This window comes from Mustela lutreola, chromosome 13 (assembly GCF_030435805.1).
Source record: "Mustela lutreola isolate mMusLut2 chromosome 13, mMusLut2.pri, whole genome shotgun sequence".
NCBI lineage: Eukaryota > Metazoa > Chordata > Mammalia > Carnivora > Mustelidae > Mustela > Mustela lutreola.
In genome coordinates this window covers 13,141,925-13,214,013 of record NC_081302.1, presented here as the reverse complement: position 1 = coordinate 13,214,013, position 72,089 = coordinate 13,141,925, and the positions used below count along the sequence as shown (strand labels likewise).

At 40.8% G+C, this 72,089-nt stretch overlaps 1 protein-coding gene across 1 annotated transcript; it reads left to right on the top strand.

Moving 5' to 3' along the window:
* The first annotated feature begins 30,515 nt into the window (after window positions 1–30,515).
* Window positions 30,516–66,077, top strand: RAP2A (RAP2A, member of RAS oncogene family). The gene is made up of 2 exons (XM_059144172.1): window positions 30,516–30,942; window positions 62,188–66,077. Exons 1-2 carry the CDS (start codon window positions 30,629–30,631, stop codon window positions 62,423–62,425), a joined length of 552 nt encoding a protein of 183 aa, XP_059000155.1. The 5' UTR covers window positions 30,516–30,628; the 3' UTR covers window positions 62,426–66,077.
* Window positions 66,078–72,089: the final 6,012 nt, after the last annotated feature.

The following is a 72,089-nucleotide window of genomic DNA, read 5'->3' as shown; positions in this document are numbered from 1 at the left end:
CTTTTGCTATTGTCTATTTATCTGTTTTGCCATTCTGCTATCCCACTGTGACTTAATTGCATTTCTCCAATTACTAGTACTAGTATTAAACCTCTTTCTTTTAAGTTCCTGGCCATCTGAGTTTTCTGCATACCAATTCTTTTTTTTTTTTGGAGGGGGGTGCTTTTTTCTTTTAATTTTTAACACAGTCAAATTTATCAAGCATTTTCTTTATAGTTTAATAAATTTTTTCTTACTCTGAGGTAGTAAAGATATCTTCCTAAATTTTCATCTGTAATAATTTTGCCTTGCAAATTATTCCACTGAACATTGATTTTTGTATACAGAGTAAAGCAGGGATCCAATTTCATTTTGTTTTTCCCTGGAGAGTAACGGATTGCTGCACACTGTTTACTGACTCATGTGTCTTTTCCCCACTGGTCTGCAGTGTCCATTCAGACATCAATTTTCTATGTGTACTGGTTTTCTAATTCTTCCTTCTGGATTCAGTTTCTTTTTATTTGATGGGTATCCCTTAGCAATTCCCTCTAGAAGAACCAGTGAGGAATAATCTTCCTTAGAAATATATGACACTATTTGCTTTTTCTTGCATGACATATAAGTGGATGCACAGCTTAATTGTCCCTTAGCATTCTGAAACTATCTCATTGTCTTCTGTTTCTATGCACTGAGAGATCACATGTGAGAAGTCAACTGCCCATTTGATTCATTCCTTTATATTTAATCTGTCTTACTTCTTATAGTTTTGAAATGTTTCCACTTTATCTTTGAAGTTTTATAATTTTGATATAATGTTTCTAGATGTTGTGCTATCTTGCTTGGGGTTCTATGTGTCTTTTCAAACTTAGCTCTAAAATACTTTTGATAATTCTTTTTAATTATTATTTCTCCCCATACTCTTTACTTCCTGCTTCTGGAACTTCTATTAGCTGTGTATTGAAGCTTATCTTATCCTCCATCTTTCTTCATATTTTCTAGCTCTTTTATTTCTCTGGTCTGCATTTTGTGTGGTTTCATCAGGTGTATTTTACAATTCACTAATGTTCTCTTCATCTGCATTCACTCTAATGTTTATCTGTCAATCTTTATTTTAATGACAACATCTTTCATTATTTAAAATGTTTGCATGGTGGGGCACCTGGATGGCACAGTCAGTTAAGCACCTGACTCCTGTTTTCTGCTCAGGTCATGATTTTACAGGCATGAAATAGAGCCCCTTGTTAGGCTCTGGGCTCAGCACAGAATCTGCTTGAGACTCTCTAACCTTCTCCCTTTGCCCCTCACCCCCAAAGTAAATAAATGAATCTTTAAAAAAATAAAAATAAAATAGAATGTTTGCATGCTTCTTTTTTCAAATCTCCATGCTCTTTCCCCCAGAAATGTCCAGTTCTTGAAGTAGGGATACCATTCTTTCTTTTATCCCTTTGAACATTCTGAACATTTATTTCAAAGTCTGAGAGAGTGAATCATGTGGTGGTAAAGTGTTGTTTCCATGCTGTTCAGTCTCCTCAGTGCTATGAACCTTTTCTTCTGAGCCAGTCCTCAGGGCCACTGCCTTCCGGGGGAGTCTCTGTGCTGTTCTGCAGAGAACAGGAGCTTCTTTTCCTGCCTAGCATCCATGGCGGATGGAGCAATTCCAGCATCCTTATGAGGCCAATGGGTGGAGTTGTTCAGGACCACGGCAACACAGTCCCTTCTCTGGGGCGTGACTGCCCACTAGACAGGGAAATTACAGACATGACTCTCACTCCCAGGGGGCTTTGTAGACCCACTTACCAAGGGATGTTTTCTGCCCTGGAAGCTAAATGGATTGATGGCAGCATATTCACGAGGTCAAGACCTTGTATGTTCATAGTCTACCTGCTCCCCCTTGGGAAATTCTCTCACTTCCCTGGGATAAATAGCAATGCTAATGTGTCAACTGCTGTTCACTACTTTAGCTGAGTCTCTCCCCCATCTCCCCCAGTAAGCAGAGAATATCCCTTAGAGTTTGGCCAGGTATTTGGCAAAATGTATATTTTAGCCACCATTTCCATGTGTGTAAATGGAGGGTGGGTATTTCCCAGTCCAGCTCCTGAAAGCGAACTCTCTTTTCTGCCTTCCTCAGCTCACCCAGTCTCCAGATTGTCCTTCTGTCTGATGCTCATGCTCCTTTCCTTCTCATGTCCTGGTGTTCTCCTCCTTTTCTGTCCCTACCGCACATCATGGTCTTAAAGCTTTTGATCTTGGTCATCTTATCTGCATAATCTACATGTTCACCCTTGGGAAATACATTCAATTCCTTGGCATAAAGAGTAATACACTAGAGGCACCTGGGTGCGGTTGTTTAAGCATCTGACTCTTGGTTTTGGCTCAGATGGTAATCTTGGAGTTGTGAGGTCAAGCCTTGCATCATGCTCCACGCTCAGCCAGGAGTCTAAGATTCTCTCTCTCCCTCTGCCACTCCCCCTAAAATAAATGAATAAATCTTCAAACACAAAAAAGAGTAACATAATAATGGCCAGCAAATCTGAACCAGGTGTGTCTCCCAAGATCTACCGCATATATTTTCCACCCTCTTCTTGTATATGCACCTGAAAACTTCACAGGTGCTTCAATCCCAACTCGTTAAAAAAAACTCATGGTTGGCCTCATGGAAAGCTTCATTTACTCTCACACTTCTTCATCCTCTTGATGTGACACATTCATCTGTCTTCTTAGGCACTGAAGCCCCAAACCTGGGTAATATTGTAAATTTGCCCTTTCTCTCAGCAGCCACATCCAATCAACAATAAACGTCCACATATTCTACCCATCTGACAATCCTTCCGTCCAACCTCTCCGCTTCATTTCCATGATGTTGGCCTGAGTTCTGGCCCTGAGTCTTTCCCCTCTGGACTGTTCTAACAGTGGCCCAGATGATCTTCCAACCCTCTCTCATCTTCTCTGATTTTTGTAAGTAATTACAGAGAAAAAAATACATCATGATATTTTCTTATTTCTATTATTGTGGAACAATGAAATCACCAAAAGAACTTGAAAATAATGCATTCATTTCTAGTCTAATATGACTTCTGGATAGCAGCCCAAGATTCAGGCTTCCTCGACTGTATACTAAAAGATAAATGACACTCAGAAAGAAACAAAGAATGAAAACAAAGACTGTCAGGCATCCCATTGCCAGACTATGGGAGGAAATTCCACTTACAAAAATCTACAAAACTGAAATGAACATCAAACTCCATGGACAACGTTGAGTCATATTATGAGTCTTGAAAAAGCACAGGCAGACCTGCAGGGCAACAGAAAGAGGCATTGTTCCTCTTCTATTGCCTTCCTTGGCACTCAAGGATCCAGTCATTACCAGCCAGGACACTGGGCAGGCAGCTGCTTTTGCAGATAATACATGTTGATGACCTGAGTATCATTTACCGCTTCCCAACAGAGCCATGTACCTGCCCCAAGTAGAGTAACACCAAAAACCCTAGAGAGTAAGTATACAGACATATGATGGCCACTAAAAACTGGGCTAGCCCCCTGCTAATCTCTCACTACCTCATCAGAATAGAATTTCACCTCTCTTATTAAACCATACTATTTTACATACTCAAATTTTCTAAGATTCTGATAATGGCAACGTTTCCTGAACAGTTACTGTCTACAGAATCAAGTCTCAACTATCTACTATAGCATCCAAGATCTATTCTGTAGATTCAATTTACATTTATAAACTTATCTCTCGTTTTATGTCCAAACATTGGGAACTCCAGCCATAGAGCATTATTATATATTTCTAAAGCATTTTCTGTTCTCTTATCTTCTTGTCTCGGTGTCCCTTATTCTTTCTGCCTAGAAGAAACTCTTCCTTCCTTCTTTTTTTTTTTTTTTTTAGGGTTTATTTATTTATTTGAGAGAGAGAGCAGGGGGAGGGGCAGAGGAAGAGAGAGAAAGAATCCTCAGGCAGACTCTCTACTGAGCATGGAGCTTGACTCCACACAGGGCTCCCTTCCAGGATACTGAGATCATGACCTATGTTGAAATCAAGAGCCAGCCGTTCAACCAACTGAGGCAACCAGGTGCCCAGACCCTCTTCTTTTATAAGCCCACTGAAATTTTCCCCATTATTAAAAACCCATTTTTAAGGTCCAAATAGTTCACACAGTCTTAAAAATTCTTCAATTACTCTTCTCTTCCCCTGTGTTCCCATAACATTTTCTTTGACCTTAATACTTTTCACCGTCTGCTTTATAGTTCTAGCTTTCCTTCTCCATTAGACCGTGAGTATTTTTTTTTATTAGTCAATACATACCACAGTGCCTTCTGTATCAAAGACATGCAACAAACATGTGTTGAATTCATCAAAGACAAGATGAAAAGGAACCACAGAGAGCTTCTTACTCATCTTGATTTTTACCGCTCGATTTTATATTTATCTTGAAAACAATAGCTGGATTTTGTCACTAAGCCAAGTGGCAGGCTGAAAAAGAACTCAATTATGAATTTCCTTTGCAGTTTGAAGAGGAAACCCATAGGCGACACCTTCCCTGACAAAGGAAAAAGGAACTAAAGGCCACAAGAGGGTCAGGGAGGGGAGATCATGGGACAAAAGGAAGTGTCATACCCTACTCTCCACAAGATGGTCCAGTTGCTGGCCCCTCCTGTTGCATAAAAGCAGTGAAATATGTCATGGAAGGTCAGTAGATGCAACAATGGTAGAAAAAGCAGGAATGATACAATTATAAATAACCAAGGTGCTCAATGAATCCATCTCAATTCTCTCCTCTCTTCTTTGGTTGAAAGATTCAACCAAATGATAGAAAATTGATATCAATTTTAAAGTCAGTAATGTATCTATTGCACAGTAATGAATCAACCACGAGAACACCTTTCACAGTCATTTCCAAGCTAGGCAGACACTCTTCTTGTGAAGCTACTGTTCATTTACACGGTCATCCCAGAGCTAAGATTCCACAGAGAACTCCTCCCCTTGCACTGGTCACAAGAATACTGCTTCCATCATGGCTCTGAAAGGCATAAAAGTTGTGTTTTGCATTCCTCTTCCCCCCAAATTCAAGAGCAAAATTGTTCTTGCTTTTCAGCCATTTATTTAACAAATATTAGTTGAGTTTTTGTTATGCTCCAAACACTGTGTGAAGAGCTAGCAGCAAAATAATGAGAAAAAGCAGGCATGGCCCCTGACCTCTTGGAGTTGACTTTCCCTTAGGAGAGACAGATACCAAGAAAATAATTTCCTGGATAAACAGAAATGTAACTGCTATGAAAGAAGGTCTTGTGGAAAGTACATGAGACTCTATACGACAAAGGAATTTGAGTTAGTCTGGAGAAATAGAAAGCTTTCCCAGAAAAGACACATCCCCTGACATTTGAAAGTTGAGTCAGAGTTAAATGAGCAGGTTGCAGGGAAGATGAGAAAAGGGATGTTTCAGGCAGAGGGAAGTAGTGCATAGGAAGGCTTTGCTGCCTGAAAAAGATGTTTATCAACACCAAGGAAAAAACACCTTTACAAGCCAATCCTTTGACCACAGCACCCTCTCCTCTCTCTATCTGCAATATATTTGGTGGCCAAGTTCCTGGACTTCTTCATACTACTCTATTTAATAAAAGTTAATTATTTAGCAATTTGGAAACCTTAAAATTACAGACAGTTTTTAGAAGTGGGATGTTGGTGGGAATGCAACTTGGTGCAGCCACTTCGGAAAACAGTGTAGAGATTCCTTAAAAATTAAATATAGAGCTACCCTATGACCCTGCCATTGCACTACTGGGTATTTACCCCAAAGATACAGATGTAGTGAAAAGAAGGGCCATCTGTACCCCAATTTTCATAGCAGCAATGGCCACAGTCACCAAACAGTGGAAAGAACCAAGATGCCCTTCAACGGACGAATGGATAAAGAAGATATGGTCCATATACACTATGGAGTATTATGCCTCCATCAAAAAGGATGAATACCCAACTTTTCTATCAACATAAACGGGACTGGAGGAGATTATGCTGAGTCAAGCAGAGAAAGTCAATTATCATATGGTTTCACTTACTTGTGGGGCATAAGGGATTACACGGAAGACATGGGGAGATGGAGAGGAGAAGTCAGTTGGGGGAAACTGGACGGAGAGACAAACCATGAGAGACTGTGGACTCTGAGAAACAAACTGACCGTTATGGAGGGAAAGGGAGTAGGAGGTTGGGCGAGCCAGGTGGTAGGTATTATGGAGGCACGTATTGCATGGAGCACTGGGTGTGGTGCATAAACAATGAATTCTGGAACACTGAAAAGAAATTAAAATAAATAAATAAAACTTTTTAAAAAAGTGGGGTGATAGGGGCACGTGGATGGCTCAGTTGGTTAAGCACTAGCCTTCGGCTCAGGTCGTGATCCTATGGTCCTGGCATCAAGGCCTGCTTAGGGCTCCCTGCTCAGTGACGGAATCTGCTTCTCTCTCTCCCTCTGTGCTCTTTCTCACTCTCTCAAGTAAATAAACAAAATCTTAAAAAAATAATAAGAAGAAGAAGGTGAGTGAAAATGCAAGTCATAATATGAAAGAAAGAGAGAGAGAGAGAGAGAAAAGAGAGAGAGAAAGATGTGAACACCTGAGTGTGTCCTGAATTTTTAAAATTCAGTTTCTGTTCTTGTAACTCCTCCTTCCTCTCTTCTTCCCCGAACTCCGATGCCTCCTCATAGGGTCAAAATCTTCCCTTCCTTTATTTTATACTCTTCCCTTCAAATGAAGGCCAGCCACACGAAAACTAACTCAGGAATGGTTTCATGGCTCATTTTTCTGGGCAGTCTGTCACTGGACTTACTAACTCAGCTAATGAGCTATTCTGATACATTTTGCTTGAGGATCCAAAGGTGGAAAACACTATAAAAAAAAATATATATCAGATAACAAGTAGTTGTGGGTTTTGCACATTTCTTAATGTTTCCAGTGTGTTTTGCTGATTCAGAATGACTTTTGAAACCACTAATTAATTCAATGTTTTTACCTGCCGGCCAGCATGTTCTGATTTCTGCCCTGGCACGGGCAATCCATTAATCTCCCCGCCATGATCCTGACATGCAGGATTGGCATAACACGTATTAGTTCACCTTTCACTTAAAATGGTTTTCTTCTTCGTTTCCCTGCATCCAACATCTTGGGCTAACCATATTTCTGTTTTTAGCATAATGTAAAATGGGGTCAAACCTCTACTTCTTGAGCTGGGTTTAATAAATAAAACTAATAGCTGAGATTGATTACCCATTTAGACAACAAACTACAAAACCAAAGATGGATTGTGTAATTTGCAGCTCTATGACATGTATTAAATTTCCATACGTAAGATAAATAATTCATGCAAATAACCAAGAGAAGACACCCAAGAATGAAGTTGTGGGGTTATCCTTTTACAGCAGATGAAATAAATGACAAATTTCATTAACTCCTGCCTTAAGATGTCCTATAAATACATTTTAACAAGCCGCTGCTTAACTGAAACTGGTGTACAGACCAAGGAAACTCTGTTACCTATCCTTATCTAGAGGTTTCCTTCATCTCTAAAGCCCCTCAGAAAGTAATTGCAGTGAGTTTAGTTTTTTTACACTAACGGTTATCTGTTACCTTGTGATTTCAGGAATTAAAGTCCCTCAGATAACCAGACAAGGGGAAATAATAACAAACACAGAGGACAAAAGCTACAAATTCTTCTTCTTTGGTACCAGGAGAGCAGAACCCAGTGAACAAATTATGGAGTAAGCATTGAATTTTGTTTATACCTTCCTAGGCTTAAATTAGTAAGCATAGTCACTTAACGCTCCAGCTTGCATAGCTTGCAAGATAGGGATGAAAAGTCCACTCCATAGGGTGGTTTCATGGTTCAGTTAGATTTCAGGAAACCAGGACAATCCTGAGAGCCTCCCAGGGAGATATAAATATGTAAGGGATGATGAGATGGTTTTTCAGGGCCTCTGGTAAAGAACTGTGCCCATTGGCCCTGCCACAGGGACATTCCAGCTGGGAATCAGAGAGTGGTTAGGCCACTAACCCATCAAGAACAGTCTCTGTGACCAGACAGTGTGAATCTCTGGGCCCCAGGGATGAAAAGATGAGTCCGGCCAGGACTGCAGCTGCTCAGAGTGCTTGAGTGCTGGGAATGGGACTCTTTTATGGTTGGTGAAGTCCTTCTTGAGTGTCTGTCTACAAGGCAAGAGACTAGGTTTTTCTGGAATACTCTAAAAATGAAGAGAGTCTCTACCTTTCAAGAGTTTACAAAAGTTGTTTGTAACAGACTTGTAAGCAATGAACTTGAGTTTTTTAATCTTTAGAAGAATCTTTATTATTATTATTCTCATTTTATAGATTAGAAAACCAAAGCCAAGAGAAGAGAGTTGAGTGATTTGCCCAATGCAACAAAGATAGAGAGGGACAATTAAACTCAACCTCTAGCTTTTATTCCACTCGCTATCCTAGTTCTCTTTTTTTTTTCAAAGATTTTATTTATTTATTTGACAGAGAGAGAGAGAGAGAGAGCGAACACACAAGCAGGGAGAGTGGCAGGGAGAGAGAGAGAGGGAGAAGCAGGCTTCCTGGTAAGCAGGGAGCCCGAAAGTGAGGCTTGATCTCAAGACCCCGAGATCATGACCTGAGCCTAAGGCAGATGCTTAATTGACTGAACCATCCAGGTGCCCTCTATATCCTATTTCTTTACGGAAAAGCAGAAAGTTTTCTCCTAGTTGCTAAAGTTGTAAACTTTATTCTTCTCATAGGGGTTAAGAGTTAATTAATCTTTATCAGAGATGATGGAATGAATTTTAGGAATTCCCGGGTTCTGGTTTAAAAGTGCCATGATATTGATGGTGCTGGGTATAAATTCTCCCCAGTACCTGCATGTACTTTGGATTGAGCAACCTGAGATTACTAGGTCTCTATGGGCATTGTACTGAGTTACAATAACCAAGAAGTCCCTCACTACATATGATATCAGACCAGAACATTTGCAGACTTTGAAAATGTTCTAGAAAGATTAGAGAAAAGTGAAGATTTAGATGAAAGCAATGGTTTTGCACTGTCTGTCTAAGAGAGGCGTGTGTGGGAGGGATGGATGTCTCTGAGGCTTCTCCAGCAGGTTCTGCAGCCCCAAATATCCCAGGGACTGCTCTCGAGGCCTAGAGACTGAGTCACCCTGTTGTCAGCTCCAGCCCGGCCATCAAATTTGGCACCAGCACCACCAGTGCCAAGCCAACTTTTCTTAAGGCTTTTAAAATCTTTTTTTGCCTATGACTGTTGGTGTTTTCAGCCTGCTGACTTTTCCGGAAGCCAGTCTGGGGCACATGAGGCAGAAAGAAAACCCAAAGAACTCACCACTGGTTCATTCCCTGGGTCTCGAGGCTGCTGGCAGGTTTGCCTTCTCTCCACCTTCCAGAGTCTTCTTAAGTTTGATATGTCCTATCCAGCGTTTTTGGTGTACTTGTGGGAGAAACAGAAAAAGTATTCCATTCTATCTTTCCAGGGGTCAGAGTCCCCTTAACTTGCCTGTTTGTGTGTGAGTGTGTCTGTGAGTGTGTGTGTGTGTGTGTGTGTGCTTGTCTGTGAGTGTGTGTGTGTGTGTGTGTGTTTGTGTGTGTATGTGTTAAAATATATATAGTCTAACACTTGCCAAATTAATCACTTCTACATGACAATTCAAGGGCATTAATGATATTCATAACGTCATACAGTCATTGTCAATATCCATCTCCCAAATGTTTTCATACCCCAAACAGAATCCCTGTACCTATTAAACAATGACTCCCCAGCTCCTCCTACCAGCTCCTGGTAACCTCTGGTCTACTTTCTATGTCTATGAATTCACCAATCCTACATACTTCATATAAATAGAATGACAACATATTTCTGTCCTTCCGTACCTGGCTTCTTTCACTGAACACAGTGTTTTGAAGGTTCATCCAGATTGTAGTATACATCAGAATTCCATTCCTCTTCATGGCGGAGTAATAGTCCACTGTATGGTTAGACCAACTCTGTAGTTTGTTGAAGGACACTTGGGTTGTCTCCTCACTTGCCTTTTTCTCAAGGGAGGCCTGAGGGTGGAGGGCAAGGTCAGAGTGGAAGTATGTGAAAATCTCACTTTGGTTTAAGTATCTTACTCCCGTCTCTCAGTTCTCTTAGAGACAGCGGAACACAGGGAGGGCCGACTCTTGGTCCCAGCATCCTGCAACACTCCGCAGCTAGCTTTTCCTCTGGGAAGCCTGTGAATTTATGGGGTTGGCAGAGCGGTGTTCACTCAGTTTAATAACCTTCCAATATGGATTTATTCACCATGTAATCTGACACTTTTTAAACACCGGGAAGGAAAAGAGAAAAAAAGAAAGGAATATTGTTAGTCTGGGCACATCCCTGCTGCTCCAGGTCTCATCAGTCCCTGTCAGAGCTCAGCCCTACTCAGACTGCCCACTGCTGTCACGGAGCCCCGGAGAGCCAGCCAACTCAGCCCACAGGGAAAACAGAAACAGGACAGCCCAGTGTGAATGTGAATGTTTGTGTTTAAGGAAACAAGATGCTTCTACAGAAATTCACATTTTGTCAGAAGACAGTTAAGGTACTAAATGGTATAATTAAGAGTACCAAATAAAAAATGTTGAAAGACTGTAGATCTTGAGAGGCGCCTGGGTGGCTCAGTCAGTTAAAGGTCACGCTCTTGGTTTCGCATCAGGTTATGGCAGGCATCATGGGTTGTGAGACAGAGCCCTGCATCAGGCTCAACGCTCAGAGGGGATCTACTTGAAGATTCTCTCCATCTGCCCCTCCCCTCACTCACACATGGTCTCGCTTTCTCTCGCTCTCTCAAATAAATAAAATAAATCTTTAAAAAAAGTTTTTTTTTAAAGACTGTAGAACCTGAGAAATTGAGAGAAGTGTGACATACTGGTAGGAACCTTGACATACAAGGGTAAGCATACATGTCTATCCTAACTATACTCCATGTTCCAAGAGGTTGTGTTGATGTTGGTGTATCTTCCTGGGGTGACCGCCTACTCAAAAGTGAACATCGAACAGATGCTACCTGAGTTTTTGCACTTATCCCTACTTAAGCACATCATCCCAGTTACACCCCAAAGTTTAAAATTTGCAGTCTCACTGCCATCAAAGGTTAAATTTTATGGTTCTTATTCAAGATATTAAATATTTGAGGGTAGAAAGGAAACTGCTTTGTTTTCTTTCCCAAACAACCTATCCTATTGTGATGGACTCTGTGATTTTACACTTTGGCTCTGGTTTCATCCTGCCAATTAGGTTCATGGGAAACATCATAAATAGCATTCTGGGAGATTTGAAGATCAGGAGAAGTCAAATCCTCATTTATACCGACATCGGAAGACTGAATTGTTGGGCCCTTGGTCCCATTCCAAACATATGTATGTTGGATAAAATACATCAAATATAATTACATCGATGTCAAAATTGGAAGATGGAATAGGAAATCACTGGATACAGAAACAGAGAAGAGATTCAAGCCTAGAGAGGAAAGGAGGAATAGAGGCTTAGGCTGTCCACCAGGCAAACTGATACAAGTTCAGGTCCTGGGGAACAGAGGAAGATTGGGATGTTAGCATTCACATGGCTCCCATAGTTTCCACCTCAGCCAAGGACCTAAAGGAACTGCTGAATTCATGAATTAGGGACCACAAGATAACCAAAAATATACTAAATATAAATCCTTCCCCTTAAGAAGAATTGGGCAGTAAACTTAAGTCTCAGTTGAAAAGTCCTGGGGAAAAGGCCAGAAAATTCAGATTCTTTAAAACAATGATACACTTGACCATTGCCTAAGTCATGTTTTCTTTTAATACTGGTATTAACTGAGACAATGCAGATAAAGTCAAGTTGCTAATTCTGTTTTTTATGTACATTAAATGAATCAGAAGCATCATCCACATTGTCTGTCCTAATGAATATCCCAGTTGTAATTCTCTAAATGTGATCATCAAAACTGCACATAGATTTCTTAACAAAATGAAGAAGTGAATTCCCCCAAAAGAACATTTAGAAGAGAAGCAAGTAGGGCTTCTGCTGAATTGGTCTATTATTAATCAAACTGCTCTGCTTCATCAATAAAATGATTAAGAGCAAGTTAGCACTGTTTACAGAATTCATTGATCAAAGCCTTTGATTTTATGGTCGGGGACATGGTGTGGGGTAACATAACGGCAACCCTTCTGTAAATCTCAAGCTGTTAGGATTCTTTGGAGTCACAGAATCATGGCCCATCCATGACAGATGATTCAGCAATGACCATGACTCAGATTCTGCTCAGTGGGAACAACACAGAGCTAAGGAAACAGGTTTGCTCTCTCAACTACCATTCTTCACCTACAGACACTTTTGTGGTTTTTTGTTTTGTTTTGTTTTTAAAGATTTTATTTATTTATTTGACAGACCGAGATCACAAGCAGGCAGAGAAGCAGGCAGAGAGAGAGGAGGAAGCAGGCTCCCCGCTGAGCAGAGAGCCCGATTTGGTGTTTGATCCCAGGACCCTGGGATCATGACCGGAGCTGAAGGCAGAGGCTTTAACGCACTGAACCACCCAGGCGCCCCTACAGACACTTTTGTAATGTACGTGAACTACATAAAGCTTTTCTTATGGAAACTGCTCTCTCTGTTCCCCACTTTAAATGGACAGTTTGAGTTTTATTCTCCAATCTTAACTGTAATAATAGTAGTGATCAGGTATATTATTGACTGTAACCTAGGACTTGGGCCATGCGATTTATATACATTACTCAATCATTGACTGCAAATGAGGAAACGGAGACTGAGTAACCTTCCCAAGGTCATTTGGAGAAGGTGAGAGAAGCATTGGGCTCAGGTATGTTTGACTCTGATAATGGATATTATCAGGGATACTCTTTTATCTAGTGTAACAACTGCCTCTAACAGCAAACGTCAATATTGGGAAGAGAGAAGTCCATTGGCAATATTTAATTATAAGAAGATGTAGCCTACATTTATGATATAAATATTCAGTAGAGATGTTATCATTCTGCAAATGATAGAAAAAAACTATTTCTTGATTGCATACATCTACTTATCTGGTATATAGTTGGATACTTCACATACTATATACCATTTAATCCTCATACCAATTCTTATTCTCATTTTACAGTTGAAGGGATTCAGACTTAGGATGGCTAAGTCTCTCACAAATTCACAGAGAAAGTAGCTGACTTCTAGTGCAGGTGCTGGATGCTACACCATGCTGTTAGTGTGACTTTATAAATGCATCATTAAGATTGCGTTCATACCAAATATTTGTGTACAAAACATATTTGTAACATATTCTTTCATCAACAGGCATAGTCGCTATTTTGTATTAAGGACTGGAATAAAAATAATCAAACCGTCTCCAAAAAAGTAAAATCTTTGAAGGATCCATCAACAGATTATAGACTGTTAATAGCTGGAACATTAGGGTTTATGGAGCACAACCCGCTTAATCTTCATGGTAAGGAAACAGGTCTCCAGAGAAGTCCTGGTTTATGCAACCTCTGATTAGTGGTGAGACTATGATCAAGTCTCTAAAATGGCAGCTAGAATTCAATTTGTGCAAAAACCGCGCCAATTGGGAAGACAAAATAAATAAAACAAATAGCACTCTGTGTACGTACTGTTAGCTAGATTATTACCATCACGGGTACCAACATGACTACATTAAAATGACCCTAATGGCCCACTAAATTGGCCAACCTTATACCCACACACATGTGGTCTTTGTGCTCATTGGACAACAATGATATTCTCTACTTGCTGAATTGATTTCTCAGATCACAATCTGAGACTGTGATTACACCTATTATGTAAGTTCTTCTCTGGTTTCGTATGAACCATGTTCGTATGAACATAATTAAATGTTATGTTCGTATGAACATAATTAAAATGTCTCATAAATTAAAAAAAATACACCAAGAAACTTTGGACTTCATAATACAGACGTTATTCAGAAAGTGACTACAAAACCTGGAGTAGGGTGATAAGAGCATCCAGTTTGCCTGTGGCGAACCCAGCCTGTGCTTGGTGACGTAGCTTTACTATCAATAACATCTCATTTTACTCTCGAAAGTGGCCAACCTTGAATGATGAATTATCTGGTTTAAGCACCTCATTTCCAAGTTGGTTAAAAATGTAAATATAAAGCTATTTTAGAGATGATGCAAATTTACAAACGTGATGTAGGCTCCAATCCAGAAACCCAAAGTGCTCTTATTGGCAGATAGAACAATGAAGAATTCCTTGTGTTCACAGAGAAAATTCAACTGTTTTCTGGATAAGCTAGGTGCTGTCTTTCAGAGAAACTAGATGATTCATATGAATTTTTAGTTTCTCCAGAGAACAAGAACATTACCCACATAACAACAAAAATGGTAAGTTGAATCAAACACCTCCTTCTACGTGAATGGCTGCAGGAAACTCGCAACCCCTCCTAGATGATCCACTCTTGGAGGAGTATATGCCTGAGTCTGTAAGATAAGATGCATCCTAGGCCTCACAATGCATGACTTGTCTATTCCCTGGAACTCCTGTATTGCATTTTATTATTAACACAAACAAAAACATGCACGAGAGACAATATTTCCATCATTACAGAAAGGGTGTTATGTCCTCCGAGGAATATAGCAGGACCCTCTAACTAGCCATCAGGCAACAGCTCCAAAAGTTATCGTCATAATCATAGTTAGGTTCTGAACAATGCTCGGCTATAACATATAATAACATGACAAACTGACAGCAGGATGCTGTCCACTTCCAATGGAAACCTAACAGAGGTTTAAAGACATATCCTAATGGAATAACCTTGTCCCTGTCAGGAATATTCCATTTGTAAGCAATAGAAACCCACTGGCATTAGCTTCAAGTAAAGAGAAATTTAGCATAAGGTTGAAGTGGGAGAATCATGTTGAACATCAGCGGGGGCAAATGCATTTGGATCTTCTCATAAGTTGGAAAGCTCTACAGGCATTAAGCTACCACCTCTGGGACAAAGTGGCCATTACTGCTTTTCTTCTTATCTCTACATTAATCTGCTTCATTCTATGACTTTCCTCTGTCTATTAGAATTCTCTGCTGACTTGTTTCTATACAGAGCCCCCACAAAAGGCATCTCCATTGTAGCTTCCTAGTCCAAGTATCTAGTTCAGGTCCTACTTCAAGTACCCAGCCTTCGGGATTCTAATTCTAAATTCCCAGGAAGAAGCAAATCTGACTGGCCCATGAGGTAGGCATGTGTGTCAGTGAGCTATGACAAAAGAGAACTTAAACAAATAAATATAAACATGGGTCCTCAGGAACCTGATTTGAGCAAACATTCCCAGAGGAACCTACATATGGGTATACAATGGTTGTATGCTTTTTTACCATATTCCTATAGTACCAAGGAAGCTTATTTTTTGTCTTTTCCCAAATACATTTGGAAATAAGTTGGGCATTAGTGGGCACAGGGAAGCATCATGTTCTGAGTAGTAAGTATTGCCATTTTAGCACACTTAGCTGTGCCTCTGAAACTTCTGTACAGAAGATCAGATCATGTAATTCCTGAGAGTCATGGTGAGAAGTACCAACCAAGGCACCCAGTGTGGACTCCCAGTGCGGAGACTGATGGTGTTCATCACTCTTTACCCAGTCTGCTGTCCTCTGGGTATTCTTCCCTAAGCCCTGTGACTCTCACCATCTCTAAGTTTTCCTATTCTGTCTATACCAGACCTCAGGCTGGGAAGAGAGGGTCTTTTTGATAAAAGATCAAAGACATAATAAATATACCCTCAGGCAGCTTGACCAATCTTGTCGTTCAGACATCCTTGACTTCTAAGCAACATGAAAAGCTCTTGAAATTTTAAGGGGAAACAGACAAAACTATACCAAAGGCTTCAGTTTTTACAAACTATCTTATTTTTTTTAACTTGATGGCTCATATCATTTAAAACTCATCTGCTTTTGTGATTTATTTTATAATTGTTTGTGTTTTGGGGCACCTTGGTGGCTCAGTCGGTTAAGCATCCAACTCTTGATTTAAGCTTAGGTCATGATCTCAGGGTCTTGGGGTCAAGTCGTCAAGCTCCCTGCTCAACAGGGAGTCTACTTCTCTCCCTCTCCTTCTGCCCTTTCCCCTCACTCGCACAGTCTCTCTCCCTTTCTCTCTCTCTCTAATAACTTGCTAAAGGATGTGACCACGTTGTGGTTCTTGTGAATTAAGCCTATGTTACTGCTTTTTGAGGAATTATATTGTTACAATTTTAGTTGGCTTTGCTCAGTTTTAAAACCCCATTGATTTTAAGTACTATGGAAGTAGAAATAACATCTTTTAACAGAGAGGACAACACAATAACTCAATAATTTGGAACTTGATCATAATTTTAATACCATTTCCTATTTAATTTAATTCAATCATCATGTATTGAACACATACTATTGATTAGCCAAAGCACTATGGAGATTAGAAAGATGGGGCAAAAATATATCTTCTCCATCCTTCTCCCCTGCTGCCCAAACATCCACGAGTCCACATGACAGATGGAGATAAAATAAATATAACACAAGAGAAACTGCAGTAAATAGGAAAAGCATGGAGTGTTTGGGGAATAGGGAAAGAGAGATTAATTCCAGTTTGAGGGACACATGAGGAAATGGAATTGAAACTAGGTTCTGGATTTGAGGTAAGCAATCTGGTTATTCCATAGCCTCGGGATCATCACTTTAAGTATGATTTCTTTCTTCAGAAAATATGTATACAGAATTAGTATGTTACATTGATATTCAACACAGGGGCATGTCAGAGTCACCTAGGAGATATTTATTAAATATACACATTCTCAATAAACATAAGGCCACCCACCCCTGTGTCCCCCAGTTTCTTTCTTTCTTTTTTTTTTTTAAAGATTTTATTTATTTATTTGTCAGAGAGAGCTAGAGCGAGCACAGGCAGACAGAGTGGCAGGCAGAGTCAGAGGGAGAAGCAGGCTCCCTGCGGAGCAAGGAGCCGGATGCGGGACTCGATCCCAGGATGCTGGGATCATGACCTGAGCCGAAGGCAGCTGCCCAACCAACTGAGCCACCCAGGCGTCCCCTGTCCCCCAGTTTCTTAACTGGTGAGACTTGGGTGGCTCTTGGGCACACCCCTCCCCTCACACAGACACATACACATAAAGCAAGACCAAGTGTGAACGCCCCGGTGAAGCTTTAACGTGTACTTCAATGTGAAATACAGTTTCTATAAATACTTTTTTTGGACAGGTAATGTTCACATTTCTTGGGAAGATCACATTTAACTCTTAAAGTTACAAAATTTATCATTATAGTTCATTCTTATTTAAGTTTATCTTATATATATATTTATGAAATGTACATCAGTCCTTCCCGGAACCCATAGAGTAAAACCAAACCAAACCCCCCAAAACCCAGAAAGACAAAAAACAAAACACAAAGTAGGTTGATGATAGATATCTGGATGGAAGCTAGTGATCTGAATGACTCAGTAGTCTTTCTTTCTGCTCGTGGAGAGCCAGAGTTTGAGGAGTCCTATAAACAGGCCCAATCCCATGCAAACGTAATTCACCAAGCCAGGGTGAAACGTCTTACTGAGCCTCAGCCCAAGCCCACTCCATTAGTCACAAATCCAGATAGAAAAACCCCAGGCTTCAGTCTATGGCCCTAATACAGACAGCATTAGGCCCCTGGAGCTTTGTATTCTCAGTATAAAAACCTTAGCAACATATGTTATAGATTGGTCTCCTTTCTCAATAATTTTACTTGGATTGCTTTCTTTTGAGCACCATAATCATAACCTTAGAACACCCTAAGCTGCCCATTTCAGCTCCTTTCCCTTTGTCAGCATATAGTGCAGAACTGACATATTCAGTTTACTCTTGGAGCTCATTCTTGCTCATACAACATAATTACTTCGACAGATTAATATTTTTTAGATAATTTACATGTGTTGTAGCATCTCTTCGTTGGAACATTTGCATGGGAAATAGCCAAAAATTTTCATTTAAAAAAATCAAAACACAGGGGCGCCTGGGTGGCTCAGTGGGTTAAGCCGCTGCCTTTGGCTCGGGTCATGATCGCAGGGTCCTGGGATCGAGCCCCGCATCGGGCTCTCTGCTCAGCAGGGAGCCTGCTTCCTTCTCTCTCTCTCTCTCTGCCTGCCTCTCTGCCTGCTTGTGATCTCTCTCTCTGTCAAATAAATAAATAAAAATCTTTTTAAAAAAAAAAAACAACAAAAACACAACTAATACATTCCAGAGCCGGACCCCCAACAGAATGAATTCAAGGCAACTTGCATGATGGAATTGTTTAACTCTCCTCCACTACCTGGCATGCCAAGGAAAATAAAAAGGGCTAAAGACCCCTGAAATGGGTCCCTCAGCTTCTCTCATTCAGATGTAAACTGCAATCCATTCTGCCACCAGCGCCTTTGCAGGGAGGTAGTAGTTTGAAACAAACACGATTTCTCTTTCTCAACTAGTGCAGCCATTTCAGGCTGGTTAATTACTCATCAAGTGCTCATAGTTTGTGAAGCTGTGTCAGAAGCATTAAGTAGGACAATAATAAAAGAGGAGGGACTGTTCTGTGAGCGAGCGAGAAGATGGGTTTTGAGGAGAGAACCCTGAAAAGGAGGATGGATCACTTTCTTTGACAAAATACCTGGCTGGCAGCTGAGAAGGACGGGCGGGCGGGCCTTCTGCTGTGAATGTTTTGTCTTCCCCAGGGTGTCCCAAACCGCCATGGAGCGTAATGGTGTGAGAAGCAGAAGAAATTGATGCAAAGAGATGGGCGATACAGCTTCAGAGTCTGGAAAATTCCTGAAGTCACCTGAAAATAAGATATTATTTGAACCTAATTTAAGAATCTAGTAACTCTAAAGGCTGTTATTAGTCATGTTATACCACGTGAAGAGATCAACTCTAGCATTAAAAAAGTTACCGTACGACACAAAATACGAAGGGTGCCCATGGCCTGTTCACGCTAACCCCGGGCACATACTTGGGCCATTTCACTTCTTTTCTTCTATTTTATTTTCCTTATTTTCTTTTCCCACCAAGTGAGCATAGCTGAATGCTGCAATGTTTATAGAAAGACAGTACAATTTAACTGCCTTTCTCCCATTTGTATTTTAACTGTGGGGAGGAAAAAAAAAAAGCTTTCACATCGAAAGACTAAAACCGTAGGTGTAAAATTTCAGGTACCAGTCAGTAGATAGAAAAGTTGATTTTCCAAAATCATGCCCGGCACTTCTAAGTCCAAGCCTGTAGACTGTCGCTTACCTTGCCTACTATTTTGGAGGTGAGAGTTTCTTTGGGGATAAGGCTAGTTTTAGAGAAACATCTGTATCTCCTTTCCTTGATGTTGAAAAACTCTCCATTCTTTTCCGCTGTTGTCATCTTCTCTGTGTGACAGGATTTTTAGAAGCAAAGTTATAGTCCATTCAATTGTTCATTCATTTGCAAATGTTTTATGAGTTCCCACAATGTTTTATGCAATGTACCCCGTGTGCTAAAAAAAAATCAATGAACCTAACACTGTTGCTATCTTCAGTTAGTACAGTACAACAGCGCTCTGTTGGTGTTAAGACAGAAGTCTGCTTAGGGTTACACCAGGGGTCACAAGAAGTAAGTAGTAAATTTTATCTCCAGTACATGCTGCTATATGAACCGAAAAAAAGGACATTTCTCCCACTGTGTCAAAAAGATAGCATAGTATCAACCCAGCAAGAAACTAGCACTTGCCCTTACTTCAAATGGGAAAAGATATTTTGGAAAATTATGTTCTCATTTGAAGGCATTAGGTTAACCACAGAAGCATGATAAGAATTGTGAAACTTACAACCTAAACATACACTGGAAGAAAAAGCGATTAGAGAATTGACCATACATGGAGATGTACCCTAAATAATGTTTCACCTACGCTTCTGTAAGCCACTTTTTCAAAGCAAAATCTAGTCTTTAAAATCTTGTCTGGTTGCATCTCTCTGTTTACCTATCCACCTGTCTGATGAGGAAGACATCACCTTTTACTCCTAGCAGAGTGCCTTGCACATAGTTGGTGGTCTAGAATTATTCCTTGAATGCTAATGTCAGAAACTAAGTAGCATGATGTGAGTTGTGTAAGAATTTGCTTTTCCTCTAACACAGGTGTCTTCTTAATTCTCTTTTGACTTTTGAAATGTTTGATATTCAAATATTTGATATTTGATCTTTTAAGTTTTAGATGAGAATTACAATTTTTTATCTACATTCCTTTTAGCTTTTCAAGAGATATGTATTAAGCGTTTGTTTTGTACTAGGCACAGATCTAGATACTGAGGATTACAAGGAGCAAGATAGACCAGGACCTTACATTCTAGTGGGGTAGACAGACAATAAGCAAATAATCAAAATGATAATTTCAGGTAATGATGATGAGTGTAGAAAAAAGTAAAAGAGTAAGTTAACACCATGTTCTAGAAGTAGGGATTAGATTGTGTGATTGGGGAAATATACGGGGAAGGTCTTTCGAAAGAGATGGCATTCAGAGAAAAATCTGGAGGGGCCCCTGGGTGGCTCAGTAGGTTGAAGCCTCTGCCTTTGGCTAGGGTTGTGATCCCCTAATCCTGGGATCAAGCCCCGCATGGGGCTCTCTGCTTGGCGGGGAGCCTGCTTCCCGCCCCCACCTCCCCTCTCCACCTGCCTCTCTGCCTACTTGTGATCTCTGTTAAGTAAATAAATTTAAAAATCTTTAAAAAAAATAAAAAGAAAGAAAGAAAGAAAAAAAGAAAAAGAAAAACTTGGAAATGAGAAGGAACCAGTGAAGCAGAAGTCTGGAGAACTCACAGAAGAGCCACTCTGAAAATCTGACACAACCACGCAGACTACACGCAGACTAGTGTGTTCAGGCCAAAAATCTGGAAGTTTTCCTCGATTCCTCTTCTTTCCCATCAGCCCTTCATCCAAACCACCCTCTAGTCTCGTCAACATGACCTATAAAACAGCATCTCAAATCGCATCTCCCTGAACAATTCACCGTCTATCACTACTGTAGTAGCAACTAGCCACATACGGCTATCGCTCCTCTGAAATGTGTCCAGTCCCGATGCTCTCAGTGCAAAATATACAACAGATTTCAAAGGCTTTGTATGGAAAAAGGTAAAATATCTTAACAATTTCTGTCTGGATTATATAATGGAATGATAATATCTTAATATATTGAATTAAGTAAAATACTTTTTAAATATTAATGTTACCTGTTTCTTTTTACTTTTTTCTGCTATATATTTTATTTTGGAATGTGATTTTTTAAAAATCCAAGAGTTTTCTTTTTTGTTACATGTTGTTATTAACTAAAGTCCATAGTTTATTTAGATTACCTTAGCTTTTACCTAATGTCTTTATTTCGTTCCAGAACCCCATCCAGGATATTACATTACATTTCGTTTTCATGTGTCTTTAGGTTCATCTTGGCTATGAGAATTTTTTAGGCTTTTCTTATTTTTGAGACACATCAGTCCGGTAAATTGTAAGACGCCTCTCTTTAAAAAAAAAAAAAAAAAAAAAAAAAAAAAAAAAAAATTCAATTTATTTAGTCTAAAACAAAAGCAGTTTACCCGTATTTCCTACTTCCCAACTCCCCACTTCTGGGACTGACCAATCTGTTCTTTGAATCTGTGAGACTGTTTTTAAAAAATTTTGTTTTAATTCCACAAATAGGGGGGATTGTATGGTATTTGTCTTTTTCTGTCCGGACTTACTCTACTTAGCATAATACCCTCAAAGTCCATTCATGTCATCACAAATTCACAAATGACAAGATTTCATTCATTTTATGCTAATATTCCACTACACACACACACACACACACACACACACACACACCAATTATTTTATCCATTCGTCCCTTGATGGACATTTAGTTGTTTGTGTATCTCGGTTATTGGCTATAGTAATATAGACAATGCTGCAATGAACATGGGGGTGCATATATCTTTTCAAGTTAATGTTTCCTTTTCCAATGTGGGGTTTGAACCCTTCACTACTCAGAAAGAAGCTCTGGATTTGGGTTTTCTCCCTTGTGATGAGACACTGTACCAGGTGTGGGGCTTATGGAGGAATTATGTTCCAGCCTCTCCAATCCACTTCAGTGTAGTTCTCTTCTCATTTGCCCAATGTGTAGCCATCACCCACCCATCACCTTTAAATTTTTTTTTAAGAGACAACTGTCCCATATGTAGCTACAGACTCAGTGTGACCATGGGAGAAGGTTAGATCAGGATTTCCCTATATCTTCTTTTCTAGTACACACATTAAGTCTCTAAATTTCCGTCAAAGAACCACTCAGCTGTCTCTCACAAGTTTTGATAGATAGTATTTTCATGATCACTGGGTTCCAAGTGTTTTAAAATTTCTTCTTTAACCCACAAGTTATGTAGCATTATGAATTTTTTAAATTTCCATATATGTGGTTCTTCATTTGTCTTTTCACCATTTTTAAAGTTCTGATATAATTAGGAATTCAGAATCTGAATGATATCTATTCTTTGAAGTGTATTGAGATTTTCTCTATTATCCAGCGTATGATCAGTTTTTGCCAGTGTTCTGTATGTGCTCCGAAAAAAGTGTGGATGCTCTAGTCATAGGTTGTATGTAGAATTCTCTATACGTCTGCCCGTCCGATTTTGTTAATGGGCTATTCGAATTTCAGTATCCTTGAAGTTTTTGTCTGCTTGAGTTATCAGTAATTGAGAGGAAAAGATGCACTACGAGAGTGGAGTTATCCATCGTTGTCAGCGTAGGTCTCTGTGTAGCAGTATTCTGGGATTCTGAGGCCTTCTACACTTACGAGAATTTGTATCTCATCCCCAAACCTGAATGTCACTCTGGCTCCATATTAAACTTCTGTTTCTAGTTCTTCTCCCTTCAATATTTTAAAACTCTCCATTCTATTGTTCTTCTGGAATCTAATGCTTCTGTTAAGAAATCTAATATTTAACCTGATGTTAATCTTTCATACTGTAAACTTTTAAAAGCTTTGGTCTTAGATATCCCACATTTCACTATGTCTGTGGGTATAGGTTTTCCAGGTCACTTTCAGGCTCCATGGGCCCTCCCCCCTGAGGTCTTTTACTTGTTTATTCATCCATTCTTCCATGGAAACTTCTTATTACCATTTCTCTAAGAAGTCATTTTCTTTGGGGGATTCTCATTATCTGTATGCTGCCCCTTCTCTTCTCCATATCTCTTGATTATTTCTTTTTCTATTTCTTTGGGTTTCCTTCCTTTTTCTGTGAGATGACCTCAATCTGGTCTTCCAGTTCTCTTATGTGTTCCTTAACTGTATTCCTTCTGCCATCTTACTCTCCTTTGTTCTTTGTTTCAACTACTAGACATTCCATTTGTAGTATGTCCACTTGGTTGCTCTTGTATTTCTTTGTTTTCATATGTCTAACATCATCCCTTATCTTTTTTTGCCTGTTTATTGGGGGCTAAATTTAAATGCTTGGTCCATTCTAATGGTTACACTTCTGATGAAATCTATAATCTTTTTTATCTCTTCTGAAATAGTTTTACTTCTCAAAATAATCTTGTCATGTGCATTCATCCCCCCCACCCCCGCTGGAAATGCATATGAGAATGGATGTAGGGTGACCCACTAGGGCTGAGGGGAGTTTTGGGGATGCTGGACTAAAACCATGACAGTCCCAGGTAAACCAAATGGTTGATCACCTTTCTGGACCCCATTTTGAGTCACACCAAGTTGCTCAGGGATGAGAATAAATGAACTCTAGAGCAGAGAACCCCAAATCTAGGATAATCATGCCAAACACTCTCTAGATCTAGAGTTTGTTTTCTGTTTCCCCCAAGAGGAGAGAAGCATATCAGAAGGAATAGTTCTTAGGTTGAAAGTCATGAGCCCAGGGAAGTAAGTAAGAGAAGGAGGTGAGAGTGGTCAAATGTCCCAAGTTGGTTAGGACCTAAGGAGTTTCTTGGCTCCTTACAACCACCTTACAAGGTCCTTATAAGCCCCTGTGTGGCCTTGATCTTCCCCCTTAGTCCACTTGGACCAAAGCTTTGTGTCACCACATATGCAGGGGCAGGCACTGATTTTCCCAAGGAATGGAGAGTGAGAAGCACGAGCACATGTGTAATAGTTCTTTTCCTATTTTATTATTCTTCTGCAGTGTGGCTGCAGTATTGTCCAAGGCCTAAACCACTACCACCCTCTTTTCTCAGTCCCCTTACTGAACAGTTACTTCAAATCCCCTCATTACCAGTGTTTTCTCATAATTTTCTTCATTTGATGGTGGTGTACCATCTACATTGCATCCATGATCTTGGAGGAAGGAGCAGTAATAATGCAAGTTCAGCATCTTCATATCACATATTTGGATGGTGGTTCTTAATTGGTTTTACATGTTTTATCTAAAAACAACAAGCTTCTTGGAGCAAAAGGGCAAAGCACAATAAATATTAATTACATTATCATAAACGATATCAAGATATGTTCATATGCCTACGGTGGCCTAATTTTTAAGAAATATTCTTATATAAAATAACACTAGAAAAATATTACAACCATATTTGACCAGAAACCACATAAAATCTGACAAACTTCTGATTTTTGTTAGAAGTATTTATTATTGTTGTTATGCTATTACCTTTGGCATATCTAAGTGTTTTTTTAAAATTTCCAAAATGTGTCACTAATCTGTAACTTACTATTCCTTACAGCTTCTTTATTAAAAAGACTTTTCTATGACAAGGTACAAAAAGGCACTGTAGGAAAAACATTCTAAATTACATTATTTACCTAAAAGACTATCTTTATGTATTACTGGTTGTTGAAAATTTTCTTTTCAATCAAATTCCATTCATTTCTACAGAATGCATGTCAGTAACATCTACCATGAAAAAAAATAACCATAAGTGAAAACTGTTTTGCTGCCTGTCTTCATTTTTTGCTACCCCTCATTTTTCTTTCTACTTCTGTTTGTGAAAGTTTGAATTCTACCTTCTTGATGCCCTCAAGTCCATAATTACTTCTTATGACAATTCTTTCGTGATGCCCACATTATAAATTATTCATCATTTTGAATAATACCTTAACTTCAAACAAACCCTTCTACTCTTTCTACTTTTTCTTCTGTATTATTTTTTCCCGGATTATTTCTATACTTTTGTAATCTTGCCTTTGAGACTTCAAGCCTCTGATTTTTTTCCCCCCGATAGTTGTCCCTAGAATGGCACTGCTCTAGAGAATTAAATAATCAAGTGATTCCATGTTTTCCATTCAAAACCTAGTTCCATATTAATTTCCTTCAGACAGCTTTCCTTTAGTAAACGCACTTCAGTTTATTCTGTTTCTCTTAACCTCTAAGAACTCATGTATGAAGTACACATAATATCACATCTTTGAAAGTGTTTGTTTTTATCATTTTATTCAGTTATATATTTTTGTTATATATTTTGTAATATTTTACTTTATTATTATTACATCCTTATAATCTTTCATTTTTTCTTGTTAGCATGAATTATAAGCTGTTATTATATAATGTAAAGTATAATCAGTTGTTTAAGATCAGTCTCTTCTGTTTATAATGTCTATAACTACAAGCTCTTCTGGCTGTCTATTTTTGTATCCCGAGAGCCTAGAATAATATAAGTGCTCAATTAATACTATAATGTCTTTGGAATGCCATTCAGGATATCAGTAGGATACCCAACAGAATATCACAAATGCTCGCTATTTTTTTAAAAAAATACCACTTTGTCTCGAATCTCTCACACTTTCTATAGCAATTAGGGTGTATTGGACGCAAAGACGCAGAAAACTTCATGGACTTAAACTAACACAGCCTTAAACCAAAGGAAGCTAGTCATTTACTTAGTAGTCCAAAGGTGGGCCTTTCCAGTACTGGCATGACACTTCAATACTGTTTTCCAGGACCTGGATTCTTCTCATCCTTCTTAGCCATCTGAATTAAGGTCGTTGGTTTGCAACCTCAGCCATAAGGCATACCAGCCCAAAGATGGTGGCCACATTCTCTTATTTCAATGTGCAAAGCAGGAAGCAAGAGGAGTGGCACCAAAACAATGGCGTATTTACTCATTCTTGTCAGAATCCTAGGACTCCCCCTGTCCCAGTGGCTTCTTCCAGTTCCACTGATGAGAACTGGGTCATGTACCTACTGCAGGACTAACTTGGGAGAGAGGAAAGGACTGCCATTAATGATTAATTCTGATTCATCCCATACTTGGGGGCTAGAAGAAAGGGATACTGCTGGGGATGCAGCAACATTGTGTTTACTCTTCAGCCACCTTAAACAAACCACACTGGAGCTCTAGCTCCCTCTGAACATTCAAGCTTTCAAGATTCTTCAGGTGTTTTTCTATTTCCTATATCTTAATCATTAAGCCTTTTCCTTCAGCGACATTTACTTTTTCAACCAAAAGTTTCTTTCATTGACTGGTTTACATAATCACTTCATTTCTGCATTCTTTTTCTTTTCCAAAGTGCTGAGACAATTCCATTTTCAAAAGAGATACAAGCTTACTTAGCCCCTTCCTTTCCACTGCTTATATATACTTTCATTTCTGGACTGTATCAGGAGCCTCAGAGGCCAAGAAAATGTCTTCTGCTCTCAATGTACTTGACTTGCCCTTCCCCTTTATGGTTACTCACACATATGTAGGCTTTAATAGGAAGCAACAGAAATCAGGGCTTCATAGACAAGAAGCACTGCTAACATTGCAAACATCCTCTCCTAACCTGTTTATATTAAATTCTTTGCATATTTGCCTCCTGCTCTAGTCAGAAAGTCCCCGAACACAGTGGATTTCCCACTTCATCCCACCTTACCCAACATCTTTCACAAAAGCAAAGAAAGGAGCTGGGTTTCCATAGTAACACACGTGTGACAGTTGAGGGTATCTGGGCATAGGTGATATAGCTCTCGGATTTAGTGGGGAGAGGAGAAATGAAGATTTTTTTTTCTTTTCTTTTCTCTTCCAATAATGCCCTTCAGAAGCTAAACAGACCCTACAGTGTCAGTGCACGGTGTTAAGTTTTCACTATCATACAGATTTACAGCTCTCAGAGAAAATTCAATTTCATGTGATTTTGTCTTGCCCACGAACAAATGAATGGAGACATAAGTTTTTATTTCTAAAATCACTCTCAGAAAGATAGTTCATGCTGGCATAAAAATGAACATGATTAAGGAATCAGGAGACAGACATCCATCTCCCAACCAAATCTTCAAAATTCTCTACACGTTCTGACATCTTTTCTTATGGCAGCGAATCCTTCCACCAATGCTTCAAATACAGTCTCAAATTAGGTAAGTATCATCATATAAGACAGAATAGGAAAGAAAATATGCCCTACTTACTATGTTTCTTTTGCTTGTTAGTGGTTAAAAATCTACCCTTATGGCAACGCTGAGAATGAACATTGAGAATGAATGTCAAATGAATGTGAATTCATCAAAAATGAGTATCAAATATCAAGATGAGAAATAAAATGAGCCAACCACCCTAAGGGCTGCAGTCTGTATATTTCTCCTTATCAAGAAAAGCCAACAGTAATGCAAGGTCAGAGAAAACACCCTGAAAAATGTCAAAAAGCTCTCCTACTCTTTATTATGCTAAATGGAGTAACTAGGGAGCCCACTCAGTATTTTTTGTGTGACTTCTATCAGATGCACTGCAATTCAGAGTTTCTCAGCTTCTGGGGACCTAGGAAATGAAAAGTTGCTTAAGGTTACATTCTGGATTCATAATCCCCAATGCAAATTTCAAAAGAAAAAAGTCACTAAATGTTTACTTGCAAAATAAATGATTTTTCAGCTCCATTGTAATGCAGCATACTACACAGATTGTAATGATCTATACAAAGAAAGTTTGATGCTTCTCAAAAAGCCTAGGAATTTTAACACCATGATGCACAATATGGATCTTAAAAGAGACAGTCTGTCTTCTGAAAAGAAGTGTGACTGTTACAAAGCTAAAGGAACCTCAAATTCGCATAAAGATTTCACACAAAATATGAGACCTATGAATAGCTAGGTGAACGCTGCACTCATCTACAACATCTTCTTGAAATATCCCTGCCAAGAAAGCTCAGATACAATGAATCTATGTGAGCCCCTTTCACTTTAATTCACTTTTTCACGATACTAGTTTAGAATCAGTTATCTATGGTTTCCATGATCTTAAAACATTCTTCTGATTCATATATATATATATATATATTTGGGAGGGGGGGCAATCTGTCCTCACTGTTGATTCCGGAGGCTCAGATATTACCTCTCATACTTTCACAATATGTCATCAAGAAATGAAGCCTGAGTCAATTTTTTACACATGTTGACATGATGCTTGCCCTCAATTATTTTAAGCAAAAACTTGGTATGTGCTATACTATAGCAAGATATTGCAAAAATAAGTTCTCCGTTCTAATACAGGGGCCGAACAGCAACAGAACCCCGGCGAATCTAAGTACACCCCTGTCGTAGTTCGATAACGGACAGAAAAGCTGGGAAAGGAACACCTGGTCTTTCCAGGATCTCAGACCAACATCCTCTCAACATGATGACCTTGTGGGGAAGAGAAAGGGCGAAGAGGTATGTCGTGACCAAACAGAACTGCAGAAATTTATTATTCACGAGAAATGTGATTTAGTAACAGACTGGCGTAGACTGGTCTGAGAAGGACATAGTTTAAGGAAGGTAAGTCCAATAACCAAGCATTACAAAATAGAATCCAGGAATACTTGGAAATAGAGCTTCTCCTGATTTGACGTTGTGGGTACGAGAGTGCAACTCACATATAACGCTACAGAGACCGAACTGGCAAGTTTAAAAACTAAGTAGTTTAAAAAAAAAAAAAATGTTTCGGGAGGCACGCATGGAAGACCCGCGCCAACTGCTGCAGTAGGTCTCCTAAGTACCGGAACATTTCTCACCCTAAAGACAAAAGTCCCTGTTTTCCCGATTCAGCCCACGATTCAGCCCACATCCCTCAGCACCATTTCCATGCCCATCCTTTAGGCAGCATGCCAAGGAGACGACGTTAAACGCAGAATTCATCACTCTCGCCTGCAAAACACCTTGCTCCCTGCCAGCATAGGGCACAGCGACCGACCCCTCAGGCTCCGGCCCCTCCCGGACCCCACCAGCAGCCCTGTCTCCATACCGCCGGCCCTAGGTGGCAAGGGAATCGCGCGTCCTGATTGGCTCACATCGAACCACCGTCATTCGTCAGCTCCCCTACGATTGGTTGGCAGAGCGTGCGCAGGAGCAAACGCCCAGTCTGGCCGGGCGAAGGGAGGTGAGTAGGTGGATCCTGCGACTAGAGGTTTTCCCATTGGCTGACGGGTGGGTGTCACGTGGTACGAAATGCCTCTCTATTGGCCGAGAACAGTACCACGGGGTACAGAAACGTGATCTGGTTGGTTGGAATGAATCCCAACTTCCTACTAGGTGCCCCAGCTAGCTGTTGCTATGATGTGTCCCTGGGCCTTCTGTTGCGGCTTGGAGCTCCGTTCTCCCGGTTTTCCAAGCTCCCATAGCCGAGAGGGCGTGGGAAGAGCTCGACACCAGTCCCGGGCTGGAGCAGGGCGGGGCCGGGGGCGGTGGGCGGGACCTCCAGCGACGTCACCGGGCGTGGGCCTGGCTTCCGCGGACTCGCCTTCGCCGCCTCGGGAAGTGGGCCGAAGGGACCGTGCAACGCCTCCCTCAATATTCTGACGCTGGAAACAAAAATTCGCTTCGCTGTGTTTATGTTCGCTTCCTCAAAAAAGCTTCTCATTATGTTTATGCAAGATAAAACCAAAGCTCAGGAGTACTGAGAGACTGCGTAGTGTGTCAAGCAAAATCCCTCACCGAGACCTCCTTCTGGGCCTCGCCCGTTAAGATTGCTCTGGCCCCGCTAGCATCTTGTCTCCCCCAGATGCCGAACGTGGGACTCTCAAGTTGACCAGGTTCCGGGCTCAGGCAAACGAACTGCGCATGCTCAGTACGCAGGCCGTGGGGTTCGACGGGGCGTGCGGGGCAGGCTGTTGCTGGGTGGCAGAGGAGGTTGTTTATCTAAGTGCGAGCGGAGGCTTCCGCGCGGCGCAGTCTCCCGGGAGCGCGCGCGGCCGGTCGCCTAGGCGACAGGGAGCAGGGGCGGGGCTGCGCCGCGGAGCCCCGCCTCCTGCCGCCGGGCCCCGCCCCCGGCAGCGCTGCGGCTCTCGCTCGGGCGCGCGCTCCGGCACCCGAGGAAGCGGCGGTGGCGGTGGCGGCGGCGGCAGCGGGCGGGGAGCTGGGCGTGGAGGCGCGAGGGGCGGGGCGGGCGGGCGGCACTGCGGGCCCGCGGCTCGGGCGGCTCCGGTGGCTCCGGCGGCTCCCGCTCGCTGCTCGTGCTCCGTGCCTGCCGGCGCCCGCGGGCCGCACTGCCGCCCGGCTCGGCCCATGCCCAGGGCTGCTGCTCCCTCCGCCGGCGCCCGGGGGGCCGCGGCGGCCGGGAGGTGGGGGCGGCCGCGGGAGGCGGCGGGGCCGGCGGCCGACGCAGGGTCCGGGGGCGCAGCGCGGCGGGCGTAGGTCTATGTCGCGGGCGGCGGCGGCGGCGGCGGCCGCGGAGGGACGATGCGCGAGTACAAAGTGGTGGTGCTGGGCTCGGGCGGGGTCGGCAAATCCGCCCTGACCGTGCAGTTCGTGACCGGCACCTTCATCGAGAAATACGACCCCACCATCGAGGACTTCTACCGCAAAGAGATCGAGGTGGACTCGTCGCCGTCGGTGCTGGAGATCCTGGACACGGCGGGCACCGAGCAGTTCGCGTCCATGCGGGACCTGTACATCAAGAACGGCCAGGGCTTCATCCTGGTCTATAGCCTCGTCAACCAGCAGAGCTTCCAGGACATCAAGCCCATGCGGGACCAGATCATCCGAGTGAAGCGGTGAGCGGGCCGTGGGGGAGCGGGCAGGGCGCTTCGCGGTGCTGCCGGCGGCCGACGTCCCGGTGCCAGAACTCCCCGTGCTCTGGGTGGCCGTGGGCAGGGGGAGCTGTCTGGGGACAGGGCTCTGGGGTCTCGTGCGCTGTAATCTTTTTTTTTTTTTTCCGGCATCACCACCATCATCCTCTTGAATCTCAAATTTGAGTGCTTTGTTTCACAACTCAAATTTGGCATCCCGTGAACCTACAGAACAGCTCTTTGTCTCTTGGATATTATTAGTAGCACTTGTGCAGAACCCCAAAGGAAACAAAGTTTAAAACTTGCAGTGGGGGAGAGGGTTGGGTAGGTTTGTGTTGGGGAGAGGGGAGCTGTGCAGGCATAGTGGAGACATTTTTAGATTGAACAACAGCAAAATATCTACCTTGGCAATATTTGACAGCAAAACTTGCTCACATGTATATGGTAAAAACGTCAAGTCCAGAGGAAAGAGACCTTTCTTCTCTCTTAAAAGATTGAGTGGTGCCAGGCGTTTTACAAAAATGAACTGTGCCATTAAGACGAAAGTTTAAAGACATTATTATTTGAAGACATCCTAATAGTTCCCTGAGATTGAGAGAGTTATAAGCATATAGGAGCACTGATATTCCATCTGCATTAAAGAATGTGGCTTAACTTTTTTTTAATCCAACTGCCTTACTCCTTAAAAAAAAAAAAAAAAAAAGAAAGAAAGAAAGAAGGAAAGGGAAAAAAGCGTTCCTGGAAACAAAACAGAAGTTTCTTCAAATGTGTAACCAAAGTACTAGCTAATTTAAAGTTAATGCAAACAAGCTGTTTCCTTATATGAACTCTTTTTTTTTAATGTGCATTTTGCAAATACAGCTAGTAGCTTAAATGGCTTAAAATACTTGTTTTCTCTTAAATTAAATGAGTTTATATTTTCCTATAATTTCAGGCATCAGAAATGTAATATCTTAGTTCAAAGTTTTAGCAAATTTGTCTAATTACTACACATTGTTCTGTATGATTCTTATTTTTAGCTAATAATTGCTAGTAATTTTGATTTAATATAATTTTTTTCTTACCTCATATTAGCTTTAGCCCTAAATTTGAAGACATTTACTGAAAGATAGTTGTTAGTGAACTGTAGACACAAGCACATTGTAAGTCAGAGTCACTCATGTTAAAGAGCAAAGACCAAAGTCACGTGTACTCAGTAGGTACTCAAAAATTCATTACAAGAGGTGGATTTTTAAAGCAATATATGAGATCAAAGGCCCTGTCCCCATCCCCTTTTAACTCATTGCACATGTATTTTAATAGCTAAACTAAGGTTTTGTATATTATTTCTTGTTAAATTTCAAACGAGAATGAAGTGAATATTTTCATGGTCTCTGTTGCTGTTCCAAGATCTGTAAATTTGATTGATAGCTTTTTACTTCTCCAGTCTCATTTTCTTAAAGTTAATTGCTGTGGATAAAAAAAAAAGAGCAGTTTTTGTGCTAAATTAAAAAAATGTGTACTTAAGGGGCTACATCGAAGTAACTCAAATCCTTAATTAGTATGTCCATACCACTAAAAAAAAAAAATATATATATATATATATATATATATATATATATACATACAGAACAGGGCAATCTAATACATTGTCACATGTCAATCTTAGGCCATATACATACATCAAATAATAAAGTGAATGCTCCAAGTACTCCATACTTTACATTTATATGTATACATATAATTCAAACATTGATAAAAGGCACACTTCTTGACAAAAGCCTAGGGGGATAGAATATAGCAAAATAGCCTCAGATAGCTGAGTCCACATGATTTTGTAGTCTTTTATGATTTAGTGGAGATTACTAATAGTGGGCTAGTCTGAACTTGGAATGCTGGAAAAATGTATTTGTTTGCACCATGACCCAGAGAGAGAAAAAAAAAAAAGTAAAATTCTACTTTCCCAGGTGTCATTTTATTCACTAGTCTGAATTCTTGATGTAAAAAAAAAAACCCTGGCTCTACTGAAGTCAAGTTCATAAACTCTTTTCGTTGGAGTTCATCCATTGTATGGATAAAGGACCCCTTGAGCCCTTCTGTGTCCTGACATTTGATTTCTCACCCAAATTTTATCAGCTGGCCTCCCAGCCTATAACATATTATAAATAACTTGCATAGAAAGAAAGGATCTGTGTTTATTATGTATATTACAAGATAGTAGATAATGCATATATGATACTAAAGTGGCCATTAAATGGGCTAGTAATTTAACTCCTCCCACTTAAGGAGAATAAAACATGATTTTCAAATAAGTAAGTTTTCTACTCTTTTTGGGACTCAGTTTTTAAATGAACCAGTTGCTCTAGGAAGTATCCAGTAATTATTCCTTCCCTCTGCACACTAGCTGCTTTACATATGACAACAGTTGTTTGGGGATATTTAATATCACCAGAATGTCAATGACAAAAGTGAAGTGCAGAGAGGTTTGGTATTTTACCCAAGACTGGCCACTGATGGAAGGATTTAAACCAAGATCTGTTACACTCCATGTAATCTATACCAGGCTGCCTTTGAACTTGTTATTACTGGCAAATTCAGTACCCAGTTTTTGGTCTAGGATGGTATGTTCAATACAAGTATAATGTGAGCCACACATGTAATTTAAAAATTCCTGTAGCTTATTTTTTTAATTACAGCAGATAAAGTTTATAATGCACTTTTTAATGCATTATATAAGATACTGCCATTTTAACATGCAAGCAGTATTCAAAAATTGAGATACCTTACTTTCCTTTTTATTCTAAATTTTCAAAATCTGATGTGTCATTTACACTCAGCACATCTTAATTCAAACATATTTTCAGGTGCTCAGAAGGCACATGTGGCTGCAGGCTACCATATTGGGCACTACAGGTCTGAAATGGGTGTATTGCAGGGAAACAGTAGGCCTCAGTTTCCTTATCTGTGAAAGAGATGCACCTTTCAAAGTCTTTAGTAGGATTAAATGAGATATTTTGTTTTAAGGTGTCCAACACAATACCTTGAACGGAGAAATTACTCAAACATTCCAGCTGTCCTTTTATTAATAACCTTGTCACCCTACCTTTTTTAAGTTTTATCCTTGAGATAAATATAATTTTAGAGGAGATCAATTTGTGACTGCCTTTTTGGAATTCATTACCTGGTGTAGACAAGATGAGAATAAAAAGCAACTGGGATTAAAACAACCCTTGGGAACATTTCACTCGTATATTCTCAAAATATTTTCCCTTATTAAGGGCCTTATGGGAAAATGGAGGAGACTGAAGATTTAACTTCAAGTATAGCAGCAATTCATGGCCAGACAGTAAAACAGAGCTTTTTACTGGATTTTTCTTGTATGGAATGTTGTGCTTTTAGAAAATGCAGAACAAGCCCGTACCCCCTCAAGTGTTTACAGGTGCAGAGGCGTCCATACGCATACGCTACCTCCTGTCCAAGCCAAGCGGACCAACTAAAAAGGCTGTATTTATGAATTCATATGCTTTCCTTGTTCAACCTGACTTCAGAGGAGAGCACACACTCAAGGGTCATAAGGATGCAGAATATGTTTCAACGGAAATAAAACTAGAACTTTTTCTGATTTCGTAATTGCTTCTCCCACTCCTCCCAGGATAAGCTGTCGTCCTGGCTGAAAGTCATCTTGGAACAGAATGTCCAAGGCCCATTGTTCTCATAATAAAGCCCAGAAATCTGCATGACCTTCCCAGGCCCAACAGGCTCCTGCTCCTCTCTGCCTTTCCGGCCTTACCTTTTGCACTCTTCCTCCTCCCTTAGGTTCCAGCACCCACTCCTGCTTTTAGTTCCTTGAAAGTACCTGTCTGGGCTTTACTTGTACATGGAGCAGTCATTTACCTTTTGCACTCAATCCCTACTCTGTCTCCCCTACTTAAAATACTTCCTCCTCAGGGAAGCCTTCTTCTCTTCCCCAACTGAGTTAACTTCTTCCTGTCTTCCCACACTAGATTAACGTCAGCCCTCAGCCCTTCCCTGAAGCATGCATACCCCAGACATCCTTGCCACCCTGTACTCCCTTGTCTTGTAGCGCACACCGAATTTGAATTACTTGTGTGATGACAGACGTGCAGTCCGTCTTGGCCATTAAACTCTAGTCATATGTCACTAGCACAGCTCCTGGCACAGAGGAAATGCTCAAGAAAAATGTGTTGAAAGAAAACTAGTGTTTGGAAAGCTAACTATTTTTATTGTCCTTTGGCCTCAGTTTCCCCAGACATTCGATTTTATAGATGGAGAGATGATTCTTCCAAGTCCCTTTTGCACATGGAGTAGATGGTGTGTCATAGTACTTGTACCTAGTTAGGGTAACAAGGGAAAGGGTGACGTTTAGTAAGAGTTTACAAGGTCTTCCAGATGGAGGAAGTGGCATGGGAAGCTCGTAGAGTGTGTTTGTTGGCTGTTCAGTAGACCAGATTGGCTAAACTAGGAATTCATTTAGAAGTTTGAGAGAAGGGAGGTCAGGCTAAGAAATTGTAAAGCTAAGAAGGTTACATTTTGATCTTGTAGTAAAGGACCATGATCAAAATGGGTATAGAAATGGTAACATGGAGGTGATGTGATAGAAAGGTTAGTGGCACAGACAAGAGTCAGGGGGAATAATCATGCAATACTGTGATCATCTATCTAGTTTCCAGGTGAAGTAGAACGCTTCAGAATTAGCACGGTGTCTGTAGGAACAGAAAGGAAAGGAGGGATGCGATAATATTGTAAATTACTATCAAAATAATATTGTAAAGAATGAACTAAACTTAGTTGAAGAGGGAGGGGGAAGGGTCAAAAGTAACCTTGGACACTTTGAACCTGAGTGAGCAGGATTATGAAGAAATAGCAGGGGTAGGGGCATTATTTCTGCCTTGGCAGTGGTCATCATGCACATAGATGCATGTAATAAGTAATTAGAATATTTGAATAAAGCCTGAACAGTCACTTTCATATGAATGTAAGGACTCAGGATCATCCCCAGAGCTCAGATGTGGAGAGTAGATGAGACCTCATGGGTACGTTATGTGGCGAGAAATGAATGGATATGGCCAGAAATTGTAGATGAATATGGATGGCCAAGGAGAAACTGGAGAGTTGTAAGATACATAGAGGAGGCTTCACACATCACTGTATGGGCTAGAAGGCCTGGGGCATTTCAAGATTGGGAAAAAGAGAATGGGAAGAGGCAGCTGATTTGACTACCCAAAGCGAAATTAGTAACTTTTTCTTTTTCCACTTTTATTACTAATTTTTCTGTATCATTTAAGTGATCACTTTTAAGTGACCAAACTGATCATTTGCACTTTTACTCCTCACGATAAGTCGCCATAAAAACCTTCTCTAAAATAGAGGCAGGTGGCCAGTTGCCACACATAGATCTTGACCCTCAAACAGATTGGTGCGGTGGATCCGAAACCCAGGAGTGTATCCAATGTTTGTCCCAAGTAAGTGACATTTCTGTGGTCTCCCACCAATCCTTCCTCCACAGATGCCCCCTTCCCCAGGTGGATACCTCCAGGAGCCAGAATTGTTGTTGGAAGCTGGGCCTCCCAGATACAGAGAACCTAGAAGCCATGAGTCACTTTTTATATCCCCAAACGGTGTCTTCCTGAGGGGAAACGCAGATTTGCTGCATTATAAAATTAGAACATTACAATACTGGGCTTTTCTCTTTGCCATCCCGAGACTGGAATGAAGTTCGCTCTGCAGACAGAGCAGATGCTCTCCCTGCGGCTCCAGCGCACGGTCCTTCTCCCTGGTGGGAGCCCCGAGGGAAGCAGCGGGCTTTCATACGAGCCTCAACGAGTGAGCAGCCTGTGACCTGCAAATCTTGCCTAGTTAAGATTTGCTGATAATTGGGTCTGTGAAATCTGTAATCAGAGGGATCATTACTGTATGTATATATATTTTTTTAAAGGGAGAGGGGGCAAAAGTAATTTAAATAGGCCACTGTTCCACTGTACACAGACAAGATATCACCTGTTTCTGCATATGGATAAACTCCTCCCGGCAGGAACAAATGGGGGATTTGAAGGTGACCTCGCTGACCATGCAGTGGGAACTACTCAGGCCGCCAGGCAAGTGGATGACGTTGCCTTTCTAGGAAAAGGTCAAGTCATGAGCAGGTAGATACCAGGAGGAGATGGAGGAACTGACAGTGTCTCTAGATGACTCAGCCGACAGGAAGATCCAGCAAAGCTGGTATCCTTTCTCGTTTGTTCAAGTTTTCCAGTTAGTAATACATTTGAGTGTTTTCTGTGTGTCCTCTTCCAGGAAGTTATATATGGCACACTAAAATGCACAGATTATACATTTATATATGTATTTCTCAGCAATGAACTTTACATAAAAGCATGTACACCATACTTGATTTGTGAGGGTTTTTTTGTTTTTTGTTTTTTAATTGAGGGTAATTTTGGTCACACGTTGTTTTTCTTAGCCATTGTCTTCAAACCTAAACCTCTGGGGAAGGACGTGTGATTCTACTCTAGGTTTTTTTTTGTGTGTGGGTGGGGTTTTTTTTTTTGGTTGGTTGGTTGGTTGGGGTTTTGTTTTTTTTTATATTTTTTTTGGCTTCTCTTTTCACTTTTCCTTGTTACCTGTTTCTCTGTGTGTGTGTGTTATTAAGTACTATTTTCTTAGGTACTTACATCTATTTTTTTAGGTAATTACATTTTTTTTTGGCCTATGGAATAAAAAGAATTGTGAGTACTCTACCCTTTTTTGGAAAAATATTTGGGTTTGGATATGAGTAGATTCTAGTATGAGATAAAACTGAGAGAGACAGAATAAAATGTCTTGCAACTAATGAATCATTGAACACTACACCAAACACTAAAAATGTACTATATGTTGGCTAATTGAATTTCAATTTTAAAAAATGAAATAAAAAAAATTTTTTTAATGGAAAAACAAGTATAAATGTAGAGATACTATTTGGGTAGGAAATGGACCATGAAATTTTAAGAGCATGCAGAAATACATCCTATGTATTTGCCTTTTTGTTACTTTCACAATTGTGGGGCATTATATTAAAAATTATTCTCAGTCTGACAGAGAAAAGTTTCTTAAACATACCTTTACGCTTATCAGATCCAACTGTGCCTTTCCGTAGAATAATACCAATAATGGTAATGCTATGATTTTAGACATCTACATTTCCATAGTGTATAAGTAAAATGTAAATATGTTAGTAAAGTTTAAGGTTATCAAAATATCTAAAAATAGCAGATCCCTAGTTGCGACGATTTTAACAATAGATTTAACTTTATACTTTCAAAAGATTGAAACCTCTTTGGAACTATTGGGCCCAATATTCCAACTACTTCACCTTTTATTCTTGTAGGAAAACCCGAATAAAACACCTGTGTTAGCCGTATTTTTAATACATTTCAGTTTAAATTGAAGGTCACGACTGTGAAATAAAAATATTTTAGGTCTGTGAGTCAGAATAAAATTATTGGGTATCTGAATCCAATAGCAACAGCATATTGAATTGAAATCAGAGTTTGGTAAGTCCAGTAACAAAGCAACATTGGGAGTCTTGCAATCTGGTTCATTTCATTACTTAATGTTGAAGATATTGCACATTGCTCAAAACTCTGTCTGAATAAGCTATTTAAAATAGATGACAGTGTGTAAATTAAGTACACTTTAAAGTATACATTCTTTTTACTCAAAATGCTCAAAAACATTTATGGTCAGAATTGGGTAGATTGTTATTTTCAATTTGTTCTGTTTTTTACTTTCTCTGATATCTTTTCTTAATATGTTTCAGGTTTGAATACATACCAAAATTGATACTTGAAGGGACAATAAAATGATTTATAATTTTTGTGTTTTTTAAAAATTCATTTTTATTGAGAGGTAGTTGACATATAACATATTTTGTTTTAAGTTTTTTCACTTAGAATTATGTGAAACATTGTGAACTTTTATTTAAAATGTTTAGAAGTGTTACTCATAAAATGTAATTTGATATGTATATACATTGGAGAATGATGACTACAATATATTTAGTTAACATCCATCACCATTCATCATTGCAATTTTGTGTGTGTGTGTGTGTGTGTGTGTGTGTGTGTGTGTGTGATGACGATTTTTACAATTTTCTCTTACCAGGTTTCAGATATATACCACAGTACTGTAACTATAGTCACCGTGCTGTATAATAAACCTCCAGGACTTACTTATCTTAACTGGAAATCTGTACTTTATTCCTGCCTTTACCCATTTCTCTCGCTCGCTTGCTCTCTTAGAACACACACACGCACACACACGCACGCACGCACTTAGCATAATGTCCTCAGGGTCTATCCATGTTGTCTCAAATGGCAGGATTTCCTTCTTCTTTATGGCTGAATAATAATTCTGTTTGTGTCTGTGTGGATATGGGTGTATACAGACCGACACACCGTGTTTTCTTTATCCATTCATCCCTCCGTGGACACTTCGGTAGTTTCCGTGTCTTGGCTACTGTAAGTAATGCCTCAGTAAACATGGGCTGCAGATAGCTCTTCGAGATAATGATTTTGTTCAAATAAATACGCAGAGGTAGAGTTGCTAGATCATATGTAGTTCTACTTTTCACTTTTTGAGGAACCTCCATACTGTTTTGCATGGTGGCTGTACCAGTTTACGTTCGTACCAACAATGCACAAGGATTCCTCTTATCCACATTCTTGTCAACCTTGTTTCTTGCAATTTTGTTAATTACGATTCTGATAGGTGTGAGGTGTTATTTCATTGTGGTTTTGAGATGCATTTCCTTAATGATTAAAGCAGCATCCCCATATATTTGTTGCCTATCCATATGTCTTCTTCGTAAAAATGTCTTTTCTGATCCTCTGCCCATTTTTTAATTGGATTGTTTGTTGTTTTATTTCTATGGAGTTGTATGAGTTCTTTATATACTTTGGATATTAACCAGATCTATGTTTGAAAATATTTTCTCCCATTTCATACATTGTCTTTTCATTTTTGTTGATGGCTTCCTTTGCTTTGTAGAAGCTTTTTAGTTTGATATAATCCTGCTTATTAGTTTTTTGCTTTTGTTACCTTTGTTTTGGTATCACATCCAGAAAATCATTGCCAAGACCAGTGTCAGGGAGTTTATCCCTTCTATTTTCTTCAGAGTTTTACGGTTTCAGATCTTATGTCCAAGTCTCTAACCCATTTGAGTTGATTTTTGCATATGGTGGAGATACGGGTCCAGGGTCATTCTTAGGCATGTGGCTATCCAGTTTTTCCATACTTCCACTGAAGAGACTGTCCATTCCCCATTGTATAGTCTTGGCTTTGTTGTTGTGAATTAGTTGACCGTGTATGCATAAATGTATTTCTGGATGTTCTCGTCTGTTCCATTGATCTGTGTGTCTGTTTTTATGTCCGTGCCTACCATTTTGGTTGCTATAGCTTCGTAATGTAGTTTGAAATCAGGAAGTGTGATGCCTCCACCTTGATTCTCCTTTCTCAGTGTCGCTTTGGCTATTCAGCGTCTTTTGTGGTTCCACACAAATTCCAGATTCATTCTATTTCTGTGAAAAATGCCATTGGAATTTTGATAGGGATTACACTGAATCTGTAGATTGCTTTGAGTGGTACGGCTATTTTAAGAGTATTCTTCCAATCCAGAAGCACAGAATATCTTCCCACTTATTTGTGTCTTCTTTAATTTCTTTCATCCATATCTTGCAGTTTTTTAAATTGTTATTTCTGTCAAAAAACCAAAAGAATTGAAAAAACTAGCCCATCTCTCTACTTCTGTGTATTCCCTTAGCAGTGGCTTTCATGTTTTCTTAATCGTGGCCCTCAGTAAGAATTACATTTTATGTTGCGACACAGTACACACAGCCTAAATATAAGTTTCATGAAATAATAAACTTGTTATGTTGCTACTATATTTTCCATTTTATTCTTTTTATTTTATTTCATGGTTTTTATACATTCCTCTTGAGCCACTCAATTGATCTCATCACACACAATTTGAAAACTGCTGTACTAGAACATTTGTACTTGAAGAAAAACAAATAGAACTATCTCTGTAATTGTCGGAAATAACATTTATCTTTTCTTCCTGCCTTTCCAGTTTCCAACAACCCTATGTAAATGCTGCAAAAATGAAATGCTTCCTATCATGAGTTAGTAAATCCTCTCTCCATTATAGAGAAAGATAACATTTAGTCACTAAACAAAAAGACATGTAAAGTCAATCTTTTGAAGAAGCATTTATTTCTGCTGGTTGTGCATATTAGAAATATGGGAACCTATTTCTCAAAATGAATTTTATTCATTCTGATAAGACAGGAGAGCTCCTTCCTTGTGATAACCTAAAACAGGAAGAGAGGTTGTAGGAGTCAGCCTGGGATGTGGGCTTATTACAGGATTAGCCATCACTAAATTATTAGAGCTTTGCTGCATCTGACATTGACTCAGCTCTGCCTTTGACAGTAGAAATAGATGAAGATGGTCTTAATTATATATATCTTAATATCACTTGGTAGAAGTACCCAAGAGAAAGATCATAAACATTTACTTAAAACATTAAGGAGTATTTCTCATTCTTTTCTAGGAGGAACTCTTAAAAATTAATAATTCAGATGTGGAAATACTACAATACTTCAGTACATATTAGTATTTTCTTCTTTATCGAGTATTTTTACAGCTTTCTGTCAGTGAACTCTTGGAGTGTTTTTCTGTGTTCTGGGATGGAGAATTTTGTTGTTTTAGTCTAAGTTCTAAATACAGCCACTGTTAGGTTTCCAGTGAGTGTAACAAATACTGCATATATGATAATTGCTCTAATTTAGTATTTTATGTGCATACTGATCTTATTAGGAAGACGGTAAGTGTTAATCTGGTTAAAGCTGAGTCACAGTACTTAGTAGTCACATGATTTGGGGCAAGTTAATGTTATCTGTTACCTCAACTTCCTCATCTGTAATATGGGTGTAATGCTAAGGAGGTAATGATGTACTATTTCTTTATGTAGTAACTCTAAAATATCCATAGTAAAGTTTCCCCCAAAATCATGCAACTCCAGCATTTATCTGACTTTATAAAACAGTATAGTGCCACATGATTTCTTAAGAATTAGATTCAATTGCCTTACCATATCTAGATAAACTAACCAATCTGGTAGTGTTTTTCCATTTTTTTTCCACTGCTTTCTCATCTGTGTCTGAAGCTTCTAGTACAGTATGTTACAGAAATTATAGCATAGACCCTGAATGTTTTGTTTTTGCCTTCCACTAGAGACTGTGTTAGCTATAAATGGTGACAGTATGTTTTTGTGACTCATAAAGAATTGTGATAATTTTTAGTACATGTATTTTAAGTGTGAGGAATACTTTATAAAAAGTGATGAGACATATAGTATTTGTTAAATACCACGTCTTTAAGTTCATAATGATAATAGACCTTTTTATAAATACCAAAAACTATATATGGGGTGAAGATAATTTTAACACTCTCTGGCCAGTTTAGTTAGATAAATAGATAGAAAGAAAGAAGGAAGGAAGACAGGTAGATAGATAGGCTAGTGTAGAGAGAGAAATATGTTGACAGCTTTTTAATAAATTGATTTCAGAAGTTTTATCTCTCTTTATATAAAAGTCATCACTGTTGACATTAAATGCTGTGGTTTAACCCACTTTTTTTTGCATTACATTGCTCTGGGTGTTATGCAAAATCAGTACAAGATAGTATTTATCCTTCTGGAATGCCAAAATGTTCTGTAATTGAATATATATATTTGACAGTGTTGAGTGAATTGTATATAGAGAGGGGGGCAAAGGGCATTAAGTTTCAAAATATTTTTCCACCAGAAAACATTGCTTTTACTAGGCTACCTTTTTGAAGGACTTTTTCATGCACTGTAACTCGTAGAATTAAAAATTTATAAGAGTAATGCCAACAATTTTGTATTCACTTTGTTATGTTTAGTATATTTCGATCCTCCCTGGAAATGAAATCTTACTTTCTGTTTGTATTTGGTTATAGAATGGTTTGAGCAGAATTATTATTTTAGAAAGCTTTAGAAAAGTAAGCTGATTTGTGGAAAATTGAGGGAAAAAACCGTAGAATAGCTAGTCCTCAGGGAAGATAGCTGGGAGCTTAACTAAAGATAGAAGTTGATTATCAAGGATAGTCTAATACAGATTAAGAAATAAAAAATAAGTTTTGTGATTGTTTTAGTATTTAGCAAAATAAATATCCAGATATAGTATATATAAAATTATACTGTCCAAAATACCATCCCCCACCCAAATGATCCATATACCCTCAAGACCATCCTTTATCTGCTTTTGAACCAACATTTCAAGTGAACTTTGGCCCCCAGTGACATTGGTACAGTGGGGGGCTGGATGCCCACAGTAGGACGAGGAGTTAAATACATCGATGTACACATACATAAAAGCTGCCTGGAAATTCAGATAATTTTCCTTAGTTTATATTGAAGAGCAAGAGATGAGAAAAGAGTCTCTCCGTGGTTAATTCAGTCCATGCGTACGGACGAATATGCTACGACACAGAACTTTTTGTTCGGTGGTCTTACATGGAGGGTCAGTAAAGTTTGCATAAACTGTCTGTTCTCGCTCTCCAATGGCCATGAGCGAGTTTCAGCGAGCTGATTCCTTAGTGAGGAAGGATCTACACAGAGTGTCCATCTCAGTGGCTGGGTGGGAGGGACCCTCCGGCGGGGTGTGGGCTCAGCAGGGACAGTGCTGTGGCCAGCAGCAGCAGTTACCCTGGGGGAAACAACCGGTGTGGCCTGTTTCCATCGGCACCTAACAAGTCAGCACCCTGATTTGGGTCGGCTGCCTCCCAGAGGTCCAGGCACTAGAAAGGCTGCTCTTGGTGACAGTGTTTATTCCTAAGGCCATCCCGACCAGATTGTCGGGTTTGATTGAAAGAAGCACTTGGAGGTGGATGGAAGAAAAGATGGTTTGGGGGAAGGAGATTTGGTCCAGGACTCTCATCAGCACATCCTAGTAAAATAACAAATCTGGAAGCTTTTCTTTTGGGCCATACTGATTGGCTCCGAACAATCTCCTCTATCTGTTCCTTTGATTAAATATCACTGCTTTGATCTCATCCCTTTTCTCCAGTGGTGACCTCGTGTCTCTCTTTAGGGGGACAGCTCATGCCCGTTGCCATGGCACATTTTTCATCAATGCCCATTTCCATCTCAGAAGTCTCTCTGGGCAGTAGATTCTGTGGTCCTTCTAGACTCTTACCTCAAATTCCCTGTTTTTAGAATCCATCACCATTTAAATCCCATTTTTACATACGTATTTGTGATATCTAGTCTACATAGAGTTTCTTTGACCAGCGTCCTTTTGTATTCCATTTGTTGATGGGGATCAGCAAATCCTGGTAAACTGGAACTTTTATTCAGTTTTTAAAGATGACATCATTTTCTCTGAGCACGCTCGGTTAAAGATGGCTGCAGAGTCTTAGCTCAGCTTCCATCAGGAGGAGGCTCTGCCTGGCCGCTCCCCGAGTCTGGACTGGCCGGTGACCACTTTGACCAACCGAGGATGGCAGGGTGATACGAAGCAAGTTTTGGGCCTAATCACGGAGAGGACTCAGCACCTTCCACCATGGTCTTTTGGAGCCCTGAGCTGCCATGAGAAAAGTCCAGCTACCCTGCTGGAGCACCCATGAAGAGGGCTGAGACCGCGAGGGAGAGTAGCCAGCCCACCAGCCTTCCAGGCCTGTGGTAGGATACCCCCCAGAGGTACGTGCGTTGGAAAGGCTTTGACCGTCCGCTCAGCCCAGCCCTAACTGAACACCACTGAGCCCAGTCAGTGCCACATGGAACAGAATCGCCCAGCTGACCTCTGCCTAAATTCCTGACCCATACCATCATGAAATACAATTAAATGGAGGGGCCAGTGGATCTGTCGGTTGAGCATCTGCCTTCAGCTCAGGACATGATCCCAGGGTCCTGAGATCGAGCCCTGTGTGGGGCTCCCTCCTCAGCACAGTCTGCTTCTCCCTCTCCTGCTCCCCCTGCTTATGCTTGCGTGATCTCTCTCTCTCCCTGTCGAATAAATAAAAGCTTTAAAAAAGAAAAGAAAAATAGTAAAATGGTTATGTTAAGCCATTTGGGGGGTAGTTTTTTATGCAGCAGAAGTTACCTGAAACAGCATAACATTTTTAGGTACACCGGTTACTTTAGACGTTATTTTGATAAAAGAGTACTGTTGATCCTTTGGATTTCTCTGTGAAGATCTTTAAAAAATATTTATCAAAGATACATGATAAGTGAATGAATTGATGTATCTTAACTCTTAAAAGGTGGCAAATTGATGTGAGCACCTGCCACCTGTCCTCACATTTATCTGCCCTCATAATTTATCTGCCCTATATCATTTTAGTGTTCCCACCCACACATAATTAACTTTGAGGATCACATTTGATTTTATTGAGAATATGACCTAGTGGGGGCTCCCGGGTGGCACCATCGGTTAAGTGTCTGACTCTTGGTGTCGGCTTAGGTCCTGATCTCAGTGTTGTGAGATCGAGCCTCGAGCCAGGCTCCCAGTGGGAGTGGAGCCTGCTTGAGATGCTCTCTCTCCCTCTCCCTCTGCCCCTGCCCCCCCAACCAATCCCCCCCCCCAAAATGAAAAGAATATAACATATTAAAGTTTAGTTTCAGCAGAAAAGCTAAGTATATTTGACATAGACTGCCATCTAATTTAACAAAAAAGTTTCCTTCTCTGCGTGCATTTGGTGGTAGACTGCTTCCATCTTGGTATCAGGCACGTGGCGCACAGAAAGTTTGTTGAATTAATGAATACAGGTCTGTTCAGGTCATTCTGTTTTGCATTTTGGCCATTCCCCCCCCCCCCCCAAATATCTGGAGATACCCCCTCCCCCCATACCACAAATCAGATTAAGCATTTCAGTATCTAATAATATAAGGTATGATAAAGAATAAAAAATAAAATATTCTGTGTTCATCCAAAAATGCTTTTCTCACACTGGTGACCAGGGATGTCGTTTCTGTGATGTTTCCACTGTGGTCCTCATGCAGACTGTCATATCCGAAGATCATGTACTTGTCTGTTTTGTATGTCTGTAAAGATCGATTCCAGCCCTGGCGATAAAACTTCACGGGTATAAAACATTCCTATCCCTTGTTTCCTGAGGGCCCAGATGTAACTTCAGAGGTCGCACAGCTGGTGTAAAACAGAAACCAGACTTTATCCCAGAGCTCAGAGCTCCTAGCTCTATCAGAAGTTTTGTCTTGTATTGTTTTCTGTTTTCTTTCATTCTCTCACTAGGGCTTCCAAGCCATGGCTCCTATCTAATGACTTAGCAGTGTTTGGAGTGAGGTGATGACTGGAATAGGAGAAGATACTTCTGCTTGGAGAAGATGGGCAGTTGCCAGCCTCTGATACTAGAAGGAACTATATCTCTCCTGTTTTTCTGATACTAGAAGCCTCTGATACTAGAAGGAACTATATCTCTCCTGTTTTTCTCTAGAATCGAACAGTCTTCCATAGATGGTTAGATGGAGTCGTCCTGGACAGGCGAACAGGAGTGCGACGTAGCGGAGAGGAGATTCTGTGGAACATTCTTTGTACATTTTCACAGATCTCTCGCCACAATTAAGATTCCAGAACTGACTTAACTAACAGATGGTTTGAGCGAGCTTAGAAAAGAATAATTAGCATTTCCATAGTGTTTTACAGTATCCATAATACTTTAATGGCTAATTCATGGAAACTGCCTAGCAGTGTCTGGCACCCCCTAAGCCTTGTACAGATGCCAGCTATCGTTAGTAAAATCACCACCATTGTGTTCCCCCAACATAATATCTGAGTATCCTTAATATTTCTGTGTCACAAATAAGGAACCTCCAGCTCAGAAAGGTCACCTGACATCCAAGGGAGCAGACCTGGGCTTTTTCTAGGTCTGCTAAACCCCAATGCAATTCTGTCTCCCTTTGCCAGGGGGCAAACTGTGGTTGACCTTGACTCTTAACCTAGGGATAAGCTCTGTCTAGTCATTGCACAGCCAACACATCTTTTTCTGAAGGAGTGGTCCAGGGAGATGGGGAGAAAACTGTGTGCAGTGTTTGAAGATAATTATTATGGAAGTGGCCTAAAGGTTAGAATACAGAGGTGAGAAACTGGAGGTAGGAGACTGGTGCAGTCCAGGCGTGAGTTATTTTGGAAATGGGAGGGTTTCTGTAGCAAGAATGAAAATGAAGGGACCGATTTTCTTACCTCCAGTAATCCTTGCTCTGTACTCCCTGTACTCAAACCGTTCCAGCCCCTCATCCCAAGCCTGATGACTGTTGAAGACTTGGAAGCTTTTTGCTTACCAGCCATTCTGCCTTGCTGGCTCCCACAGAGGCTTCTTATAACAGTTAGTAATTTCTTTAACTGCAAGTTTGAGTCAATGTCTGATGTGTTCTTCCCCCGAGGTCTTTGTGGTTGGAGAGAAGAAATCCTAACTCTATTGGTCTGATAGCCCAAGCTTTCTAGACATCCGATGTGTTAGACTTGGGGGTTAGCTTTTTCTTTCAGTTTTATTGGGTGCTGTTTGTATTGTGATTTGGAAACGAAGAACTGTTTTGCTATCCTACTACAACAGTAGAACAATCTCCCAGGACTAATACTTCTCTGTTCATCATTTAAAACTTTAATCATCATGGGGCACCTGGGTGGCTCAGTGGGTTAAGCCTCTGCCTTTGGCTCAGGTCATGATCTCAGGGTCCTGGGATGGAGCCCCGCATCGGGCTCTCTGCTCAGTGGGGAGCCTGCTTCCCCCTCTCTCTCTGCCTGCCTCTCTGTCTACTTGTGATCTCTGTCTGTCAAACAAATAAATACAATCTTAAAAAAAAAACCAAAAACTTCAATCATCATTTAAAACTTTCCTTGAAAGTTTTAGCTCCTCAGAGCTTTGGTGCCTCTTTAGATCTTCTTCATTCAAAAGTAGCTTTGAAACAGTACCTGTAATTGAACTTCAGCCGTGTACCAGAGACCTGAGTTTTCATTCATAAACATTTTTGCCGGAAGTTCTGAAAGGAAGAGGTGCCATGAAGACGTGTTCTATAATTTAACTTGGTTATCAATGTAACAGTTCAGAAAACTTGATACTCTGTAGCAGTTGACTCAGTGTAGTCTCTTCAAGTACAATAGTCAGACCTGTTTTTAAATGCACAGATTTCAGGTTGCAACTCTCACTAAAGGTAAAACGCACGTTTTATGTCTGAACATGTTCCTTGGATAGATGAAAGCTGTGTGTTCTTCATATATGCATCCAAGCTTGAATTTTCCCCGCTATTTAAATTATGTAGGAAATCCCATATTTTGCTGACAGATTTTAAAAATGATATATTTTGATTCGGTGACTGAACATAAATTAAAATACATATTGAAATTTAGTTACACATTAAAATATCAAATATAAACCCATCACTGCTTTCATCTACCTTACTTGGGGTATCTTGAATATTGCGCTTCAAAAAAAAAAAAAATCAGTTTTTTTTTTTAAGATTTTATTTATTTATTAGAGAGAGAGCAAGCACAAACAGGGGGAGAGGCAGAGGGAGAAGCAGACACTCCGCTGAGCAGAGAGCCGAATGCGGGACTCGAACCGGGTACCCTGGGATCCTGACCCAAGCTGAAGGCAGACACCCAACCAACTGAGCCACCCAGGTGTCCCTAGTCAGATAATTTTTTGCATTAGGTTTTTAACAAGATTTTAGGCTTCTGTCATAAACATTCCTTTACAAATAACACATTACTGGGGTAGAAAATCTCCATTTCTAAGAAATAAAAAAAAATGTGTAGTCATTCCTGTATTTTTTCTTTTTAATAGAGTTATTTGAAGTGCTGTGGTTATCTTGATAAGCCTGAAAAGAACTGTGGTCAGATGGATCCAATTTATAGATCTGAGAGTGAAGAAAATGTTCAAAATTATCATTTTTTATTTCCAATGACATGTACTTTAGTATTAGTATTCCTTTCACTTTCAGTCTTTAGCCATTTCTGAATATAAATTAAACAGCATAGAACTTGTACAGAAATTTGAAATTGATTAACGCGTTCAGCTGAGTAATGAACTTAACTGATTGGCTGACTCAGGTGCTTGATGTGCCTTAAACCCCGTAGCTAACACACACGCTTGCTCAGTCTGCCTTGAAGGTTATCTTCTGTTCCTCTTTTAATGCAGAAATCATTTGGATAATTATCTGATTTATTGATTTTGGTTTTTTTTTTTTTTTTGCAGTCTCAATTTACTTTTTTTATGGAGGTAACATCTCTAGGCAGTAATGTGTATCCATCTCAGGCGTCCAATGGGACGAATTCCTGGAGGAAGGTGCGGGCCAGACATTTGCAGCAACACAGCAGTTTCCCTCGTGCTCTGTCTCTGTCACTTCTGTGCTCAGACCAACAGTTTAGCTGTGTCTAGTCCCGAGCTGCCGGCTTCTGTCCTTCAGCGTCCTGTGAGATCCACTCATGTCGATTAGAACAGTAGTTAATCCCTCCCTGAGCTGTGGTCTTCCCCTTGTAGGTATACACCCTGCTTTCATTCTTTTTCCCAGGCATGATTTGGGTAGTCCCTAGATGGGGGCTGTTATGGTCAATGACACTGTGAACATTCTAGCCCGTCTCTTTGGCCGCATACATGGACACTTTTGGTGTATACCTAGGAGTGGAATTCTTGGGTTGTAAATGCATACGTTCCGCAGTAGTAAACACTGCCCAGAGGTTTTCAAAAGTAGCTGTATCAATTTCCTCTTCCACGGATCCTGGCAGTGTTTAATTTTAGCTAATCTGGTAAGATTCTGGTGGTACCTCATTGTGGTTTTAGTTTTGTTTCCCTGCTGTGTAATGGTGATGAACGCCTTTTCACGTGCTTACTGACCATTTGGCTGTGCTCTTATTTTTTCTTTTTTCTCCCTCTGCCTCTCCCCCTGCTTGTGCTTGCTCTCTCTCTAATAAATAAATAAAATCTTTAAAAAAAAGAATTACCTGACTAAACCAATTGATTCTTTTTTTTTTAAAGCACAATATTCAAACTTCAAGGTATAAGCACTTAAACCTACTTTGTGCAAATTGTTGTTTTCTTTTGTAGAAATTCTTTATACATTCTTGATAGAAGTCCTTTGTTAGATACATGTATTGCAAATACCTTTTCCCAATTTTTGGCTTACCTTTTCACTTGCTTAGTAGTTTCTTTTGATGACCATCAATTCTTTTTTTTTTTTTTTTTTTTTTAAGATTTTATTGATTGGGCCGCCTGGCTGGCTCAGTTCGTTAAGTGGCTGCCTTTGGCTCGGGTCATGATCCCAGTGGCCTGGGACGGAGTCCCACATCGGGCTCCTTGCTCGGCAGGGAGCCTGCTTCTCCCTCTGCTTCTGCCTGCCACTCTGTCTGCCTGTGTTCACTCGCTCTCTCTCCGTCTGACAAATAAATAAAAATCTTTAAAAAAAAAAAGATTTTATTTATTTACTTGACTGACAGAGACCACAAGCAGGCGGAGAGGCAGGCAGAGAGAGAGAGAGAGACAGAGGAGGAAGCAGGCTCCCCTTGGAACAGAGAGCCCGATGCGAGGCTTGATCCCCCCCAGGACCACAGGATCATGACCTGAGCCGAAGGCAGAGTCTTTAGCCCACTGAGCCACCCAGGCATCCCATCAATTCTTAATTTTAATGAAGTCCAGTTCATTAACCTTTCCTTTTATGGTTCTTTTTTGTGTCCCATTTAATATCGTTTTCTAAGACTCTTGAAGACTTTATTAAAGTAATAATTTAGAAAGAGCTAAACAATGTACATTTATATTGTTGCATAATTTTCATTCACAAACTTTCCAAAATAAAGTGTCCAAGTGTTTGATAAGAGTTGAAAGCTAAAATATCATTTTCTTTTTAGTAATAGTAATTTGAGAGTATATTGGAAGATCTGTGAGAAGGTAAAATTTGAGTGGCAGATGATTTTTATCTTACACAGTAAAAGAAACAACATAAGTCTTTAAAGAGACTCACATTTATAGTCAGTAAATGATAAGGTGGAAATCCAGAATAACATTAAGGTAAACATGAAGTGAATAACCTGGGTAGAATTTTTTAAAAATTAAACTTATAGGCCGAAAATTATCATTTTGTAAACTTGAAGCTAAGAGGAGATGGTCTTTCATGTTTATTAAGAACTCTACGATAAACCAAAATCTTAGTAAGAAGTAGTGATTTGATAACCAAGATCATTTTAAACATGGTCACAGGGAAAGTGTATTAGAAACAGGGTAATAGAAGCCATTGGGTAGTTCCGTCTGGGGTCTTAACCATTCTTAGTTCATGGTATAAGTATAAAACTATACTTATAAAAATACCTATGAATCATTTCTGAATTCTCTATCTCTCTCTCTCTTTATTTATTTATTTATTTATTTATTTGGTCAAAACTACTGTCTTTCAACTGGTTTGTTAGTATGTGTTGTTGGTACAAACTCCAACTAGATTTTATATCTTAAGTCCTTTTCACTGTCGCTGCCATCACCCAGCTCAAGTCCTCGTTTGTCTCATGCCTAGAACACTGCAGCTGTGCCCTGTCCTCCTGCTACTCTTGGGCCCCCCAAACCCATTCTCTGTATGTCCGCACACATAGGCTGTGTAACTTCCCTGCGGAAAAGCCTTCAGCGGTTTTCTCCTGTTCTTCGAAGAGTGGCTGTCAGTCTTTTTTATCCCTCGTGCCCTGCCCTCTTGCTCTTTATGATGTAACCATCCCTGCCTCCTGTTTGTTCCTAAATAAGCCTGATTCTTTCCTACTGCCTGTATTTTTACATTCTCTTCTAAAATGTTTAATTTCTGGTTTTCCCCATGGTTCATTCCAAATCTTCAAGCTTGTGCTTAGATTTCCATCTTCCCGGAAATGCCTTCTTTGATCACCCCATGGAATTTAATTTTGGCCTGCCCCAGTTACTACATAATAATCAGGGTTGGTTTTCTTTGTAACCGCCATCACCATCTTTAGTTACATTGTCTGTCTGTTCATAGTGTTTCCTCCAACTTGAATATAAATGTCAGGGACCTCATTTGTCTCCTATGCCCCAGTCCCTCACACAATGCCTCGTGGATACTCAAGAGAGATATTAATGAAAATCTGTGCATCCCAAATTCCTAATGATATTGAAGTGTAAATAAGAATTCAGACAAATGAGCTAATTTGTTAAAAAAGTAAGGGAAGATTTTTATTAAAAGAGATGAAATTATACCTGAGCTTTGAATGGTAGTTAGAATCTGATGGGTGGGAACTGATGAACTCCTAAATTCTGCACCTGAAACTAGTATTACACTGTATATTAACTGACTGGAATTTAAATAAAAACTTGAAAAAATTATAAGATAATAAAAATAATAACAATTTGGTGGGGGCCACTAGAGTCAAATGACCGCCATAACCAAGGAAACAATTTGGAGCAGAAGATTCTGTCTGGAAAGTTGTGTAAAGTAAGGTTGAATTAGATATAAAGGCAGGAGTTTGCTAGCTGAAGAGCTAAACAGAGGGTTTAGGTACAATATGGTTAACAGTGGAAAGCTAATGTCAGCCCTTGAGGAGGGGCTGTGATTTTTCTCTGACCTGCTTTAACTGTATCCCACAAATTGGGGTGTGTTATATTTTCATTTTCTTTCTAGTTTTCCTTGTGATGTCTTCTTTGACCCATGGGTTATTTAGAAGTAGATGGTTCAGTTTCCAAATATTTATAGATTTTCTAATATCCTCCCATTACTGATTTTTAATTTCATTCTCTTACAGTCTGAGAACATATTTTGCATCCTTTCCATTCTTTGATATTTGTTATGGTTTTTGTAGCCCGAATATGGTCTATCCAAGTGAATGTTCCCCACACTTTGGGAAGAATGTATTTCGCTTTTGTTGAGTGGAGTATTCTATAAACATTAATTAGGTAAAATTGGCTAGTAACCTTTTGCTCTGCCACACGGTACTCAAAGCTGTGGCCATCTTCCTGGCAAAGTGGGCAGAGAGAAAAGAGAAGGAAAAATAGGAGATTTCCCATATAACCCCAGGCCCCACACATGCATAGCCTCCCCCTTTTTCAACAACCCCCACCAGAGTGGGGTTTGTTGAACAAACATTTGTTACAATTGTACATTTCTTACAATTGATAAACCTGCATACATCATAATCAGAGTTTACTCTTACCTTCAAGTCTACTCTTGGTGTTGTACATTCTGTGGAGTCAGATGCTTAGTAACTTGAGTCCATCATTGTGGTATCCTACAGAGTATTTTCACTGCCCTAAAAATACTGTGTCCCACCTATTTGTCCCTTCCCTCCCCCCATCCCAATTCCTGGCAACCACTGATCTTTTAACTGTCTCCATGGTTTCACATTTTCCAGAATGTCATATAGGTGAAATCATACTATGTAGCCCTTTCAGGTTGGTTTTTTTCACTTAGTAATGTGCATTTAGGATTCCTCCCTGTCTTTTCACGGCTTGATAGCTCATTTCTTTTTAATGCTGAATGCAATTACATTTTCTGGATAGACTACAGTTTATCCGTTCAACTACCGAAGGACACCTTGTTTGCTTCCGGGTTTCAGCAGTTAGGAGTAGACATCCTAAGTTGCTGCAGACATCCACGTGCAGGTTTTTGTGTAGACGTAAGTTTTCAATTCCTTTGGTAAACACTAAGCATTGCTGGATTGTATAATAAGAGTATGTGTCGTTTTGTAGGAAACCACCAGAGTGGTTTTAACAGCTCACATTCTCACCAGGAGTGAATGAGACTTCCTGTTGCTTCGCGTCCTCACCCGCATGTTTGGTAGCGGCAATGTTCTGGATTTGGGCCACTCTCATAGCTGTGTGGTGGTATTCATTATTGTTCTGATTTGCATCTCCCTGATGACCGATGATGGTAGAACATCTTTTTATACACTCATCTGCCATCTGAGTATCTTCTTTGATGAGGTGTCTGTTAAGGTCTTAGTCTCCTTTTTTTATTGGGTTGTTTGTTTTCCTTTTGTTGAGTTTCAAGACTTCTTTGTATATATTTTGGGTTATAATCCCTTATAAGGTGTGCCTTTATCAGATGTAAAAATATTTTCTCCCTCAAATAGCTTTTTAATACATTTAAAATGCCTGAGTTGCCTTGTCATGATTGGTTGGTCCCTCACAAACTATTAGGAATCCATTCTTCTGATACAGTGTCAGCTCTTGATTTCCTGGAAAGCAGATTGTCTTCATTCTCTTGGTATGGACTATCCCCAATAGCTTTGGATATCTTTTTACTCTCCTTGCTTCATTTTTTTTGTATCACATTTACACATTTTTCTCGGTTCTTCTTCAGCGTGCATTCTGAAACTAAGAGAAAGTCAGAGAAGAGGATTGTGGTTTCCTTTCATTATTCAATCTAAATTACCAGACATGCCCTTTTACGATGAAATATTTAGTCACTTCAGAACAAGTCAGTCTGGAGGAAGAGAGCAGCCTTACTTAGCTCATGTTTTCCATCCTTACGAGAAGTGCTGATGTTTCATGCTTGCAAGATGTGGTAGGAGCCATCACCTCCTAGCCAAAAACAAACCTTTTTCTTCAGGACTGCCGTAGTACTTTATAGAAAGATTAAAAATATCAACCCCAAGGGCGGGGAAATAGGCACTCTTAATTTAAGCCCTATTAAGCACTGACAACCCCCAAATTTGGGGATGTCAGTTAAGACTCTGTGTGTGTACACAACAGTCTGAGGTGCTAACTTAGAAATGGGATTTTTGTGGTTCAAAGATTATACCACACACACACATAAACACACGTATATACCGTTGAGACGGAAATCACACTTCTCGGTGTAGTTCATCAGATGGCTGTTTGTGTTAGTTAAAAATAAAAATGGGTCATGGAAGCCCTTTGTATGTACTAATAATAGGGAAGGAATAATTACATCATAATACAGCTATAGTATAGAACCTATAAAATATAATACTTCTTAGTCCTTAATAAAATGTATATCGTTTATTGAAGTAGAAATTTTCATGATATCAGTGAACATTGAAGCTACCAAATATACTTTGTATAGTTGCCTTTTACAAGAATTTATATCTATGTTTATATAGATTCATATAGGAAGATAGTCTGGAAGGCTGTCGACCAAAATAGATTGTTCTCATGGAGATGAGACTAAAAACATTTTTCATTTTCCTCTTCACCTATTTAAATATTGCTAGAGATTTTTGTCATTATGTATTACAGTTCACCCTTGAACAACACAGGTTTGAACCGTATGGGTCCACTTATATGCAGATTTTTTTCAATACAGTGGTAGTTCTATAAATACATTTTCTTTTTTATGGTTTCCTTAACATTTTCTTTTCTCTGGCTTACTCTATTGTAAGGATACGGCATATAATACATATACAAGATACGTGTTAAACAACTGTTTATGTCCTTGGTACGGCTTCCAGTCAACAGTAGGCTAACTCGTAGCTTTGGAAGAGCTAGATGTTCTAAGCGGTCAGCGGCCCACTTCCCACATTGTTCAGAGTCAACGGTGCTTACTGAATCTGACCAGGGAGAGGGGAAAGAAAAGCTATTTTCATTTGGAGAAAAGAAAAAAGATTTCTATATTCAAAAGGGTAAAAGAACTAGAACCTCTCAGAAGGGCTAAGATGGTACAAATGACGGCTCATGAGATCGGGATCAAGTTTTTAACATTGACTTTTTAACACTAACGTTTCACAGAGCTGACAGAAAGGACAGAACGGGTTGTTTGAGATGGGAGTTCCGCATCACTAATGATGTTCAAATATAACCATTTGGTGGGGTTGTCATGGAAGTGATCGGAGCATCGAGTGGTTTGACATTTTGCCTTGAGACTTGCTCAATAGATGGGATTTTTAACACGGGTAGAAGGTTGAATAAGGGAACCTGTAAAAATCTTTCTGATGTTCATTCCTGAATACAGAGAGAATTATGCTTTAACCTGCTTGTGAAAAAGTGACTTAAGAAGAAAGCATGATAAAATTTCACGTGAAACATGACCTTCTTTGACTATGCTACAGTACGGCACCCTGCGAAGACAGTTAAAGGGGCTGACATGAGTGCTTTCTGTCTGCAGCTTCTCACTGGTGGATCAGTGAAGGGAAGGAGGAATGGATTCTGGACTTGCCACAGTGGGAGACCGTCAACTGTACAAGTACAATATTATTTGGGGTCACGAAGCAGCAGATCAGGCCAGTGATTTTGCAACCCTGCTGAACCTCACCATTAGTCTTCAGAGCTTACACATATAGATACATATTTTTAATAGGCTCTTTGCGGGTCCTGACCCCACGGATTCAGATTCAGTAGCTCTGGAGTACAGCCTGGGGATCGGTATTTGTTCATTCTCAAGTACTTTCAGTGATTGGCCAAGTTTCGACACAACCACAAATTAGAGGTACATACACACATTCACACGTATCAGGGCAGTTACCAAATCCCAAAAAAGGAGAAAACAATAAGGACCATTGGAAGGTATCAGATGTTTCAAACTGTCTACAGAGTTGCCTCCCTGAGAAGCCTGTCCACGGCTAGGTGCTGCCACGGTCTGTGCTTCTTGGTGTTCCCTTCAGTGCATCAAGCAGACCTGCTTAAAAGAACCAGTTTTATTTATCAGTACGTTATGTAATCCTGCTCATGAATACGAGAAACAGTATGAAAAGATATGTTGGTAAAACGAGTTGGTCTGCAGCCTCCAGACATAAATAAGATTACTTGAGCCGCATAACCGTACCCCTGCTTGTGTTCATAAAGAAAAATGTCAAGGAAGATCTGCTCGAGTTGAAGAGAAAGCAGCTGGTGTGTAAGACGTGGACAAAGTGCTTATCCTCATGATCAGGTTAACAGCAATACGGCCACTGAATATTTGTTGGAATTGTGCATCTTCGGTTTCACTCCCAAATGATGTTGGCGGGGGGTGGTGAGGGAATCGAAGGTGACCTGTAGGACTGTTAACAAATCTCGAACAGGGAACTGCCGTCACCTGCTACCCCACCACCTTGGCTTCCTAAATAATAGAGTTGACCCTTTCGTAAATGTCCCATTTGTCTTCCAAGGCCACTTCTGCCACCCAGGTTCCCAAGTTCTCTTTAGCCTCCAGTGAGCTAGTTCCCTGCAGTAGAGGGTTGCTTCCATACTGTCTGCTCCAGGTCCTTCTGCAATGCTCTTTCCCAGCAGCCACTAGGCAAAACTCCCGTCACATCTTCGCTCCCAGCTTCGCGAGGCTTACCCTGGTCATCTAATTTCAAATCGCACCTGTGCCCCAGTCCCCGCCCAGACCTACATTTTCCTTCCTCCAGTGCACTTGACCCCTTTCAGGAATTATTTACTGTGTTTGTTGTCAGATGTCTGTCTCCTTGGCTAGATTGTCATCACTGTGAGGGCAAAGATCTTTGTTCCGCTCATTAGATGTATCTTAAGTGTCTTGAACAGTGTCTGGCACGTAGTAGGCTCTTATCAAATAATTGTGTGTTAAGCGGATGCATCAGTATATGATGCCTTGATTGTTTCTCGCTAGGTCTTGACGCTGCTGCAGCTGGCTCTCAGTAGGGCCTTCCGCAGTCTCACGGCTGAGACTGTCCCACAGCTGAGGTTCCGAGTCCCAGCTCACTGGCCAGAGTCGCTCCACTGGTAGAGTTGGAAGCCTCTACTGCGTGGTCTTATCCCCAACGAGATCTGAGGTTTCCCCTACATTTCGGCCTTAGTCCTGTTGTGCATTTCATATCCCTTGTAGAGATCAGCCTGTCGGGGTCATGGTGAGAAGAGTGCTGAGCTCTCAGCAATTGCTGGGTAAATGACATGGGGTGATTATGGGAGTAGCCCACTAGCTTCTGATTTTTAGCTCAAGAGCCCCTTAGAAATGACCTAATCCAGCTCACGTTATGGTTCAAGAAACTGGAGAGCCACGGGATGAATTAATTTTCTAAACTCACAGAGCTAGTTGGAAGCAGTTCTGGGACTGAGTCCTGGCCTGGCATCGTTTGCTGGTGTTATAGGACACCGTTTGGACCAGCCGGTGCGGACGGTTTCCCCACGCCCTCCTCGACTCCATCAGCGCAAGGCTCTGCTACTTTCCCTCTGCCTCCTCACCTGCCTGCCTTCACGCGGATCCAGTTTCTTTACATCTCACCCCACACATGGGACCCATTCTCCCATCCCAACCCGAAGGCTCACGTTCCCTTCCCCTATGGATACCTGTATTTGGAGAAGGCTTTCCTGCTTTGCTTGTCCCCGGTTACCCTCATGCTGGGCATGGGGTCCAGAGACAGGAAAGGCTGGTGGCAGGTGGCTGCTTCCATCTGTGACCCCGGGTCAGTCTATTCTGCCCGTGGGTCCCCAGGAGCTCCTCACCCCCATCAGCTTCTCTTGTTCTGACCCCAGGAGAAGCAGGGGGAGGAGGGGAGAGAAGCGCCGCCCTGCAGGGGTGGGGTACTCACGCGTTTCGAGGGTGTCTCTTGAGCTTCACAGCAGCCCGCGTGGTGAGTGGGAACAGATACTCTTTCTCCATCTTTACTGACAAGGGAAACGCAGGTGAGGAGAGTGAATGGTTTCCCCAGTCTCGCAGTCTCCGCAAGCAGGGCTGGAAGCTGAGCCTCCAAATCCTGCTTTAGAATCTTTTCTCCGGTGTCATATTTTCATGTTAACAGAAAGAGACAAAAATTTCTCACCGTCTGCTCTTCTGGAATGTACATAATACCTTTCCCCGAAGACCTTATTTAGTCTTTGAAAGTCTTCTGAGGATATCAGTCTGGATCTCACTAGCATTTTTAGTGTGTTGGCTCTTAGAAAAGACCACTGACTGTTCGAATGGCGATACGATGGACAGGCTCCCTGATACTAAGTTGTCATCTTCATTTGACAGTCATCAAATGTCGTTACATAGGGACCTGTGTTCGCAGTGTTCTGATTTACCTTTGAAGAATCTGTTGGGAACATTAAGATTCTTGATTCAAACTGTGTATCATACAACTGTTAATGATTTGGTATTTTTATGAATTTTGAAAACCCATGTATTTGTGGGGGTTTTGTGTGTGTGTGTTTAATATTTTATTTATTTATTTGACAGAGAGATCACAAGTAGGCAGAGAGGCAGGCAGAGAGAGAGAGGAAGCAGGCTCCCCTCCGAGCAGAGAGCCCGATGTGGGGCTCGATCCCAGGACCCTGAGATCATGACCTGAGCTGAAGGCAGAGGCTTTTTTTTTTTTTTTTTAATATTTTATTTATTTGACAGAGAGAAATCACAACTAAGCAGAGAGGCAGGCAGAGAGAGAGGAGGAAGCAGGCTCCCCGTGGGAGGAGAGAGCCCGATGCCGGGCTCCATCCCAGGACCCTGAGATCATGACCTGAGCTGAAGGCAGAGGCCCTAACCCACTGAGCCACCCAGGCACCCCAAAGGCAGAGGCTTTAATCCACTGAGCCATCCAGGTTCCCCTATTTGTGGTTTTTTTAATGAGTGTAAGAAATGCCTCTTTACAAATAAAACACGATGTATTACTGTATTTAAACTAAAAAATATTCTCTTAAATAGGTATTGCTTACCTCATAACAGAAAGGGATGTCTTATCACTGTCTATTTTGTTAAGTCTTGTAAACAGAGGTTGAAATTTACTTTTAACCTAATTAAATTCAACTAATACATTAACCAAATTGTACTAATATTTATGTTAAACTCACTGCCAAACCAAGTGTTGTCAAACATACTGTGGCATCTATACTCCTGAGAAAAATGAAAAAAAAAAAAAAAAAGAAACGCAGTTACATCTTTGCAAGTCACATAGGGGAGTGACACTGTCCTGCTGGGGACTGGCGGTGGGAGCTCCTGCCAGGCTTCTCTGCACAGCGGGTCGGGAGGGCTTGTGTGCAGAGCGGCCATGGGGTCTGTAACACTGCTTCCTCTTGCTGCCACTTGTCCTTCCTAAGTCCACAGGCTATGCAGAGATGTTTGTAGGTAAGAGTCCTGGAAGGTGCAAAAGACCCTTGTGTCCTGTTTTCAGAACCACTCTATAGGACGACATCACAGTCGATGCCCCATAAATTCATACAAAGTCCCTGCTAGAAGTGGGAATTGTCCAAATCCATTTCCTGCAGAAATGCTACCCAAGCTCTAGATTAACTGTCAATACTGTTATCCCCACACATGTTTCAGTTGTTTTTATGTTCCAGATTGCCACGTGGCACGCTGCCTGGAGCGTGCCCTCTTGCTGAAACCGCTCTCCATGCCATCTAGTGCCCAGAAGAAAGTGAGCCTTTGCCGGGAATGTAGTTTACTTTACAAGTTAGAGTGAGGGGAGAAGCCCGTTTGAGCAGGATGGTAGAGCTGTGCAAGTATTCTCACTAATCGGAACCACCTACCCTCAAGCAGTTTCCTGAATGATAAAAAAATAAACAATAAAACTCTGAGTCTCGACCGCCTGACGGTTTTCCAGCCGATTTGCTGTGTCCAGTCACGGTTGTTATCACTGGTGTGTGATTTTGCAGTTTGCTTCCTTTATTAGAGATGCACCCTGCTTAGGGGACAGTACACACACACACTGGCACGCATTGATTTGTAAAGTGGTGTTTAGAGTAAAAACGATAGCTTTTTGAAAATATATTAGCAACATTTCTTACAACAAATGTAAACAAAAATAGTCAATAAACATGCAGCATAGCACCATGTATTTTTAAACGGGGAGTGAGCATCGAAAAGAGAATCATCTTTAGGTGCCAATATGATGTAGGGCCTTTCTTCTTGCTTAACCTTTCATATCATTTCTTATCTTTATTAATCGATCCTGTTCATGTTGTAACTCACAGTCCCCTTATGTTAGTCTGTCTGGCTCTATAACAAAAATACCATAGACTGTGTGGCTTAAAGAACAGGAATTCATTTCTCATGGTTCTGGAGGCCGGAAGTCCAAGACCAAGCCGCTGGCAGATTCCAGGTCCAATGAGGGTCCGCGTCCCTAGTTCATAGACTCATCTGTGTGCTGTGTCCTCACACAGCAGTAGGAACAAAGGAGAACTCTCCTATCTCTTCTAGGTACAAAAGGGCACCATTCATGACCTCATCACCTCCCAAAGGCCCGAACTTTTTTTTTTTTTTTTAATAATTTTCTATTTTTTTATTGACATATAATATATTATTAGCCCCAGGGGTACAGGTCTGTGAATCGCCAGGTTTACACACTTCACAGCACTCACCATAGCACATACCTTCCCCAGTGTCCATAACCCCACCACCCTCTCCCGACCCCCCTCCCCCCAGGAACCCTCAGTTTGTTTTGTGACATTAAGAGTCTCTTATGGTTTGTCTCCCTCCCGATCCCATCTTGTTTCATTTATTCTTTTCCTACCTCTCAAAGCCCCCACCTTGCCTCTCAACTTCCTCATATCAGGGAGATCATATGATAGTTGTCTTTCTCTGATTGACTTATTTCACTCAGCATAATACCCTCTAGTTCCATCCATGTCAGGTCCGAACTCTTAAATACAGTTTAGGGGGGCTTAGGTTTCTATGTCTGACAGGGAAGAAGGCGACACAAACCTCCTGCCTATGACCCACCCATTCTGTTCAAGAAGGAAAAAAAGAGACAACATGAAATAAAGCTAATGATTGAAAAGTTTAATCCTTATCAGGCTGAAAAGGATTTTCATGATGGTCTTTCAACTGGCCAATCTACAACAGTTTAATAAAGGCACAGAGTGTAGTTTTATTTGATAGTCTCTCTCCTAATGATTTCTCCTATCTTTTTTCACATCCCGGAACTATTTTCACATGACCAGGATGTCTATGGAACAGAGTAAACTGCTGACAATTATAAATTGTTTGTTTACTCAGTAGAGCTATTACCTCATCAACTGAATTTTGAGTAAGCTTCTCTTAGAATGAAAAAAATTAAAATTAATCCACCTAACAGGACTTACTCTGCGATTCTGAGAATGATTTTCCAAATATATCTGGAAAGGTAAATTGATTTTAAAAGATGTATAATTGATGAATTAACCTCATTTTCAGAAAACCCATTTATGATCCACTTCTGCTGCTGAATGCCCTCAGGTAGATGTCAAGCCAAGTGAAGCAAAAAATTTTTCACTCAATGAAAGGGAATAATGTGTAGTAGAATAGAACGAAAAAAGAGAAAATGTGGTTTGGCCGCTGAACTTCCTGCTGACTTCCGCACTTCATGTGTGTCGTTTACTGTCTTGCAGGTATGAGAAAGTGCCAGTCATCTTAGTGGGGAACAAGGTGGACCTGGAAAGTGAGAGAGAAGTGTCATCTAATGAAGGCAGAGCCCTCGCGGAAGAGTGGGGCTGCCCCTTTATGGAGACGTCCGCCAAGAGCAAAACAATGGTCGATGAACTCTTCGCAGAAATCGTGAGGCAGATGAACTATGCGGCACAGCCCGACAAAGACGACCCGTGCTGTTCTGCATGTAACATACAATAGCATTCGAACACAGCTGTCCTGGACAGGACACACAGGTGACATTGCCACCACAGGTGACACACACCTCGTCTGCCTGACTGCGGAGCGCGCAGGATGTGTGGTGTGAATCCACAGTGAAACAGCCCCCCCCATTCAGCATCGAGCAGTGGTTGTCAGTTGATATCTCTGAGTAACATTTGGGTTCAGGAACTCCGGTCTTCACCACGGTCCTCCGTCTCCTGTGTGCACCTGCAACTTTAAGGCATAGCCGATCGATCTACAGGGTGATCGCCTCCAGAAGCCGTGATGGCATTGTCGCTGGGTTGACAGAAGCAACTATTGTATAAATTAAAAGTAACCATGAGAGAGAAACCGGAAGAATCCCTATGACCGCTTACAGTTAAAATATTTTGTCTTCTTAAAAAAAGAAAAATTAAGTAAAGGAGAAATATTTTCCTAGGAGAGTACTGAATTTCAGGACTGGAGATAGTGCTTCTAACCAGTGTATCCCGTCAAGTAAGTTAACAACAGCTGGCCTGCCGACAGCATTACAGGGAGTGAATCTTCCCTCAGCTGACATATTCCCGTTTCTCAAAATTGATGCTTAATTGTAGATGTTATCCTAATTTGTGACGCAGAACTAACCCGCGCAGAAGTCAGAACAGGTCGTGTAGAAGAACAGAATCTGGCTTTAGAATGTGTAAAAACCACCTGCTTGGCTGCAGAAGATGGAGGCTCTCAAGAGGGTTTGATCCCCATTAAAACCCCGAGCCCACCCTCTGTTCCCGAAGCAGGGGTGGTCTTAATCACTTTACTGAACAAGAAGGAAGCAACTGTCACGGGAAGATTGCCTAGCCTTACTCGCAAGATGTGTTCTGGTCAATGAACTAGTACCATCGCGTAAGGAAAATGAAGCCATGTTGCATCCACACGTTCCCATTTGCGGAAACCTCACAGGACAGTACAAATATCTTGCATTTTTACATTCATCAAAGCAGCAAACTCCTTCTTGCCTTTAAGGGCTATGGTTGTGGTGTGATTCTTGGCTAACCTGCTTTCAAAATCAAGTTTCCTGTAGCAGAGCTTTACTGCAGGCACCGAAAAATTGAATAACCATGGGAAATAATTTGGGTTTAAAAGTAGAACGTAAATTATAGGGTGGAAGGCAAGGGACCAAAAAAAATCCCATAAAAAAACCTTTTATCTTTAATTTTCTTGGGGAATTATATAAAGATTTTCTTATAACAATTTTGCCCTGATTACTGAAGTGGCCAATAAAGCTAGAGTAAGTATTTTGTTTTGAAAAGGTGCTCCGAGCTCTGGCACTTTTGGTTTTCATAGCCCTGAAGTAGTTATCATTTGCATGACTAATGGCATAGGAAAAACCTATTCCTAAGTTTTTACAATCAAGCATAGAAGGGTTTTCAACCAATTTCAGAGTTGTAAATGCTGAAGAGCGTACCTTGAGCTTAATCCTCTGGAGAGAAATTTGGCCTTCGGAACTGCACTGTCACTGAGCCTGTGATCCCCGTACTTGCCTCACGTTCTGTTGGCTTCACACACTTGTGCAAGTAACCTCTGGTCTTATGTGTGTACCTGAGCGAAGAGTGTGTGTTTGTGTGTGCATGTGTGTTTATTGTTCCTAAGAATTTGGCACAAGTCAGAGATAATTGCCTATACTCAGACTCCGTACTGCAGGATATAGTGTATCACAAGCATTTTTTTTCCTTTTAAATTATTTGTGTAGGGTTTTTTTGTTTTGTTTTGTTTTTGTTTTTTACACATTATGGAAATCATTGCTGGCCCCCAAGTGTTTGGTAAACTGGCATTGAGTTTAGAAGATAACAGAAAGGTAGATAGTGCTTTTCACAGATGAGAAAACAGATTCGTGGATACAACCAGGCCGTGATCGTGAAAGATGCTTTGAATTGTGAATATTTGCATTCTTCAGTGTAGTGTTTTCTTACAACCCCCAACGGGGAAGCACCTCGTTTACAGGACAGAAAGTTCCAACTTGTTTTCTTGGAACCAAGCTCTGTATGTCACAGTTGATTCAACTCAAAACATTTAGAGAAATCCGAGATTCAAGAAGTATGATTTGTCCACAGAAATAGAAATATTTGCTAGTGAATCAGCTGAGATTTGAAGCCTCTAACTTCTCAGAATGATTTTTTTTTTTAGAATTCCATATTTAACAGCAATTTATGACAACTAAGATTAAGTATTAAAAACATCTAAAGGACTACAGTTTTACATTACGGATTGCTATGCAGACAAGAAAAAGAAGTTGATATGAAAGGAATGTCAAAAACTTAAAGTGGAAAAGATTATCTAACCCTTCGGATTTTCGTTCGGAAGTGTTTGTGTCAGACAAGAAGGCGGGCTTTTACTGTATAGACGTTGCAAAGAACCAGTCTGGCTGCCTGATCAGTGTTTCTACACAGCCCTCCGTGCTTAGTGACAGAGCCTCAAAGATCCCCAGAAACATGGGAACCCTCTTGTGCTCTTCCTGTTGGTGTTTCATCGGGTAGGAATATAACTGGGTTTGAGGGAATGTGTTTGTGGAGATGTTACTAACAAGCTGAAGAACAGGAGGGTCAAGTGACATGATGTCACAGTGGCTACAGAGAAAAGTCGGTGACCTTGCGTCGCTGTTGGTTTTATGCCCTGATCAGACGAGCAACTAGTTACGTGAACGTTTTCTAACATGCCTTAAAAAATGTTATGGTTTGATCCAAAGACCCACTTTTTCTTTAGCTGTTTGTGATAAGCTTTTCTTCTGTTTTCATTTTGTCTTGTTTCACTTCCGACAAAGGCAGCGTTTTTTAGAAGGTTTTTTTTTCCTTCCTTTTATGATGCATCTTTTTTTGGGGGGGTGGGGGGGTGTTTTTAAGCTGTGATAGTGATGGTAACTGATGCCTTTTCCTTTCGTTCCATTTACACCAAACAAGCCAGCATTGATCAAAAGCATTACATAAAATTTTAACTATTGAAAGGTGCTTCGATGATTTTCTCCTTTGGTTTGTAGAGTTAGAACTGAACTTTTGACTAAGCACTTAGGAGTTGCCATCACTTTTCTGTGGTAAAACTACTGATACTTGCTTTTCTTTATAAGGAAATGTTGCCTAAGGATGTCTGCCATTTGTTTTCAGGAGTTTTCCAGTGGGAATGTTGTCAGCGTATGTCTGAATGTGAAAAGTGCGTATTGTTTGTTGCTGTTGGTTTTCTTGTTGGTTTGTTCTGTTTTTTAGTTGTTCTCACTAGTCTTGTGTTCGCGCTGTTAAGCTTTACTTGTCTCCTTTGCCAATCAAATGTTAAAAAGACTGTGGGGGTCTTTTTCTTTCTTTCTTTTTCTTTCTTTTTAAATTAACATGTCATTGTGCATCTATTAAATCTTGATCAGGGTTTCAAGAATGACTGCAGTGGGTTTTGGAGACAGACTTATCATTATTGATTTGGGGTTTCCCAGAGATATAGTTCACAGTTAATTGCTGAGCTCTAATACAACTGACCATTTAAAATTGAACAACAGTTTATTGTTTTGTAACAATGTCAGTTGTTAAACCTTGACATTTCGATTAAAACATGAATTGTAGTTATAACTCAATGCAAATTCAACAGTTGTATTTGGAGTTAAATTATTTTAACAAATAAATTTATTTAATGAAACTTCCTTTGGACTTGTGTGATTTGGCTTGGTTTTGTACATGTTCGTGAGGGAAATGTGTTCAAAATGTAAGGAAACAACCCAAAATGGCCATAGAACAAATTTAATACTCTTGATACAGAAGTATTCACGCTGAATTAAATGAAGAATGCAACAGATAAAAGGGAGGTTAACCGATCGTGTTCATGCCCCTTAAAAATAACACAAGAGAAACTTTAAAATCAGAAATTACTAATATAACCTTCTCTCCATAACCAGTGTTTTATATTTTTTATGATAGTTGGCTAATTTGAAGCCTCCGTGCTAATGTGAACAGAATTGTTCTAGATAATTAACATTAATTAGCCGTGGCCCTGTGGTCCTGCTAGTATCACTAGAATGTATCAGTCCAGCGATGGGTCTGGACTGTCTTTTTGTTGAGGTCGGGTGGATCTTAAGGTGCCAGAAGCTGGAGGTTGCTGCCTGCGGGGCTGGAGGGCCTGTCTGTTCTATATGGGGCCCTGTGAATGTTGGCAGATGCTGTTAATTATGGACAGCCTTCAGCTGCTCTGATAAGGAGCCCATTCATTCCCTAAGCCAATTTAAACTATGCCTTTTGGTTAGGTCGCCTTCAAACTCTGTTGAAATCCTCTGGCAACATTCCACCAGTTTAGAGGCTTCATTGTTTTAGACTATCAGAATAATTTGAATGAATATAACAGGGGCACTGTAGACAGAATCTCAAATATTTAAAGGAAAATGTGCCTGTGCTTTGGTATGATAAATATATGCCATGCCGGTTCGCTTCATAATCTCATTTGAAGCATTTGTAAAGTGTTTAAACCTATTGCATTCTAATTTCAGCTGGGAGAATTTCTTTATGGCTGCAAAGTAGTATTTTAAGCAAGTACTTGGGAGCAAGTGGCACTTTATTGATTGTTAGAGGTCCGTGAATGGAACTATAGGTAGCTGGAGAATTAAAGGGCCACCCAGTTTGGAACCCGTCTGACGCCCCAGGACTTGGAAAGCAGAGCAATGATCACAGACTCCGTAAAAAAACTGCTAGCTTTTCCCCTAATTTTACATGTAAATGCTAATAAAACAGGAATTCCTGGGTGGCTCAGTCGGTTAAGCATCTGACTCTTGATTTCAGCTCAGATTATGATCTCAGGTTGTGAGATAAGCCCCATGTCAGACTCCATCCTCAGTGTGGAACATGCTTAAGATTCTCCCCCACTCTCTCTCTTTCTGCCCTTTCCTCCCACTCACCAGCCCCCCAAGTTGTGTTTGCCGCATGTGCGCTCTATCTCTCTCAAAAGAAAAAAAAAAATTGATGAGACATAGAGACACCTCATTTGTTAGGTGAACTGGTTTCTAATTTTGTAATATTAACTTTTCTCCTGTTTTGTTTTGTTTTTATGAAATAATAGGCTTTCGAAAGATTTGCTGCTTCTCCAGGTAAGGTGATATATATATTTTTTCAATGTTTCCTTAGAACAGTGGTCTCCAGATTACCTTCTACAGATTCCTCCAAGACTTATTAGTAAAGAAAAAGGTAGAAGACTATGTGCTTAAAAGAGCAAATACAAAGATCTATTTAGTTAACACATGAATTAGAAAGAGAAACTGAAGGAATGATTACTTGGTTTGGTTTATGGGAATTTTTTTTGCAAATACCCATTTCAAAGGCTCAGAAATACGAAAGATTTCATTGTTTTAGCATATGATTAAATGTTTACGTGGACAGTATTTAGGGTATGGTTTACATTTTTATCTTTAAAAACCAGATATTTCAGGGGCGCCTGGGTGGCTCAGTGAAGCCTCTGCCTTCAGCTCGGGTCATGATCTCAGGGTCCTGGGACGGAGCCCCGAATCTGGCTTTCTGCTCAGCGGGGAGCCTGATTCCCCCCCCCACCCCCACCCGCCTGCCTCTCTGCCCACTTGTGATCTCTGTCAAATAAATAAATAAATCTTAAGGTATTTTTAAAAATTAAAAAAATAAAAATAAAAACCAGATATTTTAATAAAAACATATGATTAAAAAAATACAAAGGGGGGAAAAGCCACTCAATTTCTAAATCTCTAAAACAACCACGTTGACATTTGGTGTAAATGTCTTTCCGGGCATCCGTACATGTGGAGACACACACACAGGTAGAGGGATAAATCACTCCATGTCACTTCGAGAAACGCGCTAAGTACTAAGAATGAATCACCCAGAGTTACACTGATAAAGTGGCAGAGTTGAGGTGCAGACCCAAGTTCTAAATTTAGATCGTTTTTTTCCTGCTGTTCATTCTTACTCTTGAATGGTGTCCACTGATTTCAGGTTCATTCAGCTATTTTTTTTTTTTTTTCTTTGAAGATTTTATTCGAATAAGCAGAGGGAGAGGGAGAAGCAGACTCCCCGCTGAGCAGGGAGCCCAATGCAGGGCTTGATCCCAGGACCCCGGGATCATGCCCTGAGCCAAAGGCAGACACTTAACCAACTGGGCCACCCAGGCGCCTCGGTTCACTCAGCCGTTGTTCATCAGGGGTAACTCTTACATCAGATGCGGTGCAGTGATACATAGACAGACAGAGACATCTAATCCCTGACATCCAAGACCTCTCAATTGTCCTACACCATTCAGGCTGCTCCAACAAAATGTCATAAACTGGGTAACTGCTACAACCAACGTTTATTCCTTCCGGTTCGGGCAGCTGGGGAATCCAAGATCAAGATTGGCAGGTCTGATGTCTGGTGAGGACCCGCTTCCAGCTGACTGCTGACTTCTCACTGTGGCCTCACATAGTGGAAGGGGGAAGGCAGGTCTCTGAGGTCTCTAAGGGCACCAATCCCATTCGTGAGGGCTCCACCCGTACGCCCTCATCCCCTTCAAAAGGCCTCCCCACCTCATATCATCTCCTTGGAGATTCTGTTTAAACTAACAAATTTTGCAGAAACACGGACATTCAGTCTATAGTACCAGTCTCGTCTACTGGCCTTTCCCTTTCCATCAAGGCAGATACAGATGAGCTCCCTGGCAAGAAATAATTTATTTCCCTACTTATAAATACCAGAACTCCAATAACCTGGGCCACACCAAAGTCCTGGGCACAGCCCGCAGAGGCCGTAGCTGGCTCCGTTCTTTCTTCCCAAAGCCTGTGCGACCTGCCTGAACTAATCCATCCTGGGAACTTTGAGGAGTCGATGGATGAGGGTGGATGGCGGTAGGCAGGGCTCTGGGGCTCTGCTCTTATGGCGTGTCTACTTCCCAAGGAAATGCTCAGGCTTCCAACAGGATCTGCAAGGGGCTGGCTCCAGGAAGGTGGGCCTTGGGAGCACTGTGCTAGTTTGGGGACACCAGCAAAACAGAAAGGGGCAGAGGGAGCTGTAGTTCAGATACTACGTTGAAAAATGCTGACTCGCCAGTGTCCTTGACCTTGGCCCATATCAGGAGATGGCGAGTTAGGGGTGTCATTGAAAGAATATTGTCCAAAATATCCAGGAATCCTTGAATTCCATCCTCGATCCACACCACATCATCCCTGGGGGGGGAGGTGTAAGTTTGTGTGAAACCACACTCAAACTGCAACACAGGCACACAAACTCACATACATATGCGTGCACGCACACACACCGTAAAACACCAGGGGGAGGGAACAACAATTACTTCCTCGAGCTTTCCTTATCAAGCTGCAGTGCTGAGCTCTGGTATGCTGCCTGGATGCCAACAGACCTAGGTCTGCTAGAGGAGCCCAGAAGGAGAAGCAGACCAAAGGCCTCTGTCAGCATCTATCTTGAAGCCCAAATCCACATCCTGACTCTTGCCTGCACAATGCATTGGTGAGAACACCTCTGCTAGTGAGAAGAACCGAAAGAGGAAAAGCAAGTTTGGTCCAGAACCTAGCACGGTGCTCCCCTGGCCCGTTCCCCCCACCCCCCCCAGGGTCTGACTGGGGGAAGGGGAGGCAGCAGACAGGAGGAGGACACCCTGGGGGAACTGCCTCCAGACTCCTCCCACTTCAAAAAGGGAGAACAAGGAAGAGCGGGGAGACCCTGGCCTTTATCCTGGAGGTGCCATCATGGCTAAAGGGGGATTGATCTGACGTCCTCCGGCAGCCATCCTCCTTCTGGGCATGGAACAGAGACGGAAGTGAAAACCAGCATGAGTTAGGGGGCAGTTTTTTCTCCACTAGAGCCCAGTAACCCCTTTATTGTAAGTAAAGTTTAAATATGTTTTCCCTCAATTTATTTCATTTGCTTCATTATTCACTACGTTTCAGTTCATTTATAATCTATCAGTTATCTATAGCTGTGTAACAAATGACCCCAAAACTTAGCAGCTTAAAACAACAAATATTTGTCATCTTGCAATCTCCATAAGGCGGGAGTCTAGGCATGGCTCTGGTCACTCGCAAGCCGGGAGTCAAGCTGTGGGCTGGGCATTCAGGCATCTGGAGGCTTCACTCAAGGTGATCAACCTCTACAATCTCTCAGTGGTTGTTGGCAGGATTCAGTTTCTCTACGGCTGAGGCCCTTACGTCCTCGTTGGCCATCAGCCAGAGGCTGCCCATATGGGCCTCACCACTGAGAGCTCACAACATGGCAGCTGGCTTCATCCTAGTTGGGAGGTAAGAGCAAGAGAGGGAGAGGTGGATGAACAAAAGAGAATCACTATCTTGTGTGTTATCTCGGAAGGTATACCTCGCCACGTTTGCCCTATTTGCTTAGTTCAAATCGAGTCTATGTTCAGCGCACACTCAAGAGAAAGAAATCAGACAAGATTCTCAGGGAGGTTAATTTTAGGTGTCACTGTGACTGGGCCATGGGGTGCCCAGATACTTGGCCAAACATTCTGGGTGTTTCTGGAAGGGCATCTTTGGATGAGATTAACATTTAAACTGGTAGACTGAATATATCAAGATTACCCTCCCTAATGGGTGTGGACTTCTTCCAAGACACTGAAGGCCTGAACAGTACAAAAAAAGCTGACCTTCCTCCAAATAAAAGTGAATTCTTCCTGCCTAAGAGGCTTTGAGCTAGGATATCGGCTTTTTCTACATTCAGACTCAAACTGAAACATTGTCTCTTCCTAGGCCGTGGGTCTGCCAGCCTTCAGACTGGAATCATATTGTTGGTTGTCTTGGTTCTCAGACCTTCAGATTCAGACTGGCTCTGCTTGGTCTCCAGCTTGCTGACTCAAATGCAGGTCTTGGGTGGGACTTGCCCGTCTTCATAATCTCATGAGTCAATTCCATGTAATAAGTTTCTATATAAGTGGGTGATAGATACATACATACACACATATCTACCTATATACATCCTATTGGTCTGTTTCTTTGGAGACCTACGACTAACACAGGTGTGAATATCAGGAGGCAAGGATCATTGGGTGCCCCCTTAGAAGGCTGCCTACTACATATTATTATGAATTTTATTCCATATTATCACCCTATTTAGAAAATTATGACCCATAATCCTAAGAATTTTAATGTGTGCTCTTTTTTTCCGCATTTGTCTTGATTTCAACTCCTCCCCTACTATCATGTATACTGCTATATCTAGGAAAAACTTCCATTCCACCACAGACATATAGGAAGCCCTTATCAACCATAATGCTAACTAGAAGGACAGGAACTAATTATGTATAAGTATGTAATATTACATAGACATAAGTTAAATTTAGTTTTCTGATTAAAGTAAGATAATTTCCCAAATACCCATCGGGATATTTGTCAACTTGTTTTCCTAGATCAATTCCCAAATACAATTCCCACATGTACCATACCAGTACAGTTTTCAAAGGAAATTGACTGGTCTTCATTAAATGATAAACTAGCATTTCAACTGAGTATTCTTCCATTGGTGGACTTTAGAAGCTATTCTGCTATTTGCAGTAAGGGGATGGGAGGGTTGAGTTTTAATTTGTTACCTTTAACCTCTCTTACTCAAGACTGATAGACAAAATAATAAAATTAAATTTTAAGAATTGTCAATATCTGATTTTTTTTTCTTTGTAGACTTGGTTCGTAATTGTCAATAACAAAGCAGGT

Excerpts from the sequence above, each read along its gene's own strand:
- RAP2A (XM_059144172.1), top strand. The coding sequence starts at position 30,629 with ATGCGCGAGTACAAAGTGGTGGTGCTGGGCTCGGGCGGGGTCGGCAAA. Across the intron at positions 30,943-62,187 it reads CAGATCATCCGAGTGAAGCG|GTATGAGAAAGTGCCAGTCA; the intron begins GTGAGCGGGCCG and ends ACTGTCTTGCAG.